The sequence below is a fragment of the Pan paniscus genome, chromosome 18 (assembly GCF_029289425.2).
Source record: "Pan paniscus chromosome 18, NHGRI_mPanPan1-v2.0_pri, whole genome shotgun sequence".
NCBI classification, from domain to species: domain Eukaryota; kingdom Metazoa; phylum Chordata; class Mammalia; order Primates; family Hominidae; genus Pan; species Pan paniscus.
In genome coordinates this window covers 64,831,645-64,902,374 of record NC_073267.2, presented here as the reverse complement: position 1 = coordinate 64,902,374, position 70,730 = coordinate 64,831,645, and the positions used below count along the sequence as shown (strand labels likewise).

General features: G+C 44.7%; 1 long non-coding RNA gene across 1 annotated transcript; it reads left to right on the top strand.

Annotated features, from left to right (window-relative positions):
- Positions 1-11,826: 11,826 nt before the first annotated feature.
- Positions 11,827-47,558, top strand: LOC130540887 (uncharacterized). The gene is made up of 7 exons (XR_008954909.2): positions 11,827-12,260; positions 21,570-21,658; positions 27,449-27,533; positions 30,186-30,294; positions 44,890-45,009; positions 46,772-46,855; positions 47,385-47,558. It is a non-coding gene; the product is annotated as an uncharacterized LOC130540887 (long non-coding RNA).
- The last annotated feature ends 23,172 nt before the right edge of the window (positions 47,559-70,730 follow it).

Sequence of the window (70,730 nt, the reverse complement as noted above, 5' to 3'; positions counted from 1 at the left end):
AAATCACCCTTGTAAATGTGTGTGTTCTGACTGCTTTACCAACTGACTGGCCATTCCTCATTTCTCTCCCTTTCTGTGGGCCTCCCTGGACCCTACAATCAACAATATCAAAATGAGGCCAGTTAATAACTCTACAATGGCCTCTAAGTGTTCAGGTGAAAGGGATGGTTGCACATTTCTCACTTTACGTCAAAAGCTAGAAATGTTTAAGCTTAGTGAGAAAGGCATGTCAAAAGCCCAGAGAGACCAAAAACTAGGCCTCTTGCACCAGGTAGCCAAGTTGTGAATGCAAAGGAAAGCTCTTAAAGAAAATTCAAAGTGCTATCCCAGTAAACACACAAATTATAAGAAGGTGAAACAGCCTTATTGTTGATACTGACAGAGTTTGAGTGGTCTGGAGAGAAGAACAAAACAGCCATAACATTCCCTTAAGATAAAGCTTAGTCCAGAGCAAGGCTCTAACTCTCTTCACTTCTATGAAGGCTGAGAGAGGTGAGGAAGCTGCAGAAGAAAAGTTTAAAGCTAGCAGAGGTTGGTTCATGAGGTTTAAGAAGAGAAGCTGTCTCCGTAAGATAAAAGTGCAAGGTAAGCAGTAAGTGCTGATGGAGAAGCTGCGGCAAGTTATCCAGAAGGTCTAGCTAGGACCATTGATGAAGGTGGCTACACTAAACAACAGATTTTCAATGTAGATGAAACAGCCTTCTACTGAAAGAAGATCCCATCTAGGACTTTTATATCTAGAGATGAGAAGTCAATGCCTGATTCAAAGGACAGGCTGACTCTCTTGTCAGGGGTTAATGCAGCTAGTGGCTTTAAGTTGAAGCCAATGCTTGCCCGCTAATTCAAAAATATTGGGCCCTTACGAAAATTTCTTTCAAACTACTACTGCTTATTGAGAAGGCACCTGGCCACCCAAGAGCTCTGATTGAGATGTATGAGATTCATGTTTTCATGCCTGCTAACACAACATCCATTCTGCAGCCCATGGATCAAGGAGTAATTCTGACTTTCAAGTCTTATTATTTAAGAAATGTATTTCATAAGGCTATAGCTGTCATACATAGTGATTCCTCTGATGGATCTGGGCAAAGTAAATTGAAAATCTTGTGAAAAGGATTCACCGTTTCAGATGCCCTTAAAAACATTCATGATTTCGTGGGAGGAGGTCAAAATATCAACATTAGCAGGAGTTTGGAAGAAGTCATTTGCAACTCTCATGGATGACTTTCAGAGGTTCAAGACTTCAGTGGAGGAAGCAACTGAAGATGTGACAGAAATAACACGAGAATTAGAATTAGAAGTGGAGCCTAAAGATGTGACTGAATTGCTATAATCTCATGATCAAACTTGAATGGATAAGGAGCTGCTTATGGATGAGCAAAGAAAGTGGTTTCTCGAGACAAAAACCTACTCTTGGTGAAGATGCTGTGAACATTGTTGAAATGACAACAAAGGATTTAGAATATTCCATAAACTTAGTTGATAAAGGAGTGGTGGCAGGGTTTGGGAGGATTTACTCGAATTTTAAAGGAAGTTCTAGTGTAGATAAAATGCTATCAAACAGCATTGCATGCTGCAGAGAAATCTTTTGTGAAAAGAACGGTCAATCAATGCAGCAAACTTTATTGTTGTCTTATTTTAGGCAATTGCCACAGCCACCCCAGCCTTCAGCAGCCACCACCCTGATCAGTCAGCAGCCATTAACAATGAGGCTACACTCTTTGCCAGCAAAAAGGCTATGACTCACTGAAAGCTCAGATGATTGTGCTCATTTTTTTTTTTTTTTTTTTTTTTTACCAATCAAGTGTTTTTAAATTAGAGTATGTACTTTTTTTTAAACATAATGCTATTACACACTTAATAGACTATAATGTAATGTAAACATAACTGTTTTTTTTATAATCAGGGTCTTACTGTGTCACCCAGGCTGGAGTGCAGTGATACAATCATGGCTCACTGCAGCTTCTACCTCCTGGGCTCAAGTGATACTCCCACATCCGCCTCCCGAGTAGCTGGGACCACAGGTATGCACTACCATGCCCAGCTAATTTTTTTGATTTTTTTTTGTGGAGACAGGGTCTCACTATGTTGCCCAAGCTGGTCTCAAATTCCTGGGCTTAAGCAATGTTCCCCCGTCAGCTTTCCAAATTGCTGGGATTACAAGTGTGAGCCACTATGCCCTGCCCATAACTTTTATATTTTTTGGGAAACTAAAAACTGTGTGTGACTTGCTTTATTGCAATATTTGCTTCATGGTGGCTGCCTGGAATTGAACTTGCAACCTCTAGGAGTTATGCCTCTATTTGGGATGCACCTACACTTTCACCTGTAAATGAAGTTGGTCTGACCTAAGCGTGGAGCTACCTTTAAGGTTAGATAGAGGCTTCCCAAGGTTGAAGCTTCACCAATGGGAACAGAGCCAAAAAATCAGTGGAAACCCTGGACCCAGCCCTGCCTGTAGCCAGAAGTATCCTTCACTTTTTAGTTTGTGAGCCAATAAATCTCCTCCTCTCAACTTTGAGTTTTGTTTTGTTTTTTGCTTAAAGCTGCCTGGGTTGAGTTTCTGTCACTTGCAACCTGAAAGTCTTGACTGAAACAGTGAAAGACTTTAGCTGAGAAACCTCTTAGCCGAGAAACCTCCCATCTTAAAGATAAGAAACTGCAAAGCTTCTCATCTTTAAGGTCTCAGCTCCAGTGCTGCCTCCTCAGTGAAGCCTTGCTTGACTAGTCATCCCCTAAAATGAGTCACCTCTGTGTTATTTCATTTCTGGAAGCTACTGCTGTCTTGAAACAATCTTGTAACGTTTATTTCTGACTTCTTTATTGATTTCTGAACTAGAATGTCGGTTGTGTTTCCAGTACTTAGAACGGGGTTTTGCACATAGTAGGTACTCAATAAATATCTGTTGAACAAATAAATGGTTGAAGAAATGAATGATTCTTCCATACACATGAGCAGATGGAAGGGCAGGCTCAGTAAACAGACTTAGGGCTGGTGGGGTGGTCCCCAGGGTAGAAGGAAAGGCCAGAAAGAGCATGAAGGCTACAGAGACCCTCTACCCGAGGTCCCTGCCCTCCTTGGTTTTGTCACAGGTCCCAGGTACATCTGAGAAGCATTCAAGGGCCCAAAAGTGGGCTGGAACACACAGCCCTTAAGGAGCAGAGGCAGGGCGTTCCCCAGGGCCAAGACATCCCAGAAGATTTAGGTTCTCTGCTGGGCTCCTCAACCCCAGGCTCATGGATTCCAAGCTCCAGAGGCTCAGAAGTCCTGGTTACTGTTCTTAAAACCCTTTGCCAACTTTGACTTACTCTTAAATAAAACCACAACTCCTTGCCACAGCCTGCAGAACCCTCCACACCCTGCCGTGACCTCTCTGCAGCAATCGGGATCCCAGGAGGGAGCAGATGGCCCTCCCGGATAAGGATAATTCGAGGAGAGCTTACTGATGATGGATTAATTCCAAAGCACAGGGGTAGGGTATAAGGGAAGCCAAGGGGTGGCACGCAGGGACCTGGGCCAGAAGCACCAGGCCCAGAGGGCTGACCAGAGGGAGCAGTTCCTGGAACCCAAAAGGAGGGAAAATTGCACACAGCAGAGGCCATGAATGAAGCAGCCAGCCCCAGGCAACCTCCCAGGAGGAATCCGGAAATAAACACACTGACTTTATTCTCCTCTCTCCTTCTGATCTTTTGCCAGGCTCCCCATTGGCAGAACCCAGTCCAGCCCAGGGAGCACAGGAGCTGAGCAATGCAGTCTGAGGGTGGGAGGTGCAGAGCCACCTGGGGAGGCAAAGAGGAGGGCCCAGCTCTGGCTTCTGTCTTTGCATTCTTTCCCTTGATCTTTCAGCTTGGGCCACACTAGCCTTCTCTCTATTCCTGAAAGATAGCAACCCTGTGGTGAGGGCCATAAAGGTGGCTCCTCGGGTCCTCTTTTAAGAAAGAACTTGCAGGCCGGGCTCAGTGGCTCTCACCTGTAATCCCAACACTTTGGGAGGCCGAGGCATGTGGATCACTTGAGGTGAGGAGTTCGAGACCAGCCTAACCAACATGGTGAAACCCTATCTCCATTAAAAATACAAAAATTAGCCAGGAGTGGTGGTGCATGCCTGTAGTCCCAGCTACCCAGGAGGCTGAGGTGGGAGGATTGCTTGAAGCCTGGAGGTGGAGGTTGCAGTGAGCCAAGATTGCGCCACTGAACTCCAGCCTGGGAGACAGAACAAGATCCTGTCTCAAAAAAAAATAAATAAATAAAATAAAATAAAAAATAAGAAAAGAAAAGAAAAGAAAAAGAAAGAACTTGCCATTCAGCAGCAGAATGCAGTGAAATGACAGCCTCAGCCTTTAAGCCTAAGCCATCTTCCTTTCAGTCAAGCCCCAGCTAATGGTTAAGCACGGCAGGGGGCTAGAGCCTGGTGTATCTGCCTAAATGTGGGACTCCTATCCTTTCTCCAGAGCCCCCCATGGGGTGGGTTGATACTTTTCAGAGCTGTGTGGAGGTCTGAGATTCTCTCTTTTCAAATATGCTTCATTCCCCCTTTTTTTTCTTAGTCCCCCAAACTTATAGCTTCATCTCAGACTCTGATTCCTGGAGGACGCAACTAACACATCTGTCCCCACTGGATTTTGCATTCAATGTTCCCTTGAACTGCAAAGCTTCTCATCTTTAAGGTCTCAGCTCCAGTGCCACCTCCTCAGCAAAGACTTCCTTGACTGACCATCCCCTAAAACCAGTCACTCCTGTGTTATTTCATTTCTGGCAGCTACTGCTGTCTTGAAACAATCTTGTTACTTTAATTTCTGACTTTTAAAAATTGACTCCTGCCCTTGAATGTCAGCTGCATCTCCAGTACTTAGAACAGGGTTTTGCACATAGTGGGTGCTCAATATACATCTGTTGAATAAATACATGGTTGAAGAAATGAATGATACTTCCCTAGATACGGGGAGATGGAAAGGCAGGCCCGGTAACTGGAGTTGGGTATGGTGGGGTGGTCCCCAGGGTAGAAGGAAAGGCTAAACAGAGCATTGGGGGCTCTGCCCTTGGCTGCTCAGGAGTCATTTGGCTGACTCAAAACTCTAGGGATTTTCTTGTCTTATAAAGGCACAGGTTCCATCCTAGAGCTTCCCTTTCTGCCATGTGGAGGTAAGGTAAGGATAGACCACTTTAGACTTGGGAGTCTGAAGGTAGAATTGTTTATTTGTAAACAACAGCAGGAGAAATTTAGGGTAGGCTCTAGGTGGGACTTCCCAACAGCAAATAAAAACAATGAGGATTTAAAGGGTTCATAAGGTAGGCCCACTTCCCTGAGGGTCCTTAGCAAGACAGAGGACTGGTGAGACCCTCTTTGGCCTAGCCTGGACTCATGGGTGAACTCCAGGATCTTAAGACAGCTTGAAGATTCTGGCTGGGCTGGGAAGGATAAGCGGGCAGTTGGCTTCCTTCCTTGCCACCCCCACCTTGCTCATTGCTTCCCCCATCCAATTTTCTCTCCACCACCCCAACTTGGGGTCTCTGAGTCCCTGAGTCACTGTGTCCTCCAAGACTCTGCCCCGGCCCACTTCCCCATCTCTCCCTGCTGTGTTCTTAGCCACAGCCTCTGACTTTGGTTTTGTCCAAATGTGTGGCCTCTGGCTGGGATGGTCAGGACAGGTTAGGATGTGGCCCTGGGGCAGATGTTGCTTGTGCCTGCTCACCCCAACTCTCTGTTCTTCTGCTCACAGCACACTAGGCTGTCCTCAAGAAAGCAGGTGTCCCTACCAGCCATGTGCCCCAGGTCGGTGGGAGACTTGAGCCCTCAGGGACATGATGCTAACTTCAGGAATGGGCATAGAAGACTGTCGAATGTGTCTGTCTGGGGCAAGGGGCTCCTCAGAGAGGAGCAGGGGAACAGAAGACATGGCCTTGTGATGCCGTTTGAGATCCTGGATCCAGCTATACCTGAAACCAATCTAGTCTTGGATTTTTCAGTCTAGTGAGCCCTTTTTATACTTAGTCCAATTTCAGTAACGTTTCTATTATTTGTACCTAAAAGCTCCTGGGCAATAGAAGTGTTACCTTGGAAAGGCCACCACTAAGCTTCTCCCCAGCAGGACTCATCCCCCAGGGAAGGAGTCTTCAGTGGATAAGGCTAGTGAATTGCCATAGGTCCTGGTGTGAGTCTGTCTGTCTGCAGGTCACTAAGCCAGGCAGTGACCTTGCCATTTCCTGTGCTTCTGGGGGTTGGGTTTTCCCTGGGCACCATGGGGTGGAAGAGATCAGAGTAGAGATCTGGCCCCCATGGAGCACCAGGACATCATTGAGGAAGGGGCCACATTCCTGCTGCTGTTTGAGCAACCCTGGGAAGCCCAGGTTATGGGGAGCTAGTTGGAAACCAAGCAGTGAGCTCCCTGTGCTGTACGGGAATGTGCTCAGACCAGCTTGGGCTCCTCTACTGGGGGAGGCTGCAGAGAGGACGCTACCCACCCAGATCTGCCTCTGGTTGGAGGACCTATGTCCAGCTGCTAGTATGATGCTGCCTTGGCAGAAGGGACCAGCTTCCCTGAAGGTCACGTCTTTTCCTGGAGCAAGGCATCCAAGGTTGGTTGGTGCCCAATTAGAAAGGCTCCACTCCCTCCTTTTCCCAATTTGGAACACTTCTTTTTTTTTCTTTTTTCTTTTTCTTTTTTTTTTTTTTTAAGACAGAGTCTCACTCTGTCACCCAGGCTGGAGTGCAGTCGTGATCTCAGCTCACTACAACCTCTGCCTCCCAGGTTTAAGTGATTCTCCTGTCTCAGGCTCCTGAGTAGCTGGGATTACAGGTGTTTGCTACCATGCCTGGCTAATTTTTGTATTTTTAGTAGAGACAGGGTTTCACCATGTTGGCCTGGGGAGTCTCGAACTCCTGACCTCAAGCGATCCACCCGCGTTGGTCTCTCAAAATGCTGGGATTACAGGTGTGAGCCACCATGCCCAGCCCAATTTAGAACACTTCTGAAGTGCCGTTCAGTTCTAGAGCTTCCCTGTGAGGTGGGATGAGGCCTTTGTGGAGACTGCACAGCAGCCCACCTTCTCTACCTGCCCCATTCCACTTCCTTCCTTCCCCTTCTGAGGGTGGTGACCCCAAGAGCACTTCCTGATAAATCTCCTGCTTACTCTTTGTCTCAAAGTCTGGGCCTCCTAGGCAGTCCATCCTGTGAAAATCCCCCATAGCACCATGGGTTCCTCATGGACACTTGTTCCTTTGGGTTAAGGCACTGTCCCTTAGGTGGGGTGGGGTTGGGGACAATACTTTTCCAGAGGAAAGGGAACATGGTAGCCACACATTTGTTACTGGTAGCCTTTCCAGGCCTGCCTTCCTGTAGAATCGAAGACCACAAATGGTCGGAGAAAGGAGAGGCCCAGATCGGGGCATAGCCAGAAGTGGGGTCCTTGGACAGTTAGGGACTGCTAACTGAAGACCAGCATATCAGATCTGCATAATTCCCAGAGATGATCCAATTCAATTTCCCTGTTTAATGACAGCCAATGCTGGGAGAGAGACTGAGTACTGACTGCATGTCAGGCACTGTGGTAGGTCTTTTATGGATGTTAATTTCCAGGGTATTTCTTTGAAACGGGTGGCATGGTTAGCAACCTGTTTAATAGTTGAGGAAGCTGAGGCACAGAGAGGATGACTTACTCGTGGCCACACACTTAATATCAGCATCAGGATATGCCTTGGGGTTCTCTAATGCCATAGCCTTTCCACCTAACCACCACATTACTAGACTTCCCGGAGAGATGGGGAAACTGAGGCACAGGAAAGGATTTGCCTGGGCCACACAACAAAGGGAGGACAAACAGCAATCCCCTGGGCTCACTTTGAGCCAGGAACTGTGCCAGGCATTTTCACACAGGTTGTTGTACTCAGTCCTCCCAGTAAATTCAGGGGTGACTAGGCTATGACTATGATGGGAAAAGTGAGCCCAGAGAAGTTAAGGAATTTGACCAAGGACACACAGCAAGTAAGCACAGTACTGGAACCCGAATCGTTGATTCTGTCCTCTGCAGCTGCTGCTACCTCTTCCGCGGCTGGGTTCTCTCTCTGCCCAGCTCCCCACTCTGCTGTCTCGTGCCCCTTTGTGGCATCCCTGCAGCCAACATCCCTCTGCCCCTCCACTGCCCTCAGCTCACTGGTTCCCCCTAGTTTAGGGATGTTCTCCAAATGCCCTCCCTTTGACCCATCTGCAACTCTACCCTACTTTCAAAGGCAGCTCAAAACTCCTTGCCTCCAGGAAGTCTTCCTTGATTCCGAGCCCTTCATCTGCAGCCATGTTTGGGTACTGAATATGGCTTCCAGATCATGTGACCCCAGGTGACAACCTCATAGAGCCTCACTCCCTTTATTTGTCCAATAATTGTAGCAACTCTCTCTCAGGGCTTTGGCAAGAATTTGTTGGTGTTTACAGTGCCTGGAATGCATGCAGTAGATATCTAGTAATTGATCATTATCTTTATAATAATGTGTTCCCTACAGTGTTCACCAAGCAGGCCTGTGTGTATGTGTATGTGTGTGCGTGTACAGGTGTGTGTGTGTGTATATATGTGTATATGTGTAGATATATGTATGTGTATATATGTGTGTATATGTGTGTGTTGTATATGAGTATGTATGTGTATATATGTGTGCGTGGATGTGTGTGTATGTGTATGTGTACACGTGTGTATATATGTGTGTATGTAGATATGTGTGTATATATGCACGTGTGTGTTTGTGTGTATGTTTATATGTGTGTGTATGTGTGCGTGTGGATATATATGTGTGTATGTGTATACGTGTGTGTGTATGTACGTTTATATATGCGTGTGTGTGTGTGTGTGTATCTGTCCAAATCAAAAGATCAAAAGTCTTTGGTGAGTACTTACTGAGTGCAAGGTTTTTGTGCTGGGAGGAGGCGCCCAGACCATTGGCCAATGAGGCTCTGATGAGGATGGGGTTGGATGCTCATTACCCTAAAATAGAACTGGGCCTCCTTGGCCGCCGAGCTCCTCCTTGGGCTTAGAATTACCTGGGCAGGGAAGGATCTGTGCATCTCTCAGACTACAGGTTCGCTAAGGCGGGGTGACTCCAGCCCCGATCCCACATTTCTAAGGCGCGCTTCCTTCTGCAGATAGGCTGCGCCATCTGGTGGCCACTTTTGGAGAAGCAGCCTCAGGGCTCAGAGCGGCCTAGATCAGCCTATTCTCTGGGCTCATGGCACCATCTAGTGGCTTTAATGCACAATCACGGTCCATTAGCTTCAGTCTCAGCATCGCCTGAGGATGAGGTTTTTAAAAAAATTCTGGGACTCCATCTTAGAGCTACATAATCAGAATTTGGGGGAATGCATCCACAGAATTTATATTTTAAACAAGATTCCCGTGCGATTCTTAACTCTGGAAAATTTTGAGAATCATGACCGTACAAATACTTCTGCTGAATTATTTGCACCTGCTCCTCACCTGTTTGGTAATAAAATCCACTTTACGTCTCAGAAAGCTCATTTACTATTTATTGGCACTACTTATCCTCTTAAGAGGGAGACGGGACAGGCTGAGGTTCTTGTTTGCAATTTAAAGTTGAGGAAATGGGGACCCAGAGAGTAACATGTACTCACCCACGACCACACAGTGAGCCAGCAGATATCTTCCCTCCTCGCTCTTGGCACGTGGGGGGCAGAAAGAAGGAGCATTTGCCATCAGGCGGCCTGGGTTCTCCTAGCTGCACTTTGCGAGCAAGAGCTCTGCAAAAGTGAGATGGTGTCACTGGGGTGGGACTTGTTGGCCCCTGGGTCATACGATGCTCTTGTTTGTCTGTCTGTCGATTACTGTAGCTATCTGGCTTGCCCATTCTTCATCCTGGTTGGGTCGAGGGTGGGGCTGGGCACTGACCTGTCAATCAGAAATAAGGACATGGAAGTCTTCCAATCATAATAGCTTGCACTTGTTGACAGTGTTACAATATTGTTAGGCCCTGTTCTAAGTACTTTACATGTATTAGTTCATGTGATCCTTGCCACAGCCCCTGAGAATGCATTATTATTATGGTCATCTCTTTATGCATGAGGATACCAAGGCACAGAGAAGTTAAGAAACTCACTCAAGGTTACACAGAGAGTGAGTGTTGACCCAGGCAATCTGCTCTGGTGCCCACACTCTTAGGCTGGTGCCATCCAGTGCCCCCGGAGCAAGCAAGATTTGGCTTCTGCACCCTCAATGACATCAGTATTTTCTCTGGGCATCCTTGGCCAAAGCACCGTCCCTCTGGGGCTCTCTGTCTCTATATGTTTATTTGCCTGGTAAATGTTTATTAAGCCCTGTGCTGAGTGCTGGATATATAGCAGCAATTAACCGCAGTCGTTGCTCTTGTGGTGTTTGCATTCCAGTGGGGAGACAGGCAATACAGAGCAAACAGACTCATACACAAGGTAATTTTAGATGGCTAGGAGACCTGGGAGGGATGAGGTCAAGATTATCTGATGAGGGCAACTTGAGAATGGGTGGTCAGGGAGGGCCTCTTGGAGGCCCTTGTTAGGTGTGAGTCCTGAAGGAGGAAAATGAAGCAGTCACATGCAGAACAAGGGGAAGAGTGTTCCAGGTAGAGCAGATGGCAAGTGCAAAGGCCCTGGGGTGGGAACAAGCTTACTGTATTTGAAGAACAGAAGAAGGCCACTGTGGCTGGAGCAGAGCGACAGGCACAATGAGCTTTTGTGGGTTTGGTTGGAGAGCATGTGTCCCCATCTCCTTGGGAGTTGTCCCTCCTCCCCACTGAGGACAGTGTTTCTGGGAAGGTGGATTGGGTTACTGTCCTGCCCTCTTCAGAAGCCAAGACAGTTCTAAGCCTTCCTCCTACTACCCTGCCAGGGTGGGGCTGTGATCTAGGCTGAGCCAATGGGACACTCATATGGTTTTGTCTTTTTTTTTTTTGAGACAGAGTTTCACTCTTGTCACCCAGGCTGGAGTGCAATGGCATGACCTCGACTCACTGCAACCTCTGCCTCCTGGGTTCAAGCAATTCTCTTGCCTCAGCCTCCCGAGTAGCTGGGATTACAGATGCCCACCACCAGGCTTGGCGAATTTTTATATTTTTGGTAGAGACGGGGTTTCACCATGTTGGCCAGGCTGGTCTTGAACTTCTGACCTCAGGTGATCCACCTGAAAGTGCTGGGATGACAGACGTGAGCCACCGTGCCTGGCCCACTCATATGACCTTGCGTGACATAGATACAGATGGAACAATGGCAGCCCAGGCATAGCAACTGCGGGACCCTGAGGCCTGGTGTTCCCACCTTGATGTCTGCTCCAGTTGCCTGGCTCCCTTATCCTATTCTAACAAATCCCCCTTCGCTTATGTTGGCCAGAGTTTACTTCTGTGGCCTACACCCAAATGACCCTACTGATGCAGTGGAGGAATGAAGGCAGATGAAGTTGGGCCCAGATGCGCTAGGCCTGGTTGGCCAAGCCAAGGAATTGGGTTGTGTTCCAAGGAAAATGAGGTCCCTGGGGATTTTTCTGGCACTGCCCTTCTGAGATGCTGTGATTCTGTGTGGGTGGCTTCCCACCTATGGGCATGACCTTAATCCACCAGCCCCTGTCCGGAAGCTCTCCCCTGCCCACCCAGGCCCAGGTCCCCACCACACTCTACCGCTAGTGCACAATTGCCCTCCGCAGGCACCCAGGCAAGGTGAGCTTGGGATTACTTGTCTATTTCCCATGCACCCCCCATAAGGTCTCTCTATGGCTCAGATAAACATCTCTAAGATTTTATCCCTACCACACACTCCACCAAATGAAGAGTAAAACGAGAAGGGAGGAGAATAGACAATCAGAACGTTCGTCTTATATGTTGTGGAGCCCAGGAAGGGGGCTGAGGAGGGGTCAGGGAGCCAAGGTTCAGCCAGTGCCCCAAGTGCCTCCTGCCCTTGAATTCCGAAGCATCAGGAATCAGTCACGGTAACAACAGCCAGCTGGTGACCCCAATCCCTCTGCACAGCAACAAGCCCTGGCTCTTGTTTTTCTAAGAATCTAGTCAATCCTCTTTCCTGTAAGTTGCAACCCAGTCCTCCCCCTAGGCCGGGCTGAGGACACAGCTTGTCTTCCCAATGGTGTCACCTAGAACTCTGGTTCCCCTGCTCCCTTTCTCTTCAAATAGGAAAATTGGCACAGCTTGACTTTCTTCCACTGCCCTCCCAGCCACAGCTCAGACACCTACAAACTCCCACCACAGGCTGGAGTGCCCTGGAGCCCTAACTGTGATACCCAAGTCAGTTTCCAAATCTGTACCTTTCTGCGTCTCCTGTTCCCACTCTCAGTGAACTCAGCTGGTTCCTGCCCTTCCTCCCCAGTGACCAGCCCTGAGGAATTGACAGCTAGGCCACAGCCGCCTCTTCCTCCAGCTTGACCCTAATTGGAATAAGTACCTCCATCATGGAATCCCAGAGGGACTTACGGTGGGGTTGTAGGCAGTGAGCCATGATTGCACTACTGCTCTCCAGCCTGGGCAACAGAGTGAGACCTTCCAAGAGAGAAAGAGAGAAAGAGGGAAAGAGAGAAAGAGAGAAAGAGGGAAAGAGAGAGAGAGAGAGAACAGAAACAGGAAAAAGAAAGAAAGAAAAAAAGAAAGAAAGAAAGAAACCATTTAACATTTAAAGTTTACATTTAACAAGGGCTTACAATGTGCCAGGTGTTTTACAAGTATTCATTAATTGATTCAAAAGACATTTATTGAGGGGTGTAAAATGATTATCTCTATTTTATAGATGAAGAAACTGAGGCATACAGAGGTGAAATAGCTTGCACAAATGTTGCTTAGCTGGTAAGTAGATTAGTCATGGCAAAGCTAAGCTAGGCAGCCTGCCTTCTTTTTTTTTTTTTTTTTTTTTCCGTGATGGAGTCTTGCTTTGTCGTCCAGTCTGGAGTGCAGTGGCGTGATCTCGGCTCACTGCAACCTCCACCTCCCAGGTTCAAGCGATTCTCCTGCCTCAGTCTCCCAAGTAACTGGGATTACAGGCATGCACATTTTTTTTTTTTTTTTTTGTATTTTTAGCAGAGACAGGGTTTTGCCATGTTGGCCAGGCTGGTCTCAAACCCCTGACCTTGTGATCCACCCACCTCAGCCTCCCAAAGTGCTGGGATTACAGGTGTGAGCCACCATGCCCAGCCCTTACAGTCTTAATCACTGAAAGACAACAGCTTCTAGAAGGATTTTGTAGCTCTCAGCATTGCCTGCCATGTCTGTACTGGGCAAGGCCTTCCCCGGGCAATTTCCTTTCCCATGACAGAAAAAGGGTGGTGACCACTCTATCCTGGTGTTGTGTGGTCAGCTATCTGGCTGTGGGTGCAAAAAGGATGCACTGAGACCAGGTTTTGAAGGCATTGACAGACACATGGAGCTCTTGGAAGGCTCCTCAGCTTGTCCTCTGGAGTGGTTCTCAGAGGTGGATGATGCCGCAGAAGCAGAAATGCTGCAGGTTCTCGCTTGGAACCTTCCATCCAGTCCAGGCCTGGAGGAGCAGCCATCCCAGGCAGGAATTGCAGGAAAGGCTGCAATCCGTAGAGAGATCTGAAAATGAGTCTATCTTAGTGAGGCAGCAGTTGGGAGCAAGAAACGGAAGCCCCCTTAGACTAACTAAGGAGAAGGGAGTCGGAGTATGATTACAAGAACCCTAGGAGGCCAGCTGGGGGGCTTGAAAATCACGGGCTCAGGCTGCACTCAGCTCTTTCTCCCTGTGGTCTCTGTTCCCCAAGCTCCCCTCTCTGCAGTCACCCTGGACAGCTCACTCTCCCTATCCCCTGACCCCTCACAGTGGCTCCGCGTGATCTCTCGGTCCACTCAGCTGTCCTTCCAGGTCCCTGTGGAGAATCCCTGAGATAGGAACATAGAAGGTGTGGGGGCCAGAGGGGGTGCAGAAGGTGAGGCACCATTTCATCTGTAACAGCCATGACCAGAAATGCTAGTAAATGCTTTTTGAGGCTTGTTTCATCGTGAGATTTTGCTTCAGAGGCCATTTGGGCGTTTTTCAGCCCTGGCCTCTTTGGCTGCTGGAAATAAGATCCCACTCTAGCAAAGGGAGGTCCTTTTTTCTTCTTTTACAATTCCACATCTTTCCAAGGGTGATATTCAGTAAGCCCACCTCAGATGGCGTCTGAGAGTGTTAGATTTTGCTCATCTGATGCTGAGGATGGTGTCTGAAACACAGTCAGTGCTGAGTAGTGGTTGTGAGCAGGAGCGGTTGGCTTCCTGCATATCCCAATGAAATCAGCCCGGGGGCTGCAGGGTGCTTTTCGGAGGGGCCATTCCCCAGGAGAGTGAGGATTGTGGGGATCCCAGTCAGTCCTGTCTCTCTGAATTCAGCCAGCTGCTTTCCCGAGCTCCCAAACAAGGCCGTTTTTTCAGCATCTATTACATTGGTGAAAAAGTAAATGTGGTTTTACTCAATGGTAAAACCACAATTACCTTTGCACCAACCTAATAGGGTTCCAAGACCTTGGGTGTCACAGGCCCAGGCAAATGAAGCTGAGGGCCAGGGGTGAGAGGAGATGGCTGGATTGGAGACTGGTGCATGAACTGGGCATAAGCACTGCAGGAGGGAACTGGGTGGGGCCTGGGAGAGCTGCTTTTGGGGATTCTGAGGCTGCAAGGGAGTCTGTGGTTGGAAATAACCCCCAAGAAAAGGACAGACTGGTGTCAGGGTGTGAAATGTCCTTAGACCTCTCCTCTGCCCCAACCCAGTGACCTAGAACTCAGCTAGTTTTGATGCTTGTTGAACCAGAAATGCTGTTGACTGAGTCTCTGAACCCTCTATTTTTTTGTAGGGGGAGGGAGGGAGTCACATAGAGCTGCCTTTTTTTTTTTTTTTTTTTTTGAGACAGAGTCTTGCTGTATTGCCAGGCTGGAGTGCGGTGGTGTGATCTCGGCTCACTGCAACCTCTGCTTCCCAGGTTCAAGTGATTCTCCTGCCTCAGCCTCTTGAGTATCTGGGATTGCAGGTGTGTGCCACCACACCCAGCTAATTTTTGATGTTTTAGTAGAGACAGAGGTTCACCATGTTGGCCAGACTGATCTCAAACTCCTGGCCTCAAGTGATCCATCTGCCTTGGCCTCCCAAAGTGCTGGGATTGCAGGTGTGAGCCACGGTGCCTGGCCTGAGCTGCTTTTTAAAACATGAATTAGTTGCTATATCAGTTAGCTGTTGCTGCCTAACAAACCACTCCAAAGCATAATGGTTTCATACAACATTTTTTAAAAATTAGTCTACAGGCTGGCTGGTGGTTCTGCTGATCCAGGCTTAGCTGATCTGGGCTGGGCTCTCTTTCATCTGCAGAGCTGATGGGTCAGCTGAGCTGGGCAGGTCTATGCAGCCCATGGGATGGCGTGGCTCTGCTCTATGTGGGCTCTGGTCCCCAGCAGTGCAGCCTGGGCTTGTCTTCACGGTGGAGGCGGCTTCCAAGGCAGAGGATGGAAATGTGCAAGGCCACTTGAAGCCTAGGCTCAGAACAGACACAACTTTGCTTCTGACACACTCAGTGAGTCACAGCAGATTCAATGGGTGGGGAAATAGACTCTAGCTTGCAATGGGAGGGGGTACAAAGTCACTTATAAAAAGTTTGAAGACGTGGAAGATTGGGGCTATTTTTGCCATCAATCTACCAAGTCACTAATATTTCTAGCCTTTCTTAGCAAATGCCCAGTATCTACAGTAAACTGAAACAAAATAGGAACCACCCTTTCAGGATGGTTACTGTTAGGATGTGCTGTTTCTGTTTTTTTTTTTTTTTTTGAGATGGAGTTTCACTTTTTTTGCCTAGGCTGGAGTATAATGTCGCGATCTTGGCTCACCACAACTTCTGCCTCCCGGGTTCAAGCGATTCTCCTGCCTCAGCCCCCTGAGTAGCTGATATTATAGGCATGTGCCACCACAACTGTCTAATTTTATATTTTTAGTAGAGGTGGGGTTTCTCCATGTTGGTCAGGCTGCTCTTGAACTCCTGACCTCAGGTGATCTACCTGCCTCGGCCTCCCAAAGTACTGGGATTACAGGCCTGAACCCAATCTCACTAGGTCTGTCTTTCATATCTCTTACCTATTTGGCCCTGTAGGCAAGTGAGTTGACCATCTCATCCTCCAATACAACCAACTCATGCTCATGAACTGGCTCCCCATTGTCTACAGGAGAAAACTAAACTCCTTAGCTTGGCAGTAAAGGCTTTTTGCCATGGACTATTCCAGGCTTACCTCCTGCCTTTGCCTTTTGTCCCTCTCCTCAGCTCTCCCTTACACCCTAAGTCCTTGTCACACATTTGCAAACACAAGGCCCTTTTTCTTTATGTTCTTCTGAACCTGTCTACTTTGCAACCTGTTCCTTCTGCCAGGAATACTCTTTCTGTGCCTGGAGAAACTTTCTTCTCCTTCAGGGTGTGGCTCAATGCTGTGCCTACAATGTCTCACTCTATCCTTTTGGGCTTCGCTTGATGCCATCCTTCACATCTTGACCCAGCACAATTGACTCCTCCTTCCCCAGCTCTGTCTTTGAGAGTGTTATAAACACAGCCGTCTCACTCCACTGGATGCGGCTGTAGATGTGCCAGACTGCCCTGAAGTGTGTGTTTTCACCAACACACCTGCATTCACATCTTGCCTCCACCACTCTTGAACTCGGTTACCCTGGGCAGGTTAGTTGATGATTTCTTTGAGCCTCAGTTTCCCCATCTGTGAAATAAGTTTACAATATATCTACCTTCGAGTGTTGTTCTGAGAGGCTCAATTGAGGTAGCAGGTAGAATATACTTAGTATGGTGCCTAGAACATAGCAGACGTTCAATAAATATTCGTTGTATGAACAAATAGCCCAGGCCCAAGTCCTTTGCAGCCTCAGCACCTCCCAGCCTTCATGAGACCCTCTCTGTTTCTTTTTGGGCAATAATATTTCTGTTCTTCAATCCATGTCAACTTCTTAATCGCTTTGTGGGGATGAGAGTAAGGGGCACAAAACATGCCCACAAAGTACTTGAAATTATTGCTATTCAGGAATCAAAAGGCAAAGATTAGTTGCCTGTCTCTGTCTCACAAACAAATTAATGGAGTGGCAGCTTTTGGTGCAAAATACAGTTCTTGTCGAAAGGATTATAAGTATTAAATCCAGCTAGAATATACTGTGATTGTATGTGTGTGTGTGTGTAAAGCAAAGCTGCAATAATCATACATTTACAACTAATAAATTGGGTCCTTTAATTCCTCTGCAATAAGCCTTTGAAATATAATCTGTCATTTCAGACTTACTGAACATGACTTTTCATAATTATAATTCTCCAGCACACATTACTACTTATAATTAAATTCACTTTTAGGAAATATGGAGCTTTTTTTGTGGATTATCTGTTCATACGATGTCATGATGGTAAAATTAATGTATAATCTGTTGAATACATTTGGTTAGTTTTTGGATAAAAAACACATACTCTGCTGTTGATCAAAAGCTGGAAAGACAGATGAGCTGAACAAAATACATACTACTTCTCAGCAACTGGCTCAAACAAAGCCAAAGCAAACCCAGGCATGTCTTTCCCATCCCTGCCTCCTAAATAGGGCATCTAGGACAATGAAAAAAAAGCATTTGAGTTATTTGAAAGGACACAAATGTTAAATTATGGCCAAATTGTCTGCTGGAGATGACACAGTGTCATAAATTTTGAACAGCAGTTGAGTAAAGGTCTCTTGCTGGATGGATGATCAGAAAACAGACCCCAAAAGGCTCCAAACCAGCAACCGTGTGCAGGAGACATATACGGATTCATGAGTTAAGACACAAAGGAAAAGATAACCAGATAAGGAAAAATGAAAACCCTGAGAAATAGGCACAGAGAAAGTGGGCATTCATGGTCTAACAGCACCATCTTCAGTGTTTTTTTTTTTTTTTTGAGGCAGAGTCTAGTACTGTCATCCAGGCTGGAGTGCAGTGGTGCGATCTTGGCTCACTGCAACCTCTGCCTCCCAGGTTCAAGTGATTCTCCTGACTCAGCCTCCCAAGTAGCTGGATTACAGGCGGGCGCCACCATGCCTGGCTAATTTTTGGTAGAGACAGGGTTTCACAATGTTGTCCAGGCTGGTTCGAACCCCTGACCTCAGGTGATCCACCCACCTCGGCCTCCCAAAGTGCTGGGATAACAGGCGTGAGCCACCGTGCCTGGCCCATCTTAAGCTTTTCATCAAAAAAGCTACATTGCATTTTTACAACTCTGGACAAAAATGTTTTATCCAGCTCAAGGTCAAGGCTGGCCAAAGCCATGAATTGGTGTGTTCCCTACTCATGTCTCAAGAGAAGTAAATGCTTCCTGAAGACTGGATTTGAAGAATGATGAGGAAATCTCTCCCCACCAGTGGAAATGTCCTTCCAGGTTGATTCTTTTTCCTAAGGCCCAGGAAGAAGACCTCTGTTTCAAGGATAAGGTTTTCCTGAGAGGGGCAACTTGAATGAGAAGTCAAATATTTAGCATGAACCTGACAACGTGTGTAACTTTGACAGAGGTGTAAGAGAGAGGGCACCTCTGCACTTGGGACAATGAGTTTGAGCAAGAGGACTGGGTGAATTGCTGTTGATACAGGAGTGGCTTCCAGGAGCAAAAGGCAGGGAAAAGATTAGAGAAGGTCTATATGTGTATGTGTGTGTGACAGTGTGTGTCTATATGTGTGTCTTTATGTGCCTGTGTATACACATGTTTGTGTGCATGTGTTTATGTATACATGTATCTATGTGTATGTGGTCTGTACATATGTGTGTCTGAGTGTGTAAGCATGTATCTCTAGGGGTGTGTCTATGTGTCTGTCTGTGTATGTCTGTCTGTGTATGTGTGCCTGTGTCTTAGCCCATTTGGGCTGCCATAACAACATTTCATATACTGGGTTACTTAAAATAACAGAATTTATTGCTCACAGTTCTGGAGGCTGGGAAGTCCAAGATCATGGCACCAGCAGATTCAGTGTCTGGTGGGGGATCCCTTTCTGGTTAACAGACAGTGACTTCCAGCTATGTCCTTATGTAGTTGAAGAGACAAGAGGTCTTTCTCTGGCCTCTTTTATGAGGGCACTGATTCCATTCACAGGAGCTCCTACCTCATGACCCAGTCACTGCCCAAAGGCCTTGCCTCCTAACACCATCACCTTGGGAGTTAAGATTTCAACATGGGAATTTTGGGGAATACTGACATTTAGACCATAGCAGTCCGTGCATGTGTGTATGTTTCCATTCTGAGTGTGTGAGTGTGTGAGTGTCCCTGTGTGAGTGTGTGTGTCTGTCTGGTATCTGAGTGTTTATGTGTGAATGTGAGTGTCTGAGTGTGAGCGTGTGTGTGTCTGTCTGGTATCTGAGTGTTTATGTGTAAGTGTGAGTGTCTGCATGTGACTGTGTCTGGGAACTGAGTATCTCTGTGTGATCGTCTGTGTGACTGTGTGTGCCTGTCTGGTATCTGGATGTGTGTGTGTGTGTGTGTGCGCGCGTGCGTGGTGTGTATGAAGACAGTGAGAGGGCGAAGAGAGGAACAGGCCTTAGGCAAGTTTCTTCTCCTTTCTGGCTCCTGAATTCTCCATCAGTGAAATGATTCTTTCCCCAGTGAGTCAGTTAATCTACCAACGTTGCCCTGCTATGTGCCATCTCTGTGCAAGGTACCAGGGATGCAGAAGTGGGAGTCAAGGGGCACTGCCCTCACAAGCTATCTGTGGCATCAGGTGGTGGATGATTATGGCTGGCATCTTCCCAGGGACCTCACATCAACAGCAAGAAGGGCCACCACCTGTGAGGCAGGGCCTGCCTTCCCCGCGTTACTAAAAGTACGTGCCTCCCCTGTAATCCCAGCACTTTGGGAGGCCAAGGCGGGTGGATCACAAGTTCAGGAGATCAAGACCATCCTGGCTAACACGGTGAAACCTTGTTTCTACTAAAAAATACAAAAAATTAGCCAGGCACGGTGGCGGGCCCCTGTAGTCCCAGCTACTTGGGAGGCTGAGGTAGGAGAATGGCGTGAATCCAGGAGGCAGAGCTTGCTGTGAGCCGAGATCGCACCACTGCACTCCAGCCTGGGCGACAGAGCGAGACTCTGTCTCAAAAAAAAAAAAAAAGAAAGAAAGAAAAGTACGTGCCCCCACCATGCATAAGGACAGGGTTAGGACTGCCAGGGGACAGAGGAGGAAGTCCCTCACTTGGCAATAGCTCTCTGGCTGTAGCCCAGGCAGTCACTACTCTCTGAGGTGGTGATGGATGCCACTTTCCTAGGCTCTCCATTGTTAAAGACTTGAAATGCTGCAATCTCAGCAATTATGGAGGCATTTCTTGTGGCTATGGTCCAGGCAGGGCACAAGGAGGAAGTCATGGGCAGATTCAAGCAGGAGAGCCTATTAAGACAAGCTCTCTAAACAGAAGTGATGTCAGCACAAAGATCAGCATTGGCCTTGGGCCTGAGATGAGATCAAGGACTGAGCAGAAATCACCACTGTGTCAACTTAAAGTCTCATAAATGTTTCTCTGGTTTGTGCTATGGAAAAGGAGAAGCCTAAAGATGGAAAGGTATTCGCTCAAGGTCACACACAACTGAGAGGCCAAGACAGGTCTAAGGACATTGACTTTTAAAATTTTTAGTTTTCTATTATTTTTAGAGACATCTCATCTGTCACCTAGGCTGGAGTGCAGTGGCGCCATCATAGCTCACTGCAGCCTTGACCTCCTGGGTTCAAGCAATCCTCCCTCCTCAGCCTCCCGTGTAGCTGGGGCTACAGACATGCACCACTATACACAACTGACTTTTTTATTTTTATTTTTTTTGTTGAGACAGGGTCTTGCTATGTTGCTCAGGTTGGTCTCAAACTCCTGGCCTCAAGCAATCTTCCCACCTCAGCCTCCCAAAGTGCTGGGATTACAGACATGAGCCTTGGGGCCCAGCCAGCATTAACTTTTAATCTCTGGCCTGTAAAAGTATGCACACAATATTATTTAAAACCTATACCTGACTGTCTCCCTCTCCAAAGTCAAGAATAGGACCAGAATAAGGCTGGAGATGAGATTGGATTTGGGGTTGGACTCATTCCCATTTCTATCTCATTATCTTACACCTGAAGGCACTAATAAATATTCAGTAGATAAATAGATGCAGAGATGGACATATAAATAGATGAATAGGTGAATGAACAAATGCATAGATGGATGGATGAATGCATGGATGGATGAATGAATGGATGGATGGATAGATGAGTGAATGGATGGATGGATAAATGAATGGATGGATGAATAAATAAATGGATGGATGAATGGATGGATATATGAATGGATGGATGGATGGATAAAGGGATGGATGGAGGGATGGATGAATGGATACTAAAATTAAGAAAAGGGACAAAGCTGAGGCCTAACAGCCCCCTCCCAGGATTGAAGGCCGGAGTTTGTCCACATATATTTTGTGTGTGTATAATACAGTTGACCCTCACAAAGGTTTGAAATAATTAGTAGCCAGTACAAAATCAGGAGATTTCACATCTTAAAAGTGCAGATTTATGGCTTTTATTCTTTTTTTTTTTTTTTTTTTTAAGAGACAGGGTTATGCTACGTTGCTTAGACTGACCACAACCTCCTGGGCTCAATCTTCCTGCCTCAACTTCCCAAGTAGCTAGAATTACAGGTAAGTGCTACCACAGCAGGCTCTGGCTTTTCTTGAAAAAAAAAAAAAAAACTCAAAAGACATAGTAACACCAGGTTTGCACTCCACATGAAAACAATCTTGAAGCTGAATAGCAGCTGCTCCTTTTGAAGGGAGAATGATTTCTGGTTCACTACAGTCCCTACCATTCCCTACTGTCCCCACACCTCCCCAATATCCTCAGCTACATCACTTGGTCAGCCCCATAGGTATCTGCATTATCAACTCTTAACTTAAAGAAAATCTTTTGTCACTCTTGTTCCCTTCAGTTTGCTGATGCTGCACCAGCCAGTCTGAGGCTGGTATTTTCTTACTTTGCCCTAATCTTCCCCTTCATCCGGCATTCTGCAGTTCTGGGTTGCGCACCCAGGCGACGTTAACCAATGCCTTAACTTAAGATGCAGAGAAGACTCTGCAGCCCACCTCGCTCCAGTCTCCCATGGGAATGGTAAAAGGTCTAGGCAGCTGGGTGCGGTGGCTCACGCCTATAATCCCAGCACTTTAGGAGGCCAAGGTGGGCGGATCACCTGAGGTCAGGAGTTTGAGACCAGCCTGGCCAACATGGCGAAACCCCATCTCTACTAAATATACAAAATAAATAAATAAATAATAAAAAAATTAGCCGGGCGTGGTGGCAGGCACCTGTAATCCCAGCTTCTAGGAGGCTGAGGCAAGAGAATCGCTTGAACCTGGGAGTCAGAGGTTGCAGTGAGCCAAGACTACACCAGTGCACTCCAGCCTGGGCAATAGAGTGGGACTCCATCTCAACAACAACAACAACAACAACAACAACAAAAAGCCACAAAGTCTAGGTAAGGGCTCCCTCATGGCAGAAAAGAAAGGTAGTTTGGGTGCTTGTGTTGAGTAGGCATGCAGGCAGACTTGAGGAAAGGATGAGCCGGCCATCCAGAAGCTAAAAAGGAATGATTTCGGAAAGTGTCCCTTATGCACTTTTGTATTTCATTGACATTTTAATTAAGACTGGAGCACTCTTTGGGGAGCTCTGCTCTGAAGTTGAAATCACTTTAATATGCTGCCCTAGCATAAAGCTAGAGATGAATGGAAGCCTGGGGTTCTCATATGTTTCATGGTACTTAGCAATTCTTTTTCACAATGCATTATGATATTAAGATGGTTTATGAGTTTCTATTGGTTAAGTGCAGCCATATCAAATTATAATTTTTCTCAGTGGATTTTGCTCTAAGAAGATTAAAAAGCACTCAGGCCTTCCCTGGTGGGAGGCAGGTCCCAGGATCACCTCAAGCTCCAGGCAGGCTCCAGTAGTTAAAACTGTTGCTGTAGAGCAATGAGGTGAGCTCTGGTTGAGGGGCGGTTGAGTGTCATGGCTGCAGGGTCACAATCTCAAGTTTAGCAGCACGTTCTGGAAGCTGTCCTAGCTGGGGATGAGTTGACGTGTACTAGGAATTGCATTTCACATAAGACCCTCCTCAACTTTCGTGTGACAAATTTTTGCTTACAGAGCAATGCACTTTCATATCCCATTTTGGTATTTAAATATTTTTTTCTCTTGGTGGCTGAAACCTAAACACAATCAGAATTGCATAATGTGAAGTATTCCCACCATGTTTTTTATTTATAACATCAACTGGATGTAGCTCTTTGGTTGGTGTGTACTTACTGCCCTTGTTCTTCATCAAAGTAGTTTTATCTATATCATCTAAACTTTGTGCAAAATGGCTCCCACAAGCATTGTGAGTGGTATTATCAGTTTGAAATCATTATATAACCTTCCAGGAATGAAATAAGTGAAGAATACTGAAATAACAACTGCTACTAAAGTTTGGGAACTTCAAAAACTAGGGTAAAGAAGGCTCATTTAATACATCTTTTAATAAATATTTGGAATGAGTGGGTACTCATCTGGAAAAAATATAAAGTTGGATCCCTACCTCACAACTTATACAAAAATAAATTCCAGATGAATCAATGTTTTTATACATACAATAAAACATAAAAGAATTGAAGAAAATATAGAGAAACTTTAAAATAATCTCAGAATTGGTAAGATTTTTCAAAATATGACTGAATCATCAGAAACCATAAAAGAAAACATTGATCAATTTGCCTACAAGAAAATCTTTATAAGGCTGCATAACAAAAAAGCAAACATTAAAGTAAAGCAAAATAAATGTGGAAAAATATTTGCAGCTCCCATCTTGCAATAACAAATTTTCTGAATGCATAAAGAATTTCTATAAATCAATAAGAAAAAGTTAAATGACTGAACAGAAAAATGTGCTGAGAATATGAGCAAGACACTCAAGGAAAATGAAATTCAGTTGATCCTTGAACAACACGGATTTGAACTGCACAGGTCCACTTACACGAAGATTTTTTTTGAAAAATTTACGCAAAGGTCAGGAGCGGGTGGCTCATGCCTGTAATCCCAGCACTTTCAGAGGCCAACGCGGGCAGATCACCTGAGGTTAGGAGTTCGAGACCAGCCTGGCCAACATGATGAAACCCCTTATCTACTAAAAATACAAAAATTAGCCGGGCATGATGGCGGGTGCCTGTAATTCCAGCTACTTGGGAGGCTGAGGTAGGAGAATCGCTTGAACCCTGGAGGCAGAAGTTGCAGTGAACTGAGATCACACCACTGCACTTCAGCCTGGGTGACAGAGCAAGACTCCATCTCAAAATTAAAAAAAAAAAAAAGTTACATGAACTGTGCTTGCCTAAAAGGCAGACACTTCCACTTAATGAATAGTAAATACATTTTCTTTTCTTAATGATTTTCTTTTCTCTAGCTTACATTATAGTAAGATTGTACTATATGATACATATACAAAATATGTGTCAGCTGTTAATGTTATTGGTAAGGTTCACAGTAGGTTATTTGTAGTTAAGTTTTGGGGGAGACCAAAGTTACACATAGATTTTGGACTGTGATGGGAGTTGTCAATCCAACCCCTATGTTGTTCATGGGTCAATTGTGCTATTTTTCATTGGCCAGATTGGCAAATATCACAAAGTTTGACAGTATATTCTTTTGAAAAGGTTCTGGAGAAATAAGCAGACTCAATAGTACATGCTTCACTTTCTCTAGATAGACTCATGAGAAACAAGTCATTGTCCCTAAGGGGTGAAACTGGGTGGCTGGTATGTGAAAGAGACTTTGCAACTTAAAATTTTCCACCACATGTATGTATTACCTACTAAAATAGAATATTATTCATAAATATATATAGATATAGATGTAGATGAGATATGTATACAATACTGCTGGCTTGATTCTTGAACTTATTTTTCCATTGGTGTTTGCCAATATAGGCTTTAGCCCAAGAACAAACATTCATGGAATCAATTATACTTTAATTAAAAAGGACTGTTCTCTCTCCTTTCTCTTCTACCCTGCAAACCCTTCAAAACCTCAAGGCTAAGAGAACGAACACATAGTAGGAACTCAGTAAATGTTGTCAAGTGAATGAATGCACCTGACTTGGCCTGAAGTGGGGGCCAGGAAAAACCACTTTCTTCCCACTTTTTTCATGATTAGGACCTGAACACCCATGCTTCCTGGTTTCAGAAAGAGAGAAATTGGGTAGAATAAAATGACAGGTCACCTGGGCCAGACGACGACAGGAGGAAATGGTTAGGTCTAGCTGTACAACTTTAGACATGTTACTTAAACTCTTTCTGAATCTCTGTTTCCCGGTCAGTAAAATGGAGATACTAATTACCTTCTAGGAGATCAGTAAATGTTCATTGAATTGAATAGAGTTCTTGTTAGCAAAGGGAAAAGAGTCTTCATCATAATTGAGATAAATAAAAGTGGGAGGTAGGAAAAGAGGTCAATGTGGTGGCCTTGCGGAGGGTAATGATTGGGGGTGGTAGGGAATGGAGCTTATTTCGTACTTGACTTAAAGATGTGTGGCCCAAGGAGCTTTTAATACTGTTATGCAAAGTTAAATCAGGGCATGGGTAATGTAAGTAAGGCCCTATGAGTGTTCATGACTTGGTGAGCTTTTAAATACATTGTTTATTTGTATTGCAATATCTCTCCTTCCTTCCTTCCTTCCTTCCTTCCTCCCTCCCTTCCTTCCTTTCTCCCTCCCTCCCTCCCTCCTTCCTTCCTTCCTTCCTTCCTTTTTCTTTCTTTCTTTTCCTTCCTTCCTCCTTTCTTTTTTCTTTCTTTCCTTCCTTCTTTCTTTTCTTTCCTTCTTTCTTTTTTCTTTTTCTTTCTTTCCTTCCTTCTTTCTTTTCTTTCTTTCTTTCTTCTTTCCTTCCTGTCTTTCTTTCTTTCTTTCTTTTCTTTCCTCTTTCTTTCCTTTCTTTCTCTTTCTTTTTCCTTTCTTTCTTTCTTTTCTTTTTTCTTTTCCCTTCTTTTCTTCTTTTTTTTTTCAGACATGGATGCCCTGTTGCCCAGGTTGGAGTGCAATGGTGCAATCACGGCTCATTGCAGCTTCCAGCTCCTGGACTCAAGTGATCCTCCCACCTCAGCCTCCCAAGTAGCTGGAACTCTAGATGTGCGCCACCACGCCCAGCTAATTATTTTTATTTTTAGTAGAGACAAGGTCTTGCTATGCTTCCCAGGCTGGTTTTGAACTCCTAGCCTCAAGTGATCCTCCTACCTTGGCCTCCCAAAGTGCTGGTATTTCTAACAGTATGAGTGTGTGTGGATGCTTATGTGCATGCATTCATACACATGTACATTTAGTAAAATGCTTCTAAACTAGGACTCCAGTTCTATCCCAGATCTCCCAGGAAAACCTGGAAAACCTTAGCTAAATGTTTTTTGGGGAGTGCTTGGCTTTCTTATCTGTGGTTGGAGATGATTCCCTTCTAATCTCACTCACAGGGTTGTTTTCTGGTTTTGTTTTTTGTTTTTTAAAAATCAGATGAGGTGAATGAGAAACCAGTCTGCAAACTGGAAAGAGTTATGCACATTAATAATTATGAGGGTTTTATGCCTTTGCTGAATTCAGGCTCTGACTCTTATTAAAAATGCCAACTCCCTTGGTCCTTCTGCTTGGCCATTCATACTCACTCTGCTTAATCATTTGCACCTCAAGGTAAATTAACAGATTAGGCCAAGGAGAGTGTGGAAGAGAGTAATTCACAGTATGAGAAATAATAATTACAACAATAATAATGGCGACATTTATTGGGTGCTAACTCTGCGCTGGACTCAGTAGAGACCTCTCCAGAGATGAGGGATGTATAAGAGAAGAAAAGATAAATTGTGGTTACTCTGGCACAAGCTTGCTAATAGAGTGTTGTGATCTTTTTGCTCATAAGGCTTATGTGCTTGTGTGTGCGTGTGCGCATGCGCGTGCGTGCACGCTCATGGGGGCGTGTGCTTGTTAGCATATTGGTTTTCCTCATCTCTTCCCCCTCAGGGGGAGAGGAGACATAGGAAATGGGGGAAGGCTTCCGAGCAGGCTCCACTAATCACATGTGGTACAATGCAGGGATTTCCAAACTGTGAGAGGTTGGGGTCACAACCTTGGCTTTGCCAGTGACCCTGCTGTGTGACTTTGGCCAAATCTCACCTCCTCTCTTAGTTTCATTGTCTGCTCTGCTGAAATGAAAGGGTTTCCTGAGTCACCCTGGTAATAGACACCTACGGTTTTGCCCCCACCCAGGCCTCCATTCAGTTTCTCTGGCTCTGAACTCTGGGTAGAACGGGCCAGAAGGAACCTATCCTTAGTTCCAGGCCGGCAGGGAGCCTAGACTGCTGTGATTGGCTCCAGGATGGGCAAAGGACCCCTTCAGAGCCCTAGCGATAACCAATGGCTTTTGTTCTAGGGATAGAACAGATGCTGTTTCCCAGGGGACCAATCCCAGAAATATGTGGAGCTGAAGCTTCTGGCAGCCTTTTTGCTACCATGAGGTAAGTATCTGTGTGAGTAAGGAAGCAACACAGCCAAACGTGGAGCAGAGAGATAAAAACTGACTCCAGGGGCCATTGTTGGAGCACCTGGATCCAGGTGATCCTGAACAGACACCTCTGTACTTTTCTCTCCTATAACCTAATAAACTTGATTGCTATTGCTGTTCTTCATTTAAGCCTATTTGGCTTGGGATTCTGTCACTTGGAGCTGTGTGGTGACCTTATGCAGTGTTTATGGGGTTTACACAGTGGTTGTCATGGCCTTTTCAGTTCAGGAATCCCAAAGCTTTATGGCTTCTATGATTCTCCTGGGAGTGAGTGGGGCTGGCTGCAGGAAACTGGGTCACAAGGCCTCAGCCACAGTCGCCTTGACTCTGCTAGTGTGGTGGGGGCTTGGCCTCGTCCCCACAAGGAGAGAAAGTGTTGAGTCCCATGTCTCACCATTCTTCATGAGTATAATTATTTTGATGCCAAATTATTAATGGGCTTGGCTGTGACATGTTTTCCCAGACCCCCCCTGGAGATGTCAGGTTATAAATGGTGATCTCATTGTATAATATTTTTAAATCTGAAAATTTAAATACTGAAATACCACTGGCCCCAATGGTTTCAAGGAATGGCTTGCAGACTTGTAGTGATCTCTGCTCAAAACTTAGAAGCTTTCACATAAAATTCCACATTCCTGGTTTCCCTGAAGAGGGAGAAGGCCTGGCATTGCTACGTAGCGCCACTGGGATACACACCCAGGGTGATAAGTGCCTGACACTGAGCTGTCCCCACTCCCTTGGATGGGGCCCACCTTCCACATCCTGACCCGGGTCTCCACTGCTGTGCACGCACAGCCCCCATATCAGTCAAGAATAAGGAAGACTTAGACAATCCTCCTTCAACACCAGTGCCCAGGGAGTTTCCAAAAGTGCAGTCACCCCGGGATACCTCTCTCCTGCACATTGCTTGTGATCCCTAGCTGTGAACACTAACAGGAGCTTTTATGCTTCTATGCTCTGTACCAAACGCAGTGTGCACCAGCTCATATCATTCTCATGACAGTCCTGGGTGAGGGTCATTCCACCCCTTTTCACATAAAAAGTCCGAGGGTCAAACACACCGTGTATCTTTTTTTTTTTTCTTTTTTTGAAATAGGCTCTTGCTTTGTCACCTAGACTAGAGTGCAGTGGCACAATCACAGCTCACTGCAACCTCGACCTCTTGGGATCAAACGATTCTCCCAGCTCAGCCTCCCAGGTAGCTGGGACTACAGCTATGTGCCACTATGCCTGCCTTCTTTTTGTTTGTGGAGACAGAGTCTCACTATGTTGCCCAGGCTGGTCTCAAACTCCATGCAATCTTCCCACCTTGGCCTCTCAAAGTGCTGGGATTATAGTCACGAGCCACCACGCCCGGTGCCCACACCATGCATCTTGAGCCACCACGCCTGGCACCCACAGCATGCATCTTACCCCAGGCCATATCCCTAGGGAGAGCTGGGACCAGAGAAGACCTCCTGCCCTGCGAGCTTCTTTTGACCTTTGTATCTGGGGCAATCAGCAGAGGTGACTGTACCATGGCACCCCACACCCAGTCCAGTTGTGAGAGGAAGGAGGTGGAGAGGAGTAGGTAGACATAGTAAAATAAATGTCATGGAAGCCAAATTTAGAGGATATGGAGAATGTCAAAGTGAGAAGCTGGCAGGTCATTTGGTCTAATACTCTTGTTTTCTCCATGGGGGAAAGTGGGGAAGGTGACAGTTTCAAGGACACATAGTGGCCCTGGAAAGAGAGAAGGGTCATTACAGTGGTTGTAGTGGTCATTACAGTAGACCAGATTCTGAGACCTAATGTGAACCCTGGGCTTCCCCATTTAGCACTGCTTTCCCCTGAAAGCTTCATTCACTTGTCTACCCAGGGCAAGGGGAACTCCTGGCCATGTGCCTGGGGGCCTTTGCTCTCTCTTCCTGCTCCTCCAGAATAACTTCCCTTTGGGTAATTTTTCCATTACACTGTTCCTCTTTGGACTTTCAGAAATAAAAACCCAGCCCCCCTGGTGTGCAGTCACACTTGCGCCCTGAGGAGTAGTTAAAATTCAACTTGAGGGGCACTTAGTGTCACAGAAGCCTAGATAAAGAAACAAGATTTCAGGCAGGAAGAAATAATAAAATAAAGAGGCAGGACTTCAAGTGTCCTGTGAAACACAACATTCGGCCTCCGGCACACACATCCGTGGGAGACGGCTCAACTTCTTTATAAAGTGGTGAGTTTTGTGTGAGCACAGATGCATTTTGTTTTCCTATGAGGAATTAATGATTAAATTATCAGAAAGCTAAAAACCAGGCTGCCTGAATATTCCCCGACGTGTCCCCTGTGTCTCCCCAGCACCTCCTGCTCAGGAGGTACAGGCTTTATCTCCAAAGCTTTAGTTTAAATGTCCAACACATCTTATTAATGAAAGTAATAAGCTGTTGTTTATTATATGTCATGATGGGGAATATGACTATTTAATATAAACCTGACATTTAAATTGCACTTAGTTATGAGACGTGGACGATATCAAGGCATAACTCTTTACCCTGGAGTAAAAACTCCCTGGGTCTGCATTTTAAAGCACTGAAGTTTTCAAAGTAATCAGGTTCCTTTTTTTTTTTTTTTTTTCCAGAGGAACCAAATTGTGAAGACATCTGTTCTGTTATTAATTTCACATACATCTTAAGCTCCTCAAGGCCAGAAATGAGGCTTCATTCACGTCGAATTAATGAAACATGATTGTAAGTCCCTTGCTTGGAAATGCTGTCACACAGTTCTGAGCTGCTTATAAGCACTGAGTAATCTCTGAAACTGCCAGGGGACGGCCACTTGAAATCTGCCCTCCCCTCCCCCTGCCACCCGAAAACAATATCTGAATATATCACAACACTAACTATATCCTGAAAGATTAATAGCAGATAAAAATTTCTGGGAAATGAATCAGACTTTCTCAGTAAAGGATACAGAGATCTCAGGCAAAAGCAGATTGCATAGTGGAAGAGCTCTTTGGGATACAGTTTAATAACTGTGCCCCAGGCTGCCCCTGAATACACCCAAAAGGACGATGGTGGGCCAGGAAGGGGGTGGGGAGTCTTGGAATTTCTTGCAGAGATGTCTTTTGAGGGTGTGTACGAAAATGTACTGGAGGTGACACAGATGTGAAACTGGAAACTTGATCTGCGAAAGCATGATGTATGTGTCAGGTGTGTGGGAGAATGTGTGTGCATATGGAAACTGTGTGTGAATGCATGCAGGAATGTGTATGAGTCTACTTACATGTGGGTGAGTATGTGTATATCAGTGTGTGAGTTCACGCACGTATGAGTGTGAAAATGTGTGTGTTGTGAGTTTGTGTTGGTGACTGTGTATGAGGGTATGTGTGTATGAATATGGGTGAGTTTGCATGTGTGAAAATGTGTTGCGGGTTTTTATTGGTGAGTGTGTATGAGGGTATGTGTGTATGAATATGGATGAGTTTGCATGTGTGAAAATGTGTGTTGTGAGTTTGTGTTGGTGAGTGTATATGAAGGTATGTGTGTATGAACATGGATGAGTTTGCATGTGTGGAAATATGTGTGTTTCGAGTTTTCATTGGTGAGTGGGCATGAGGGTATGCGTGTATGAATATGGATGAGTTTGTGTGTGAAAATAATTTTGTGTGTCTGTGGATGCATATGAAGGTGTGTGTGTGTGTGTGTGTGGTGAGTGGATGCATTGACATGCACAGGTCTCTCAGGACAGACAGGAATCAGTCAGTCTGGGCTGGATCTTAAATAGCAGCTCAGCACAATACTGTGCCCATCTGAGCCAGTCTTGAAAGGAGCTTGCTCTTGAGGTTTTGGGTTTGGGGGGCTTGATTTTTTTTTTTTTTTGTCAAATAACTGAAAATGCCAGCAGAAAGATTGTCTGGAGGGAGGCATGAGATGGGGAGCCTGAGATTTCTTAATCAAACTTTCAAGTGTTATTTTTGGTCTTCCGCTGAGCTGGGACCAAAAAAGAATCTGCATATGATATTTACATCTCAAATCTTCAGAGCCTCATTAGCTTTGATAGTTATTTATTTATTTATTTATTTGCAAAAAGGAATTTAAATCAAACAGAGAGGCACAAAAGCAAAACCTTTGAATGTAGTGCAACATTAATTAAAACAGGCAGCCGAAGGGTAGAGTGAAATACAATGGAATCCAGAAAAAAAAAAAGACAATGAAACTAATTAGACTCTGATGGGAAGATCCTTCCTCGTTTGGTGATCATCCATTAGTAATTAATAAGTCACAAATATTGATGTTTGAAGAAAAGTGCCAGAATTTTAACCCCTGTTTTTCCAGAAGTTTAAAAAAAATTTCTTTAGATTCTGATCTTCTAAACTAAATCAGTCAAATGATTGGATGTTGAATTTTACAGTCATGTGTTGGTGACAGATGGGGATGTGTTCTGAGAAATGCATCTTGAGGCTATTTCATCATTGTGCCAACCTCATAGAGTGTACTTACACACACCTAGATGGTATAAGCTATATGGAATAGCCTTTTGCTCCTAGGCTACAAACCGGTATGGCATGTATCACACTGAATACTGTAGGCAATTGTAACACCGTGGTAAGCATTTGCATATGTAAATATAGAAAAGGTCCAGTAAAATTATGGTATAAAAAGTAGAGAATGGTACACCTGTATAGGGCACTTACTGTGAATGGAGCTTGCAGCACTGGAATTTGTTCTGGGTGAGTCAGTGAGTGAGTGGTGAGTGAGGGTGAAGGCCCAGGACATTACTGTATACTACTAGAGACTTTATAAACACTGTAGACTTAGGCCATGCTAAATTTATAAAAAATAAAGTAATTGCACTACAGTGTTACAATGGCTACCGTGTCACTAGGTGATATGAATTTTTCATCTCCATTATAATCTTATGGGACCACTGTCATATATGCAGCCTGTCGTTGACCGAAACATCATTACACAGCACAGGACAATATTGTGTTCTGGGGGAAACAGACTAGCCTATACCAGCAACTGGTTAGCTCTCAACACCTGTCCTCAAAATAATGTGCAGGTGGATCGAATTCAACTGTCAGCGGATGAAGATATATCTAATACAAGAGATGCTGGACTCCAGCAGTTAGCATTAACCCAGTGGTGGAACCAACTTGTATATATGAATAGATACAATCCCAGCTAGATTTTTGCCCCTGTATATTTTGAGGCTTTGTTGTATGATCCATGCTTTGTAGATCTGTGAAAAACATTTCCAGGCATCCAGTTGAAAAACCCTTGACCAACAGTATAAAAACGACTTTTAGCTTTGCCTAAGCATAAGGCAGCATCAAAGGGGTCTGGCTTCCTTTTTGGAAGTTCTTTTGAATGAAGTGATCAGTTAGTATTTATGCTTTTTGTCCTTCTGTATTATGCAACAGCACAAATGCACAACTGCCCCAGTGGGACAACCTAATGCATAGCCAGCCTGTCACACAGTTTTAAAGTTGGACGCATGTGTCTTTGGCACGTCCCAGGTCTCCTTTCAACTTCTTTCAGAATCTCTTTTTTACCACCCTCCAGCCCAGCGCTTGAGGTTCTCGGGATGACCCTGGGTCATTTCTAGCTTAAAGAGAGTGGGCTTTGAGAAATATCTTGATAAGTGTTAGTTCAATTTTTAAAGATGGCTAAAATGCTAATGGTGAAATTTCAGGCTTTGTGGCAGTTGGATGAAAGGAATGTTTTTGAGCAAAAGATCTTTCCAACGATCCCTCAAACCTACAATGCATAAAAGTGGACTTGTTTAGATAAGTCAGTAAATTATGCCTAATCTCAGTTTTCCTCCATGTAAAGAGGAAGAAATTAAACTAGAAGTAGAATGATCTTTAAGGTTTATTAAAGAGAGAGAGAGAGAGAGAGAATGGTTTGCCATGTGCAAAAAAAGGCAAGGCTCTTCCTTATAAGTAGCACAGGGATTCATTCATTCATTCATTCTGTGTGTGTGTGTGTGTGTGAGAGAGAGAGAGAGATCTCTGGGCCAAACCCTTTCTCACAGTTCTTTCACATCATTTCACCTACCCCTTACAACAACCTTTGAGGTGGGTATTCCTAACAGGAGTGGTTGTCAATTTATTTAACTATCAATAAGCCACAGATACTTGCCAATCAGAAAGAACACTGAGTTAAACACTAGAACAGGGTCCTGGAGACCCCTGACTGTGCCAGGTATTTGTTGCTAGATGAGGAAAGAGGTGGGGAGGAGCCAGGGTGCCTGTCACAATGAAGGGGAGATTGGGAAGCTATTTGACAACTGGCCTGGGAAATGCTCTAATTTTTAAACTGCTGGTATGGATTTTGTACTATTGGATATGGCTGAACATCAGCCCTGACTTTCCATCTCCCCATTCTGCAAAGGACAAAGCTGAGGCCCTGGGAGGTCATGAAAACTTCTCAAGATAAACCCATCAAAAAGCGACAGGCTTGAGTTGAAGGCTACTTTAAGTCTTTGAGACTCCAAAGTTGGTGTTCTTAACAATTATGCTGACTGTACACATGTCTCTTAAGTTGACCTCAGTCTGTGCCAGGCTGGCCTGGCATTTCTCTACAAAGAACTGGAGGAAAGTGGATCGGAGGAAAGATCTGGTTTGAGTGGGAGTAGAGTTGGCCAATTTAGTAAGTAAAAATACAGGACACACAGCTAAGTTTGAATTTCAGATAAACAACAAATAATGCTTTTGTATATTTTTAGCTTATTGCACGGGATATATGTACACTGAAAATTATTCATTTTTAATCTGATGTTCAAATTTAACTGGACATCTTGCATTTTATCTGGCAACACTAAGTGTGGAGGGAGGGCCACAGGGATGCTAAGACATTTCAAATATCAAGACACTTCAATCTGAAGAAACATTTTCTTTACTAGGAACTCCCTTTTGCAAAGTCAATGATATCAGCTGTAGTAAGAACACTTCTAACCTTACCCTGAGTACCTCCTTGATTTTAAAGTCATAGAATGTCAAGGCAGAGGTCATTTAAGCCAATACCCTGCCTCACTGTCTTTCTGCCTCTTTCTGTCCTCTCTCTGCCCAAGAAGGCAGAACCCACAGCACCGGCGCTGTGGCTTGGCTTTGAAGCCAAGGAGCATAGCCCACGAGGCATGTCCTCATCTCCAAAGCACATGGAAACTATTCCTTTCCTGAAGGTCTTCATGGTTAGCCTGCTGCAAGTCTCATGGTTTTTCAGCTGCAGTTGTAATTTCTATAGCGCCTCCATCCCAGCTCAGCTGGTATTTATTAGAACACATTCCTTTTGAAAAGAAAACTGCTTCTTAATTAAAGGTTGGCAATCCATAGCCTGTTTGCAGATGAGAAAAATTGAGCAACTACTATGAACAGCGCAGTGTGTCTCCTCTGTTGGTTAGAACATTGCTGTCTAGACACGTGGAGTGTCTCCTGTGTTTTGGGTCGTCCCTGCATCTACATCTGAGTGCATTTTTTTTTTTTTTGGTGTTGCACAACAAACACTAATGAACCATGAGACCAAATGGAAGAGCTTTTGGAATGAAACAAACTTGTCTTCTGTTTTAACCACTCCCTGTCACAGACTGCTTTTCAAACATAATACCTGGGCGGGATGGGTGGGGGTTAACGAAAAATATTTCGTGTCCAAAACCCAGCCTTACTGTCTATGCCAAAGGGTTGGTTTCTGTGGCCAAGTAGAAGCTGAGAGGATCTGATCTTTGCCTCACCTCTGGACCAAGAATGAAATAAACTTATGAAGAATAAAAATATTCCTTTCATGGGGTGAAGATTCTTAACCTGGGTTCCATGAAACAGAAGCCTTCTAAGAATTCCATGGAATTCTTAGCTTGGATGGGAAAAAAAAGTATTTTTTTATTTTTGCTAACTTCTAACTGAAAGTTAGCATTTCCTTCAATTCTGAATGTAGGCAACAACTAAAATTGTATCAGCATTACATGGGACTTCTGTGACTTCGTCATTAACAGATATCACAGATATTTTCATATCACATTATAGTTGCTACAGAGTATCTTGAAACAGACTCACTACTCTCTGGAAATTATAGTGATGAGTAGACTCACCTCTATATCTTATTATATCTTGGTTAATAAAAGCCCACATATTACTATATTAATTTAAATAATTATTTAGATAACTGTTATTTAATATAACTTTTCTTTGTAATGCTGTTTTGTAAATTTTATGCATGCAATGACATTATTCTGGAATGAGCCTTGAAGACTATGCTAAGTGAAGTAAGCCTGACTTGGGATAAATAGGATAATTAAAAAAGGACAAATACTATATGATTCCACTCACATGGGATATGTAGAGCAGTCAAGTTCATTCACAGGAAGTAGAGTGATGATTGCCCCAAGATGGGAAAGGAGGAAATAGTGAGTGGTATTGTTAATGGGTGTAGACTTCCAGGTTGGGAAGATACAGTTCTGTAGATGGATATGGTGGTGGCTATACAATAATGTGAATACTTAATGTCACTGACTTGTACACTTAAAAATAGTTAAAATAATACATTTTATGTCATGTATATTTTATCACTATTTAAAAATCCACAAGAACAATGCCAATATTTTCATCTCACATTTTAAAACCCACATTATTCCATAAGGAGGTCCATAGACCTCCCCTGGAGGGTCTGTAGCACAAACCTGGCTAAGGCCTCCTGATTTTAAGGGATTGCTTTTCCTGATGCCTTGTACATCTTTCCAGTATGTTTTGCCTGGAGGAATCTTTCTGTCTCTTCAGGGGTCAGCTCAAATACCACTGTCCCTTGGCTCCTGTTCTGTTCCCAGGGCTAATGTGGGGATATAGTCTTCATATTCCTCTAAGCCTATCTCTAATATCCCAGTTGGATCTTATTGCCTGCCAAAAGCCTAAGGCCTTGAGGCCTTTCCCTCTACTTAATTAAAGGGTTATTTGGCAGGTGTAAGAAAAGCACTTAGGCAATATTATTACCAGACTGAGACTTTCTCATGGATGCAATAGGGAAACTTGCTGTGTGAGTCAGTATTACTCAATGCCTTGTCTGGGCATTGATACATATCTCGTGGTCACTTTTTCACATTTTGTGCTACATTACATAATCTTATGAAATCTACAGAACCCGGAGGTTAGTGCTATCAGGCACAGCATTTTGCAGATGAAGAACTGAGACTCAGAAAGCATAAGTCGACTTGTCTGACCCCAGAGATATTTTGCATCAAACATCTTCCAGAGTGGCAGGATTCCTTGGGAGTAGCCCAAGCTTCATTTGATGAAGATCACTCATTGGAGAATCTGTCTTTGAACCTGACAGAGGAAAACAAGGTACTAAATAAGTAAGGACTTTGGATCCTCAGAGTTGGAAGGGCCCAAACTACCTAGTTTGTCCCACCTGTTTTAGATGTGGAAACTCTTGAGTAAACACCAGAAGAGTAATAACCACCACTGTGCTCTTGACGTGGATTATCTCAATGATTCTGAAAATTTCATCACTGTGGGCTCCTTTTATAATTTTGGACATATTTGAATGTTATTGATACTATGATCTACTTAATGCTGTTCTCCCCTTTAAATGGATCTGCTTTTAAAACCTAAATCCATTTACTCACACAGAAAATTTTATACTATTTCTGTGAATAGAAAACCACTAACCATAAAAATTATTCCAATAAAAAAGAAAATATGTATTAAGTTCTACCTAGATACTGTTGCCTGCAGTGGGACTCTGAGCCTGAAGTCTTCACTCCCTTTGTTAAAACACAGAGAACAAAACAACAAAAATAATTAGTACTTGTTAGGCGTTAAAGACACAATAGCATCAACTGGAGACTTTCTTGACGTAATTAGAAGAATTCAAAGAGAGCTAAAAAGGACCTAATACACTTACTGTTTGAGTCAGTGCTATTTAATGCCTTGTCTGTGCATTATTTCAAATCATTTTCAATACCACCCGTGGTCTCTGCACCTCTGGAAACACCCCATTATCTTAGCTCATCCTCGCAATAATCCTATGAGGTAAGTACTAGCACTAGGACTAGTTAGTACTGCCCCATTTGTTGGATGCACAGCCAGTCAGGCACCCCTGCTCTCTCTGTCTCCAGGGTGCCTGACCACAGTGATATTCTGTTCCATGTTGCAACTACCCATAAAAAGAGCCTTTGGCAGCATCTTGTGGGTCCCCATAAATCTTGCAGGTCCAGATGTCCATCCAGGAATAAACTCCACTGCATGGAGCCCCATGGTGAGATGGACTGCAGGCTTGCAGCCCCACACCCATGCGCCGACAAAGTGCCCCCAGGAACACAGGACCAACTCCAAATTTGGGAATGAAGATAATGTTCAGGTAGGAAAGGAGGAGTGCACAGGAGAGGAAGGAAGTGAAAGCAAGTGGTGGAAAGGACAAGGGGAGCCTCAGGGTCCTCATTTGGAAAATGGGGCAAGAAGACCTGCTTCACAGGATGGTTGATTGTTGGGAGGATTTGAACACATAGCAGGTGATTCACTCTCCCTCTCCCCTCCCTCCTCTCTCCTCTGGCCCATGTCTGTTCCCCTCCCCTCCTCTCCGCGCCTCTTCTTTCCTCTCCTCACCTCCCCTCTCTTCTCCTCCCCTCCCTTCCCCTTTTGCCTTCTCTCATCCCCTCTTCTCCCCTTCCCTCACCCCCCATCATACAAACTCACAGACACACATATGTATTGACGTAGTTTTAAAAGTGAAAATAGGGAATTTGTAGCCAAGGTCTGCTCTGACATGACAATAAATAGGTTGAGGGAGGCAAGAGAGCCCGGAGAGACAGAGTCCCCTTGAGCTTCAGGGAAAGCTTCCCAGGAGCTGGAGAAAGGGGTCCCTCAAGAGCTATCATCTGACATTGACCGGGAGGTCCCTCACGGCCAAACAGGCTCTAATGGTAATTCCACCATTGGAACCTCACGCCTTTGAGGTAAGCATTGCTCTCTCTTCTGCAGTTTCTGTAAAGAAATGCAAGAGCTGGCACACAAAGCAGAAATGCACATTTCAAGCACTTTCTTTCAACAGAGGCCTTGGGAAAAGAGGGGACCATGAGAAATGGAAGGAAAAGGGAAAAGGACAGGACTCAGCCAAGGTAGATGCTTCTCATTCACACATGGGCTCCAGGGTTCTGAGGCTTCACATAAGCCTAAGACTGGCAGAGGAGGTGGCCCAAGCCTGCAGAAGGACATGATTCCTGTGGCGTGTGGCTGTATATCAGTTTCCTCCACACCAGCCTCTTATCTTCTGTAGGCAGAAAGGTGAGGCTGATGGGAAGGCCAGATTATACCCCCGACTGGGCCTGCTTCTCATCGCTGGCAAAACACTTCCTCGGACTCCTTTGAGCTCGGCACATCTGGCAACCTGGTGGGCTTTTTCTTGAGGACCAGGGAAAACACAAACCCAGACTTGTGTGGGTGTGTATGATCCGTAAATACTCCCAAGGTGCTGATGGAAGTTCCAACTTGTTCTGTGTCCCCAAACAAGCTCGTCCCCTCCCTGGGCCTCGGTTTCCTGAACTGCAAAATTGTGGCAGGGAGACAAGGCTAGCTGATGTCTAAGAACTCTTCTTGTCTTGAAATTAAAACATTAATAATAATAGGGGCACTGCTTTCACCTCCAGGGGTGATAACCAGGGAATGCACAGAGAAATATTTGTGGATATTCTTGCATACTGAAACCCAGTTTCTGCAGAGCCAAATACCTACGTATTCAGAAAAATCCATCTAAATGGCAGATTATCCATTATCAGCCTAAGAGATGGAGTCTTGCAGACTTAAGGGCCATATTTATTTGCTCGGAGTTAATGAGCTTAATCTGAACCTATACATTAGCGTTCAGGCACTGGTGGCCTTGTTTCTTTTGCACTGTACCATGTTTTTAGAAATTAGAAATTGAGCAAACAGGCCAGACACGGTGGCTCATGCCTATAATCTCAGTGCTTTGGGAGGCCAAGGTAGGTAAATCACCTGAGGTTTGGAGTTTGAGACAATCCTGGTCAACATGGTGAAACCCCATCTCTACTAAAAATACAAAAATTAGCCAGACATGGTGGTGGACGCCTGTAATCCCAGCTACTTGGGAGGCTGAGGCAGGAGAATCTCTTGAACCTGGGAGGGAGAGGTTGCAGTGAGCTGAGGTGCAGTGAGTGCAGTGAGCCACTGCACTCCAGCCTGGGCGGCCGGGGTTGGGGGCAGGGGCAGAATGAGCAAGCATTTTAATAACAGAAGACTTCCTGTGAAAGTTTCAATATCCAACATTTCTAGAAAAGCCTGCGGATCTCATGACAGTCAGCTGGAGCCGAGGAGAGGGTGTGCCTGTTTGTCATGGGCACAGTCTTCTCTTCCCAGTCCCACTAGATGACATTATTCTCTCTCGTCACCTGCCTGGCCCAGGTGTTTGAGTTTGAGACTATGCATTAACAGAAAATGGTTGCTGAAGGCAGAAAAGAAGATGCCCCTGTTGGAAATGTTGCCTTTCCAGGTAAATGATGCAGAAATACCCATGTGCCTGCTCTGCCCTAGAGCAGTCAACCTTCCTGCTCTTCTTGGCCGTGAACAAGGCCTGATGCGTGGCTGCCCGAGCTTTTTGGACAACTGGCTGCCCTGCTTCTCAGACAGGAGTGTCAGCCAGCGAGGGCTGGGGCCCATATGCTTCCCAGAAATGTCCCAATCTCCCATTTGATTGGGCTTTCCTGCTGGATCTCTGTACCACCTACTGTCAGCTGGTGGCTTTTCCTTTTCTTCTGCCACAGGCCTTTTACCAATGTGTGAAATTGCTTTCTCTTTCTTTCTGCGGGTGGATCTCCATGTTTGGTGAAACGGTTCTGCTGAGTTGGGGTGGAGGCTTTTGCAAAAGTGATTTTTTCAAAAGGCTTTTCCCTCTCTGACTTTCAAGACCCTACCTACCTGCCTCATTTTCCTTCTCCTCTCCTATCTCTAGCCTGCTGTGTGTCAGCATGGGGGAGGGGGACAGCAGGGGACAACAGAAAGGGAAGGTTTCCAGAGGAGGGAATACTTGGCATGGCTGTGGTTCTATGGCTAAAAATGGCAGGAAAGTCATGCGAAGATGAGAAAAGAGCCTGTAGCAGGCCACAGAGCTAGGAAGGTGCCAGGCATGTGAAGGGAGCATGTGGTGAGTAGAAACATAGTGTGCCCGTGAGTGTAGTTTTCAGGGGAGTGTTGGCAAAAGGATGGTGATGGTGAGGAAGGATAGGCGGGGCCCAGAGTCCGAATGCCATGCTACACTGCTGGCTTTGATCTGAGGTCAGTGGGAGCCATTGTAAATTTAAGCCAGAGAGCAACATAGTCAGATCTGAGTTTTGGAAAGAGCAATGGATTGACTGGAGGAGAGACAAGAGACAGGAGGAGCAGAGAGAAAACAACTGCAAGAGTCCATGCAGGAGACAAAAGTCTGCATTGGCAGAGGCATGGCTCGGGAGGCCAGCAAGTCAGCACCATGAGAGGGACCCTTCCCTGGGTCACATATGCAGGGAGAGGAAAAGGGTAGAGCTAGAGACAGCACCAAAATGTGTAACCTGGGCTCCTGGACGACGGTGACTCCAGTAAGACAGAGGAGGGAAAAACAGCTCTGGGAAAAGTCCAAAGTCCAACGAGTCTGGTTTTACACTTAGGTAAGTACAGGTTGAGTATCCCTTATCTAAAATGCTTGAGACCAGAAGTGCTTTGAATTTCAGTCTTTTTTGGATTTTGGAATATTTGCATTAGGCTTACCAGTTGAGCATCCTCAATCCGAAAATTTGAAATCTGAAACACTCCGATGAGCATTTCCATTGAGCATCAGGTCAGTGCTCAAAAAACTTCTGATTTTGGATGTTTGGATTTGGGATGCTCACCCTGTAATTAATATGTGAGACAAAGATGGTTTGGGGGGTTGTAGGATCAGTTTGCTCACTCTTCAATTTATGGGACTATATGCATGTTTTTCAAACTTATAAAAGATTCATGTTGTATTGGTCTACAGAGCACTTCGGAATCAAGGAAAAGTCATTTTTTTTCTTCCTTTGCTGCCTTGGAGATTCACATTCAGCCTTCAAGCCCTGGTTGAAATGTCATCTCTTCCAGGCAGAACTACCAGCCTTCCCCGTGTGCTCCCTGTTCTTATTTCACAGCTGTTCTTACCCTGTGGACCTAGAGTTCACAGTCCAGCATCTCCCTCACTCAATGATAAGCATATTGATTTAATCTTTAAACCCCCCAACTGGCACAGTGTTTAATATATAGAAGTTGTTGCTAAAAGTTGAAGAATGAATAAATAATATTTTTCATATCCTTTTTACAGCTTTAGATTCATGGCACAGAGAAACCCAAGAGCTTGTCCTAGATCACTCAATGATCTTAGAGTAGATTCCTAAGACTTCTTCTCTAGCTTGGTCATTTCCAGAAGACTTCACACTCAGGTTTTCCAAAGCATGTATTTATCCCATGCAGTTACTTATAAATTAGAGCCCCCTTGGAAATTCAATGATTTCACAACTAAATCTAAATTTCATTTCTTTCTTTTTTTTTTTTTTTTGAGATGGAGTCTTGCTCTGTCGCCCAGGCTGAAGTGCAGTGGTGCAATCTCGGCTCACTGCAAGCTCTGCCTCCCGGGTTCATGCCATTCTCCTACCTCAGCCTCCTGAGTAGCTGGGACTACAGGCACCCGCCACCACACCTGGCTAATTTTTTGTATTTTTGTAGAGACGGGGTTTCACCATGTTAACCAGGATGGTCTTGATCTCCTGACCTCGTGATCTGCCCGCCTTGGCCTCCCAAAGTGCTGGGATTACAGACGTGAGCCACAGCGCCCGGCTCAACTAAATCTAAATTTCTTATTTCTTTTGATAAGTCAGGAAATCTGGAGACATTGGACAGGCTCCTCTTCCCAGTTCGCCACACTCCCCACCATGCCCCAAGACTTCCCCAATACCAGGGGATGTGTTGTTATGTAATACCACGCTTGCACTGTTGCTTTTTTCTTATATAGAGGACCACAGTTGTATGGCTGTGGCTTTAACAGACATGGAAGCAAAATGAACCTAGAATGAGACTCATGTTTGGAGAAGAATGAGAAGGAACACATTTTTTGGTGGAAGTGACAATTATTCCTATGTGCTATCTTTAAGGTACAAAGGACTCCTTACTTCACTCATTTTCACGTGCACTCTCTTTGCTGTGACTCCTGTGACCAAGTCCCCAGGCATTGAGACTCATCCCATAGAGAAGCAGTAGGGCACAGGGGTTAGGAGCATGGCCCTTCTGGGTTTTCTTTGGCTAAGTTAGCTTGGGTAAAGTTAGCAAGTTTTGTTGGGCTGGGGTTAAGCTCCTTAACTTCTCTTTCCTTCAGTGTCCTCATCTTCAAAAGGGGGTGATGATGATAATAATACCTATCTTGTAGGTGATTGTGAAGATGGAATGAAACAAGAAATGTAAGGAGTGAATGAGGCCGGGCACAGTGGCTCATGCCTATAATCCCAGCACTTTGGGAGGCTGAGGCAGGTGGATCACTTGAGGTCAGGAGTTTGAGACCAGCCTGGCCAACATGGTGAAACCCCATCTCTATTAAAAATACAAAAATTAGCCAGGCGTGGTGGTGCGCACCTGTAATCCCAGCTATTGGAAGGCTGACACATGAGAATCACTTGAACCTGGGAGGCGGAGGTTGCATTGAGCCGAGATCGGGCCACTGCTCTCCAGCATGGGAGACAGAACGAGACTTCATTTAAAAAAAAAAAGTGAATGATAGCACCTGACACCTGGTGAGGAGGCAGAGGACAGGAGTATTTTTGTCATTATGGTGAGTGACAACATACCAACTCACTCATTAGTTAATTTATTTGGTAAGTGAAGATCGACTTATTGACTAAGAAGTTTGATGCCTTTGAGAAGTGCCAAATCAAAAAATTTGAAGGTTTCTTGGTCCATGTCAGTGGTTCTCAATCCTGGAAGTGGATGGGAATAATCTGTGTTGCTCTCCCCAGATACTAGTCTGGGGACCCACCAAAGAGCAATTACACCAGACCCTCCAGGGACAGGATTTGTGGCCCCCAGAATGATGACAACTATGCCAGGTTACGGTCAGGATGGGAAATTCTTCTCAAGTCAGGTCAAGGTCATGCGCAGTCCTGAGACCAGGTGCCTCCTTACATTACACACCCTCAGTGCCTCATTTACCTGCCCTGGTCCCTGTCTTGCCTCAAACCACTAAAACAGAAACTCCATGAGGGCAGAGACTTTTTCCCCTATTTTTCTTTCACTACTATCCCAGTGCCTGGAACAGCAGTGCACATATAATATGCTCTTGATAAATACTTATTGAGAGAATGAATAAATGGATTCATGAATAGGCCCATCTTCCAAAGGTTTGGATTGCAGTCACCTCTTTGCTAGAGACTGCTGGATTTGCTCTACATAAACCAGAAGAGTGGAGTCCTAGACTTCCGATGCTCAGTGTTTCCAGAAGAGACCTTCAAGGTCAGCTGGGACAATTTCTTTTTTTTTTTTTTCCAAACTATGTCTCATCATCATGATATTTCCCTTGTCTGCATCCCACTTGAGCTGTTATTTCCTTAATGGTGGCTTTACATCAATTCTTGCTTACTTAGAAACATCTGTCTGACAAAGAAACCCTAAAAAGATCAGTTCTGCCAAGGAAAAACTATCACTTGCCATAAATAGAAAGGCAACTGTGAAATTAAGTACAAAGGAAATAAATCCAGTTATGAAATGGAGTTGGATGCTGATGCCTGCTGAGGATGTGAGCCTGGGCCTTCCCCTCTTATCATTATGAAGAGAGGGTTGAAAACATTGCAGAGGTGTTAAAGAGATGTTAGCATTGGATTGAGACTTTCTCTTAGAGGGAGTCAGAGGCTAGAAAGAGTCCAGAAGTGATACCTTTCTCTCTCTGAGTTAGTACTATTTAATACCATGTCTTTGCATGTCACCCAAACCCATCCATGTGCTGCCCAACCATCAGTGGTATTCATCCCACTGGAGAAATCCACAGTTAGTCCCAGCTCCTTATTTTGTAAGACTTAGGTCCAAAGAGGCCCAAGTTCATATTCATTTATTCATTCATGCATTTGTTTGACATCTATCAAACACCTCCTATATGCCTGGCACTGTGAACTAGACAGGCTAAGTCCCAGCTATTTTGGAGCTACCAACCCAGGGTCAGAGGAGGGGCTATACCTTTGGTCCCAGACCCCTAGTGCAGTGCTCCTTCTCTGCCCCTTCTCAGAAGGTGTTTTTGTAATCCCCATCCACACCCTACCCTCATGGGTGACTTGGGCACTTAGTGTTGCATTAACATCGTTTCCTTTTAATAAAGCAGCTACATTTTCACCCCATCCCGGGCTCCATGTTCCTGCTGCACACACATCAAGAATGCTGCTAATTTCAGCGTCTGGCTTCCAGACCCAGACGTCAAAACAACTACCTTTCATCTCAGGTTTGTAACACAGAAAACCTTCAATATTGGGAACAGATAACCTCGAAGGTGGGTTCATATCTCTCAGCACGATTGCTGTAACTTAACTCTGCTGCACCCGATCAAGGCTTTCTCTCTGCCTCATAGGTATTTTAATACAAATGTTCCTTTCATTTGGCTGATTGAAGGTCTCCAACCTGCAATAAATGAAACATCTGATCCCCTTGAATCCAAATAACTTTTTCTTTGATTTTCTTTTACTTCTATTTCTTCGTCCTTTGTTCTACAGCCTGAGTCAAATTTCCCTTTAGAAATTGAAAGAATGTGTGTGGGTTTTTCCTGCTTTTTTTTTTTTAACCAAGCTCTAGTGCAACCGCTGGTTCATGGACTAGAATATTAAGATCCAATTCAATGGCAGACTGTCTCCAGCAATGTGTTTTGTTTTGTTTTGTTTTTGCCATCATCCCCCCCACCCACTTGTGAGCAATGGTTGTACAAATTAGCCTCTGTGTACTAGTCACCGAAGCTGGCTTCCCAATTAACCCCAGGCTTGAGAGAAAATAAGACTAAAGATTCTTCCCCTCCTGAAAGAACTAAGTTATCCATGCACAAAAGCCTACATGTTGGCACCTGGCTATGGAGTTGGACATTTAATTGCCTTTGTAATGACTCAGTCCATCTGCATGGTATTGGGTCCCCAGTTTCAGGTAATGGGCCAGAGGGGTCTTGTTAGTCTCTGGAATGACCAGGCCATGTGTATTCATCACTTCGAAAGGCAAGCAGGGTCTGTGAGAAGCTGGTGAAGCTCTTTGTGTGTTCACATCTCTGATTGTGCCCTGTGTCCACACTTAGCCAGGACATCTACCCACTTAGTGGTCTTGGCTTTGTGTCTGGGGTGAGGGCTTGAGCTGTGGGTAACAGTGCTGATTATTACATGCTAGTAAGATTGTCTCCCTCTTTGAAGTGGTAGAAAGGTTTGTCCCTTCAGGGTGATTGGGTGAATATCAGAAAGCAACCACAGGAACATTTTGTTGTACTTTGCTAAGGTCTAAATATTTGTCTCCTCCCACCAAAAATTAGTGGTTGAAACCTCATCCCCAGTGTGATGAAATGAGGAGGTGAGGCCTTTGGGAGGTGACGAGGTCTTGAAGGCAGAGCCTTTATGGATGGGATTAGTACCCATATAAAAGAGACCTCAGGGAGCTTGTTCACCCCTTCTGCCATGTTGAGTACTCAGCAAGAAGATGCCATCTATGAGGAATGGACCCTCACTAGACACCCAATCTGCCAGTAACTTGATCTTGGACTTCCCAGCCTCCAAAACTGTGAGGAATCAGTTTCTGCTCTTTATGAGTTACACAGTCTATGGCATTTTGCTATGGCAGCCCAAATAGACTGAGACATACTCCTTAACCTTTGACCCACTTCTGTTTAGGCCCAGCCAGCCTTCCTGAGCCTGTGCATAGTCTTCCTGGCTCAAGGAACTCTCTACCGAGGTGCGATCTCCTAACTCCTGGCACTCATTTACCTACCCATGGTTGGTAGTCAGCCTCCAAGATGCCTGCAATCATCCCTGCCTCCTGGGATTCATATCCTCCTCCACACTGTGCCAGGATTGGGCTCTGTGGCCAAAAAGAAAACAGCAGATGAGAGGATGTGTCTCTTCTCAGAATGGGTTAGAAAAGACTGTGGCTTCCATTTTGGATGACTTTCTCTCTCTCTCTCTCTCTCTCTCTCTCTCCCCTCTTTTCCTTCTTCTCTTCCTTGGATCTCTTGCTCTGAGGAAAGCAAACTAGTATGTTGTGAGCAGCCCAATGGAGAGGCCCACAAGACAACGAACTGAAGCCTCCAGCAACAACCCTGTGAGGTCAGTTTGGAAGTGGATTTTCTAGCCCCATTGAGCTTAAGATGACTTCAGCTTCAGCAGACAGCTTGACTGCAGCCTTTCTAGAGAGCAAGCACCACCCAGCTCTGCTGCTTCTAGACCCCTGACCTCAGAAATTGCACGAGATAACATGTTTGCTGTTTCAGGCTGCCAAATTTAGGGGTAAGCTGTTAGGCAGCAATAAATACCAGCACACCATGTGAGCTCGTCTCTCGAGGGACTCTCTGAGGCTCCTGATGTTCCTGGTTGGCTTCCTCAATCTATGTGCTTGTTGTCCCTTAATATGTATTTTAAGTTCTTCCTTCATAAGAAACACCCTTAGCTTTTAAGTGGATCCTTGGCTGCCTGGAATAAACACTACTTTGCCCCAGGTTTTCTGGCAGTTAAATGGGATCATGTGACTTAACTATATTCTGATCAATGGGCATATGTGAAAGTGGTGTGTGCAACTTCTGGAGAGCACCCTTACTAGGGGGATGCACCTTTCTTTCCACTTTCCTCCTTCCTGCAGGCTGGAACTGCCCATAAAGGCTGGCACCCCAGCAGCCACCTTGAGAAATGCAGTGATGATGCTGAGTGGCAAGACAGAAGGCACAGGGTCCCTGCACCTGAGGATTGCTGCTCCAAACCTGGGCTACCAGCCTGAAGATCCCGCCAGGGAGAAGTAAAGCTCTGTTTTGCTGAAGCCACTGCTATTTTGGGGGTCTCATCTCTTCCAGCTGATTCTAACCTGAAATTGAACCTTAATTCAATCTGGCTGATCCATGAACAACCATCACGCCTTGTGCTCTGTGTCAGATAGGTTTCTTAAGGGAGAATGTCACTTACTGACAGTGATTTGTCAACACCAAAGAGGAAAAAATATCAGAGAAAGGTAAGAGAGAGAACAATAGAGAGACAAAGAGAGACAGAGACAGAGGGAGAGAAAGAGAGAGAGAGAGAGCAGACTTGGTTTAATTTCCTTTTTTCCCTTATTACTTTCTGACATTTTCTGACCTTAATACCTTTGAAACTTAGCACTTCCCTCAGAAGCCTCCACTGTAAACAAAGCCCCAAGATTTCCCTAGAATTTTCCCCTCCCTATTGGCCCATCAGTCCCCATGGGCTTCTGCTTACCAGGATGCCCAACTATTCCCCTGCAAACATCCCCCTGCCCAGTGGGCCCTAACACTCACTAGCAGCATTGCCTTTCCCCCTCTGTTCTGCTCTCCTCCAGAGGCTCCCCATTCTCTGGATCTAATGTTGTCCCAGAAGTTTACCCCTCCCTGTCCCACCCAGGCAACCTCAAATTCTCCTAGTGGCTTCCAATGACCCAGTTGTGCCCAGATGCTTCTCCCTAACAGCTTAGGCTGTCACAGCCTTCCAGAGGCCTCTCCCATCTTAGTAGGGTCTATTGCTCCTGTTCCTTAAGCCCTAGCAGTCCCTCCACCCAGTAGACCCTGAAACTGTAATGCAGTCCTCTCAGGCTGAGGACCTGCTCTGTGCAAAGGCCTGAGAGGGAGGTGGAGAGAAGCCAGGCAGAGGCCAGATATATTAGCAGTTTTCCTAGAACAGTTGCTAAAATAGAGCAGACAGGGGCTATGGGAGTTGATCAATAAATATTAATTGAACATCTACTTTGTGCTGCGAATGATTTCAGTCATGAGGGACATAGCAGACCATAAAACAGAACAGGGGAAGCCTTCTTTAGAAGTGGTCCTGGTATATTTCTGTCAATTGACATATATTCACAAATTCACGCATCCACTTAATACGTATTTATTGAGCTCCTTCTGTATACGAGGCACTGTTTTTGTTGCTGAAAATACAAAACTGAACAAAACAGAAAAGCTCCTGCCCTTGGGAGCTTATGTTCTAGTAAGGAAATGAAATAAACAACAAACAGCGAGTGCCTTCGGTCTTATGTTCCCAGAAGAAGATGCTGAGACAAGGGTTGAAGTGCAGGTAATTTATTAAGAAAGAGCTCCCAGGAGACATCCATAAGGGCATAGGGAAACAGGGCAAGAGAAGGGGAAGAAGCCCAGCAAAGGTGCAGCTTCCCAAAGTCCCAACCTCTGCCTGATCCTGTGGAGAGCTCTGGGGTATAAATTACATCTCAGGGTCTGTCTGTCTTTGAAGCAGGGGTGTCAGGCTTTTATACTCCCACATCCATTGGCTACAGGCTGGAGGGGTGAGGGGGAGTAAATTTTGGGTACTTTTCCTCCTCTCTGCATGCCATGGGGACAAAGCAGCTGCAGAGGTTCATGGGCCAGCACAGGAAGGAAGTTCCAGGTGTGAACCTTTTAGAAGTAAAATGCGTAGGGCCAGGTGTGGTGGCTCACGCCTGTAATCCAGCATTTTGGGAGGCCGAGGGTGGTGGATCACCTGAGGTCAGGAATTCAAGACCAGCCTGGCCAACATAGTGAAACTCCATCTCTACTAAAAATATAAAAATTAGCCAGGTGTTGTGGTGCACGCCTATAATCCCAGCTACTTGGGAGGCTGAGGCAGGAGAATAACTTGAACCCGGAAGGCAGAGGTTGTAGTGAGCTGAGATCATTCCACTGCACTCCAGCCTGGGCAACACGAGAGAAACTCTGTCTCAAAAAAGAAGGAGAAGGAGAAGGAGAAAGAGAAGGAAGAGTAGGGGAAAATGTGCCTAGAGGCTGGGGGTGAGCACACAGAATAAGTAAAAGGGACCTGAGGGATGCATCCATGCAATAGATTATCATAATATGATGACAGGCATGAGAAGCATTGAGGATTTCACCACTCCTGACCCCTCCTCCATGCACAGGGGCATCCCGAGGATCTCCATGTCTCTATTCCCCTTACCTTACTCTGCCCCAAGGGAGGTGACTTGGCTGATTGATAAGGATTCTAGGAGGAATAAACTGAATGTGAGCAGCTCTGTCCTATCCTCATTCCTTGTCTTATTTTGGTCTCCTTAAAGACCTAGGGTACAGAAGGAAGGGCAGTGACTGGGGGATTCCTTAGGAAACCAGCATTCTGAAAAATAATGATATGGGCAAGAGAGTGGGAGTGGCTGGTGGTCTTCCCCTTGGGGGAACTGAGAAAGCTGCAGTGAGAAAGGGGCCATGGGGATGTCGGGGAGGCTCAGGCCAGGTAGGGGAGCAGCTCCTGCACAGGCCTCAGGGTGGGGGTGTGCTTGGCACTTTTGAAGATTAGCCAGTGCAGGTGGAGCAGGGTAAACAAGGAAGAGTGTGATAGGAGATGACATCAGAGAATGAAGCAGGAGCTGAGTTGGCAGGACCTGCAGGCCAAGCCCAGGACCGCGAGTTGGTGCCAACCAAGAGGCGATCAATGGCAGCTTTCAAATAGGCAATAACACAATCATGGATAAAAGGATCCTTTTGACTTCTGAGTACAGAAGGATAATAGGGTTAAACGGAGGAAGGCAGAGAGACCAGTTAGGGTGCTCCAGCAATAGTCCAGGCGAGAACTGATGGGCACTTACACCAGATTCTTCTGCAATTAGTGGTGAAAAGTGGTCAGATATGGAATCTATTTTGCAAGCAGAGCCCACAGGTTTTGCCAATGGAGTGACTGTGTGGTAGGGGAGGGAGTGGTGGCAATCAGGGATTCTACAGCAGCCACTGTTGTGCCACATCCATAGGTCCTCTCTTCACCATGTTAGAGGCCCCGCTTCTAATGGCCAGCCTGAGGGCCATTTTTATTTTATTTTATTTATTAATTTTATTGCCTGAGGGCTTCCTCTGACCACTGGAGCCCACTCTGCCCATGTGTCCAAAGCAGGCCAGAGGATCCCTCAGGGGCAGCCTCAACCGATGACTGATGGGAGATGGTGTATATGCAGCCCAGTTCCGTCACCCCACAGGGGAGGGACGTAACTCTGAGGCTTGTGCTCTGCCCTGGCTCCTAAAGTCCCCAGCAGGATGAAGCTCCAGTAGTTCATATTGATAACTTGCTTGACAACACACCCTTCATGGGGTGCATTTCTTTTCCATCTCGCTTTCCCACTTCCTCTCACTACTTCCTGAGAGCACTTTCCAAACAGACTATTCACACTCAAAGCCTGGCCCAGGGTCTGCTTCTGGAAGAACTCAACCTCAAAGAGCTAGTGCTAGAGCTTTTGGCTGGAGCAGCTAGAAGAGGGGCAGTGCCATTTATTGGAAGAAGGAAGAAGTGTCAAGACTGCAGATTGGCCACGTTGGGTCAGAGATGTCTATTGGCCATTCAAGCCAAGCTGTTGAGTTGGCACATGGAAATACAGGTCTGGAGAGTTGAGAGTAATTGTCAGGCTGGGGGAATAAACCTGAACACAGAGCATGCTCATATTTTTCTGTGTCTACAGTAGAGCCCTGCACCTTCTGACTTTCTGTCACTAATGGCAGAGAAGACAACACCGACAAGTATAAGTCCAGGCAGGCACCAAGTCCAAGTTACGTTGATATTTTCAAAGAACGGCCAGGCTCAACAGGACCCTGCTTACCCAAATGCACAGACTGCTGGTGAGGGGGCCAGGTGGCTGTTTTAAGGTGGACACCAGTGGGTATTATCTGGAAGAGCTCAGACTTTAAAATCAGTCAGCCCTGGGCTGGATGTTTGGTTCTGTCACTTCAAAGCACATCATCCTTGGACAAGTCCACTAACTTCTGAACTAACTTAGTTCCTCCATCTGTAAAATAATGCTGATAGAGTTATTGGGATGGTAAGATTTTTAAAAATCATGTCATACAGGATTCAACAAAAAGAAGGATGTAATGCATCTTACTTAATTCCCCTCTCATGAAGGAAAAAAAGCTATTTTTTTCTATTTCTTGTCTGCGTATATTTCTTTGATGGTTCTTAAATATTTTTTGATGGCTAATATAGTGAGTGAAGACAGAAAGACATTGCGAAGACACCAAAGACACAAGAGCTTTCATCTTAGTTGTTACCTTTGAATGTTCCAGAACTACCGCTACAACAGAATAAGCCCAAGGTGATTTAGACAGAAATCTCAGGATGCTACATATTAGCCCCCTAGTTCACTGCAATAAAAAGTTTAGGTGGAGGCCAGACGTGGTGGCCCACACCTGTAATCCCAACATTTTGGGAGACTGAGGCAGGTGGATCACTTGAGTTCAGGAGTTTGAGGCCAGCCTGAGCAACATGGTGAAACCCCATCTCTAAACAAAAACAAAAACAAAAACAAAATTTAACCGGATCTGGTGGTGAGCACCTGTAGTCCCAGCTATTCGGGAGGCTGAAGTGAGCAGACAGCTTGAGCCCAGGAGGTCAAGGCTGCAGTGAGTCATGAGTTGTGATCACGCCACTGCACTCCAGCCTGGGCAACGGAGTGAGACCCTATTACAAAAAAAAAAAAAAAATGTGGGCGAATTGAGGGAGAGATATATAGAGAGAGACTGATCAACTAGTTCTTCCCTTAGGGCCTAAATGCCACCATAACTTCTTGCATGCCCATTACTGGGCTGTTGACACAGCATTGGCACGTGCCACACATTGAACCACAAATACCTGAGTTGGGCAGGGGATATTTCCAGACCTCTTGCTCCTGCTGGTGAAAAAGACTTTTGAGCTGGAATCTCCACCCCACAGTGGCAGTATCCTGGCTCTGGCTTTCAGAAATGCCAGCTCAGATGAGGAAAGGAGGACTTTGCATCTGTGAAAACCCTTGATGTCCCCTTCCTGAATAGGTCTAGCTTTAGCCACGGGGGTGTCCTGACTCAAGCTCAGAGTCTCCCTTTGCTATACCCTTTAGAAGCTCAGCCCAGGGCTGCGTTGGGGGTGTTTGTAAGCTCTTTAACATGTCCTGTAGTTAGTTTTAAAGGGTCTCCTTGTCCTGAAAGCTCTCTAAACAACAATCATCTCTTTCTCTTCCTTCTTCGTTTCTTTTCTTTGTTTTTCATCTCTGGATTTGTTTCAACCGTGATTGGAAACCTGCTGTTGTGAGTTTGCATGGAGGAGGTGAAGCCTTCTCATGTCCTCCTGCTTGTTACTTGCAGGAAGGCAAACATCAAAAGGCACTGCACCGGCTCCCCACGTGGCCCAGATCTTCCTGTATAATGTGGAGAGGAAATTGGTGCCTTTGTGCTTCTCTTGCTCAGATCATATCAATTCAGTTTTCCCCTTCACTTAATTTGTAGTTCGAGTCATCCTCGCAGGCACAGCAGTGGTGGGTGCGGAGGAAGGTCAGGAGGGGGAGAGGAAGCAGGCTGGATGCTGGGGCTCATAGAGACGCTGAAGGATTTTGGAAATGATGGGAGGAAAGGGCCAACCTAGTGGAGGGTAAACCCCAGGTCAAGGGATTGGAGAGGTGCTGTGGCATTAACCCCAGATGCCCCTGACTCAGATACTTTCCTTTTCGAATCCATAAAATAGGGAGCTTGGGATAAATAAGCATTAGAAGCCTTTCCAACCCTGTAAGTCTGTGATTGTACTCCCAGTTCTGTCTCCTAAAATATAGCCTTGGCCACATCACTTAATCTCTGGGCCTCTATGGTGGAGGTTGTAAGGTGACTTAATGAGTAACATCCATGAAGGTGCTTAGCTGCTCCTGAGAGTATAAGAGAAGCCCCCAAAATGGCATTTAAATATACATCTCTTTTTCTGTACCTCTTGTGTACACACAGGGGGTGCCCAGGAATTTCTTCATTTGATATATTTATTATAGTAAGCATTTTAGGCTTTGTGGGCCATATATAGTCCATGTTGCATATTGTTTTCCAACCATTTAAAAACGTAAAAACCATTCATAGTTTGCAGGCTATACAAAAACATGTAGTGAGCTGGAGCTGGTCTGCAAGCCGGTTTGCCTGTTCCTGCTCTAGAGACAAAGTGGTTGTGTTCAAAGGCTAGCTTAGCCACTTACTAGCTGTGTGACATCGGACAAGTCACTTAACCTCCCTGATGATAATTTTCTTTATCTGTTAAATGGAGATTGTAACTTCCTTTCTCATAGTGATACTATAAGGATTATACATGTATATGACACTTAGCAGAATATTTGGCATATAGTTAACATTTAATAGTGGTTATTGTTGTTGTCATTAATTTGTAGCTGGGAATTTGGGGGCTGCATAAATGAGGACTTGGTTGGAATAGAAGGTTTTTTTTTGTTTTGTTTTGTTTTGTGCCACAAGGTCAAGAGGGAAGGGATCTCCGAGAACAAGGCCCAGGTCATTTCTAGGCTCAAGATTCATTTATTAATTCACCTGTCCACTGACATATATTAAGGGTTTACTATGCCATGAACTGTAATGAGGATTGAGGATGCAGCAGAGTATAAAACAGGCAAAATTCTTGCATTTAAGGAGCTCATATTCTCATGGTGGTGGAGGGAGATAGATGATACACATATAAATAAGGTAATATGCCCAAGGTGATAAGGACTATCAGGAAAAATAAATCGGGTAGGGGTTTTGAAAATGATGGATTTATGTAGGGAGATCCGAGAAGACCTCACTGGGAAGAATGATATGAACAGAGTCCTGAAGGAGGGGAGAGAGTCAGTCATGTGGATGGATATTTGGAAGAAGAGAATTCCTGGCACCAGAAGCAGCAAGTGCAAGGGCCCTGAGGCTGGAACATATTTGGCCTGCTGCAGAACAGTGAGAACACCAGTGAAGCCAGAGTCAAGTGTGCTAGAGAGAGAAGTCGATCAGACGCCAGAGAAAGGGGGACTTGGGGAAGGGGTGTATACCATGTCGGGCCTTTCAGGTCATTGTAAAGTCTTCCTGTACAAGAAAGCTGGGAAGGTGGACAGATTCTTCACTCATTTCCATTGCAGTCATTTGTTCTTTTATTCAACTTATATTCATTGCAGCAGCCACTCTGTGCCAGACAGCGTTCTCATCCCTGTGCCATAGACATGCACAGAGATGAGAATCACCTCTGCTCTCAAGAGCTCTAAATCAAGTAGGATTAGTTAGCCGTTAATCAAATAAACACATAAAAATAAGACCACTCCTTGGAAGGATGATGGGGGGATGATAGGGAGAACTGATGTGGTCTGGCATTCTGGGACTTTGCCCTGAGGAAGGGACGGTGGAGTGCAGGTCTGGGTGTTAGGCAGGTGGGAACTCAGCCCCTTCAAGGAGCTCTGCAAAGGCCAGTGTGGTGAGAAGGTGGAGAGCAAGGCCAAGCCTGGTGGGAGCATGAGGGCTGGAGTGGTGGGCAATGAATGGCTGGATCTCACAATGAATGGCTGGATCTTACAATGAATGCCTTGTGGGCTGGGGCCAAGACCATCTTTTCCTTCTCCTAAGAGCAAGGAAATCTCAAAAGTGAGTAGAGAATGGCATAATCACATTTGCCATTGGAAGAAATCACTCTGGCTGCCCTCATGAAGGGGGAATCGGAGTGAATTTGAGGTCACCAGTGAAGAAGTGATTACAGTTACCAAATTGAAGAATTACTTTGAATTACAAGTTGAAGAGTTACTTTGATAAGAGTTGAAACAAGGAGGCTGAAGAGAAGTAGATAAACCCTAGAAATATTTTGCCAGTAGGCTTGGAGAACTTGGTAGCAGATTAGCCATGGGGATTAAGGAAGAAGGAGTACAAAAAACCTCTGAGGTTTGGGATTTGTGTCCCCAGAAGAAGGGTGACCAGGATGTTGGCAGGAGGGTTGAAGCCTTGACAGTTCCCATTGCTGTGATCTGCCAGAACAGGGCTCCTGGAAGGTAAGGACCATGGCTAGTTCCCTGTCCTGCATCTCACCCTGCAACTGGTTCACACAGCAGGCGCTAGATCCCTGCAGAGGTGAGGGTTCCTTCAAGCCAGTCCTCCTCCAGAAAGTCAGGAGAGAACCTGGAAAACAAGTGGAATTGGTCGAAGCAGCATGAGATAAAACTTCTATTTGGAAATGGTGAGCATGAGGCTTAAACATCTGTGGGGTTTCTACAATGAGCTTTGCAAAAGTGGCTCATGATTTTACTCATCAATTTCTCGAGGTGACTTTTGATTGCCATCGCCCTGGCCTGGTTCAACTCCTCCTTTCCCTGTGCCCTTCCCTTCCTCTCTCCTCCAGGATCCTCCCTCCATTCCCTTTTAGAGGTCACCTTGAAAAGGACCCTCGGAGCTCCTTTCTACTTCAAGGCCAGTGCACATGCTGCCCTGTTGGCTGTGAAACCTCTCCTCTCCAGCACACTGCACCTCCATAGCTCTTCTCTCAGTTAACTCCTTTTTGTCTTTGCCTGCCACTTGTCACCTGATCAGGTAGCTTCCCTGATCCCTTTATTTGTGTCATTCATTCTCAGAGCATCCCGGCTTTTCCAGTGCGGCACTTTTCACAGCAGTCATTAATTACTTATTCTTATCATTTTCTCTCCCTCTCAGTAGTTTATGATCTCTGGTGCCTAGGACCATGCTGGCATATAGGTGAATGCAATGAATGGTTGTTTATGAATGGTTAGGGAATGAATGAATGGGCCTGGGTTGTGCAGTATTAGGGTTGATGCAGCCACTAACCAACTTAAATCATCCAATGGTGTTTTAGAAAGAACAGCTTTTGCTTTACATCTCCTAAGCATATCTGCATTTTATGAGACAAAATAAACCTTAGGCTAAAGGAATGCACCGCTTGTAATGGAGAAAATATTTTAAAGATATTAAATACTTGTGGTTTTCATTCTATAAATCATGTTCCCTACAGTCATTCCACCATTATTGCTCCAATGAAGGGTGAATGAAGGGTGAATGCCACCTTGAGAAGGAATATGATATGGGGTAGGAGAAGCCCAAGCCAGATGAGAAGAGGAGGTGGGAAGACACTTCCTGGCCTGGCAGCAGGGGAGAAGAAAATGAAAGACACAAATTTGTAGGGGAAGCAGGCAACGTGCCACAAGTGTTCTGACTGCCCACCTAGGGAACACATGCCAAGGCCACAGTCTCCATGTGAGCAAGAGCATCACCTGGAATATCCAGGTGGGTAAACCTTGGGAGCAAAGTGGAGCAACCACTCTCCAGCAGGCTCCAGGGAGCACTTAGAGGGCACAGTGTGGATGAGAGGTCTCCTCTCTCACTGTCATAAACACAGGGACTGCAAAGGACAATTTTAACTAGGAGGAGATGGTTCCAACTGAAGAAACGGAGTCATCTTTAATGAACAAGCTTAAAATATCCACTTCTGAACCCATCACCCAACACACATTGCCACTGGCAAGAGGCATGTGTAGATGGTAAGATCACTTACAGAAAATACAAGAGCTACGTTTCCTTTGTGTATCTAAATAGTAGCATGACTGAAATTGCAAGTTTTCCCCTGACACCCTCTAATGGTGAAAGCCTAGGGCTGGATTACTTACATGACACCTCAGGACATTTGCCTGTTGTCCCTATCCCAGCCACCAGATAGTACCCAGCATGCCTTCTCTCCCTTCTCCGTATTGTCCTTTTCCTCCTCATCTTCTTCCTCTTTTGTAGTAAACATGTCCAGCACCGAATGACTACAAAAGTTCAATAACAAACATAAAATGAGGGTGATGGGGCTGACTTGGATAGCTTGCTATCTTCCAGCCCAGCTTCCCAGCTCTAGACTCTTTTATCTGAGATACTGGTGCACATGAAACATCAGCAACAAAGGCTTTGTGTGTGTGTGTGTGTGTGTGTGCATGTGCATATGTGTGTGTGTTGGAGTGGGAGGCTGTCTGCCTTCATCCATGCTTCTTTGTTTCCACAGTGGGTTGTCTCAGTCTCACCTGTTCATACACAGACACGGGGGCCTCTGCACCTTTCAACCAGTCCCCCACAAAGGGTCTGTACTCCTGGGTTCTTTAAATAAGCATGCTAACTCCATTGTTCTCTTGTGGCCACCCTTGCCCACAAATCCTACTGCTAAGTGAACACCCTATCCTTCCGTCCTGGATCATCCTGCAGCTCACTCCAATTACTTTCTACTCCTTCTAGGAGTTAAATATTCCTGTCATGACTTGACCTTTTTGGAAATGTCTGATGCTTGTATCATAAAACAATGGCAAGGCACTTTAATTGAATCTTTTTTTAAGTGCATACTGACATCTGATACAGAATAATAATGCTTAGCACTTGCAGAGAACTTTTCATCTTCAAAGCACTTTGCTACCATTAAAGGCCACATTTGCTGAAGATAGATTCACTTTCCTTTGTGTCACACTGAATCACATCAGACTGAATTTGGAGGGGACAAGGAGCAAGGGGCTTGCTTGGAGTGCTGAGTTGTGCTTGAAAACAATCTAAAAATAAGCACTGGAGAGCTCTCAGAATAACTGTCATTTCCATTCTAACTGCCCCCAATTACGTTCATTTTATTTCTTGTTTGGGCAGGATCGGCTAGCTTACACTGCAGAAACAAACACTCACACAATCTCAGGAACTAACGATGTGAGAAGTTTATTTCTGACTCATGCTACATGTCCAGTGGGCCAGCTGGGACTCTGTTCCAGGTCTCCCCTGCACAGGGTACCCAGGCTGAAAAAGTAGCCACCATTGGGAACAATGACAAATGGCGTAAGAGAGCGATGTGAATCATTCACTCACTGACTCTTAAAGCTTCCGCCTGGAATTCTCACGTCACTTCTGCTCACACTTCATTGGCTGAAACAAGTCACATGGCCACACCTACCAGCAGCCTGGGACCCATCGCAGCCTTCCTAAATATCTCTAGACCACCACTACTTTTCTCTCCCTCCGTTTTCACCCCCACCACCAGCAGCTTCTCTCGTTGGCTAGACTTCTGCAGTAGCTCTCGTCTGATTTCCCTAAACTCACTCTTGTTTCTTTCTCCCATCTGCCCTCCATCCTCCAAGAAGAGTGAATTTTTCAGTTTGCAAATCTTATTTCATTGCAAAATGAAACCTACGTTCACCTCAAGTCAACCCCTTTCATTGACTTTCTGTTACTCGTAAAACTCAGACCCGGCCAGGCGCGGTGGTTCATGCCTGTAATCCCAGCACTTTGGGAGGCTGAGGAGGGTGGATCACCTGAGGCCAGGAGTTTGAGACCAGCCTGGCCAACATGGTGAAACCCTGTCTCTAGTAAACATACAAAAAATTAGCTGGACATGGTGGCAGGCACCTGTAATCCCAGCTACTTGGGAGGCTGAGGCAGGAGAATTGCTTGAGCCAGGGAAGGAGGAGGCTGCAGTGAGCCGAGATTGTGCCACTGTATTCCAGCCTAGGCAGCAAGAGCAAAACTCCATCTCAAGAAACAAAAAAACAAACTCAGACCCAAGTCTTTCCTGCAGTCTACAGTATTCACCGTGGCTGGACCCTGGTACCCATCTGCCAGCCACATCTCAGGCCATGATTCCCATCAGTCTCCTCTAAGTCTTGAATCCCACAGTCTTTGTACTTGCCATCCTCTCTACCTGGAAAGCTTCCCACTCCCAACACCCTTCCTCCAGGTAAAATCTGATCATCCTTCAGCTCCTAGTCAGTCACACCTTCTTCAAGAAGTCTCTCTGATAGCCCTTGGCAAGCCCAACTTGAGTCTCTCTTGCATAATTCTCACTGCAATGAAAACTGTATAGCATTTGTTTATATTATTAATGGACGGTGGAGACCTTGTTTTGTTTTTGTTCAGCAGTGTACTCCCACAGCCTCATCTCATAATGCTGGCACTCAGTAAATATTGATTGATCAAATGAATGAATGAATGAATGAACAAATGAATGAATTTCAAGTCCTTCCTCCAGTTCTGTCTACCCAAATATTCAGCTAAACTTAGGCTAATTCAGGTCAAAGTCAAAGTCCTCTGTGTGTAACTTTCTTGTGATGTTTTTCACATGCTTCCTTATTCCACAAGCATTGCAAGTCTGTCTTTCCTTCTCCTGCAGTGCCTAATACCTGCTGAGCCTTGGTTGTCGTACAACTTAAAACATGTTTGCCAAATTGGCCTGCAGTGGCTGGACTTAATGCAGAATGACACTTGTAAGGCATCCCTGTTGTACCCTGCAGGATCTGGCTCTGCCCATCTCCCTGTCTACATCTTCATCTCCACCTTATTTGTCCCTCTCCACTCATGACAGCAGTCTTGCTCTTCCAACACAAGCTTATTCCAACCTCAGGCCATCTGCACTGGCTGTTTCCTCTGCCTGGAATGCTCTTCCTCCAGGTCTTGGCATGATTTTCTCCCCCTCCTAATTCAGGTAACTGCTCAAATGTTACCTCTTCAGACAGGTCTTCTTTATTGAAGTAATACCCCTAGCTTTTCTCTCTATTTCCTCACCCTGCTTTAAAAGATTGTTTATTATGATTTTTATAAAGGCATTCTATGTATTTATTTGTTTATTTTCTAACCCTTCACTGGGAAGCATATTCCATAAGAGTAAGAGCTGTTTCTCTTGCTTATCACAATCTCCACAGCCTCTAGTTGGGTGCCTACCACAGAGAGGTTCAATGAACACCAGTTATTGTTTATGGTTTCAATGAATTGGCTAGTTTTGTCACTGAAGGAAATAATCAAGAGATTTAACTTGACTGGTGTTTTGGTCATATTGTAATAGATATTTTGTCATTCCCATAAAAATGGGAGGAACTGTCTTCCAAAACCCAATTTATTTGCTCTCTATATCTCTCTCCATCTCTTTCTTTCTCAACCAATCAAAGGCATATGCATACATACACACACAGCACATACTCACAACAACTTTATTAGATCATTAGTTGAAGGGATGAAAAGTTGGTAATCTTTGATTTTGTTCTTCATATGTTGTAGATTTCAAATAAATTAAGTTAGTTCCAAGAAAACAAAGTCCGAATTTTGCAATTTTCTGAGAATTATTGGAACCATGTCTTCAACACGAGATATGAGTCTATAAATATTTTCAGTGCTTAGTGTACTAATTACATTTTGGTGCTGATTCACACTTAAATGCTTTCATATTTTCACCACATGCCTGTTGAAGTGTACATATTTTTTTTCCCAGAAAAGCACATAAAATACAAATCTTTCTACTTCAAAGCAGCAGCAGAGGAGTTAGAGTTCTAAATATTCTCTGATTTGGAATGGTGTTCCACTAGCATGAAACCAACATTTCATCAAAGCGGTTTGCTTCAATCAGGATTGTACCTGTGAGATATAAATTATAAATCATATCTTCTGTTTTACATGGGAAATGGGAGCTCTGAGGTGGATCGTGCTTGAACAGATGGGCTTGAGGTAGTTTCATGTCTTCTGCTGCTTATGTTTTGCTTCTAATGTCATTTTCAAAGATTCCATCGTTAACTTCAGAGACACTAGGCAAGGAGACTGCAGCAACTAAATATGGGTTTTGACAAAGGTTCTAGCAGCCAGACAAGGCAGGGTGGCCTAAGGTGACTGGAGAAGCACAAACTAGCAGCCTAGAGGGGTAGGCAGGAGAGAAGGGAGCTGGGAGAAGAGCTGGGACAGAGCAGGAACATATGCCCCCTCCCTCCTTCTCAGTTCCTTTCCCTCAGGCAGGGAATAAAGGGAAAAGAATGTGGAACGGAGTAGCAGAAGTCCTGGCTTTTAGATCTAACTCCATCTGCAACCCATGGTTAATTCTGAGGTTCTGTTTCTCACCTGGAATACAAAGAGATTGGACCAGGTCTGCACTGATATGCTGCAATGCTGCTGTGTGAGTTGTTAAATATGGAAATCCTGGTTGGTAAAAAGCCCTCCTATATCATTTGCCAGAGCTCCTATAACAACCACAGTTTAGGGGATTTAAAACAATAGAAATGTATTTGTATTTGTCGGTTCTCATGCTGCTATAAAAAATACCCAAGACTGGGTAATTTATAAAGGAAAGAGGTTTAATGGATTCACAGTTTCACATGGCTGGGGAGGCCTCACAATTATGGAGGAAGATGAAGGAAGAGCAAAGGGATGTCTCACATGGTGGCAGACAAGAGCAAATGAGATCGAAGTGAAAGGGGAAACCCTTTATAAAATCATCAGATCTCATGAGACTTATTTACTACCATGAGAACAGTAGGGGGAAACCAGCCCCATGATTCAATTATCTCCCACCAGTTCCCTCCCACAACATGTGGGGATTATGGGAGCTACAATTCAAGATGAGATTTGGGTGGGGACACAGCCAAATCATATCAGTATTCTCTCGCTGCTCTGGAGGCTAGAAGTCCAAAATCAAGGTATCAGCAGTTGACACCTTGCTCCCTCTGCAGGCTTTGGGAGGAGAATCCTTCCTCATCTATTCCGGCTTCTGGTGGCCCTGGTGTTCCTCGGCTTGCAACAGCATCACTCCAACCTCTGCCTCTGTCTTTCCATGGCCTTCTTGTCTGTGGTTCTCGCTATACCTTCTCTTTAGGCCCACCTGAAATCCAGGATGACTGCATCTTGAAGTCCTTAACTGCTTACATCTGCAAAGACTCTTTGTCTAAATATGGGCACCTTTCTGAGGTTGTAGATAGATATGAACGCTGTTGTGGGGTGGAGGGGACACACTATTGCACCCACCATATCCCCTGAGTGCCTCTGCTGCCCTAGCTTTCTTATCACCTCCCCTGGGACTCCTTGAAACTCCTCTAGATCCAGCAACTAAAGTGTTAATGCTTGGCACTGCAGGGTGCCCTGGGATGAAGCCCCAGGCCTCTATGCAGGACTAGAAGATCCAAGGGCCTTGTCTACTTGGGCATTCTGACCTATACAAGGAGTGAGCATGGGTGAGCTCAGTGAGGACTACAGAGACTTCAGAGTTACATAGAGGGAAGACAGTGACTGGGGAGCACATTCTAGAGAGACTGGGGCCCTGTGTGATAGTGGTGGTGGTGATGGTAGTGGTGTGTGTGTGTGTTATGTGTGTGCATGCATGAGTGCACATAGCTGTGATGGGGACGTGTGCCAAGAATAACCTCTGCTTGGCAAAACTAGATGTCCTGGTGATGTGGCTGGGAGAAATGTGTTTCCTACACCTCAACCATTCCTCATGTTGTTCCTTTGTCTGCAGTGCTCTTCTTCCTCCTCTTCTTGGGCTACGCTCCCATGCTTCAAGGTTTTCCGGAATTTTGTTCAGACCTGTTGTGCTGAGGATCCACTTCCCGTCCTTCCCCTGCAGGAGAGGGAGGAGGCTGCAACCTACACACTACATTTCCCAGAGCTGCGTCAGCTGGCCTCCAGCTGCATTCAACCAAGGGGAAGCACTGCTGGGACCTAGAGGAAGAGAGAAGCCAGGGTGTTTCCCACTTTCTCTCTGCCTCTGATGGAATTCGCAGCAGCAGCTGTTTTCTCTGTGGCTCCAGTTCCCACCAGATAGACCTGCCATTAGTCCTTTATTTTCTGCTGTCCCCTGGTCCTCAGCTCCCATGTCTACCCCTCCTTTATTTCTGCAGCTCAGGAGTGCAGCTTATCTTGCTATTGTTAACCATCTTGGCTGCCTCACAACCCCATGTTTGGCTTATGTCCTCTATCGTTGGTAGCCAATTCCCCGTATTCAATTCTTTCTGTTTTAAATACTCAGATTATTTGACTGATGCACTTTTGCTGTATCACCAGTCACTGTATTGGCATTCACCCATTTACTTCTCTGCTTCCCTAATGAGACTATGAACTTGTAGAGGGCAGGACCTCTGTCTTACCAATTTTTGATACCTCTCCCCCTGCCAGAGGCTTCCTCTCGCATCTATTCTGTCCAGGGCCTTGTACATAGGAGACTTACATCAAATGTCTGTTGGTTGAATGAATAAATGATAGACAAAATTGGCTTTTCAGGAGCTTGTAAATTGACAGGTAGAGATTTTCTTCTATTTCCTTGACATAACTTACAGGAATCTGTTCTTTTCTTACATAGCACTTATCACAATGTGTAATTGTATAGCTATCTGCATGCTTATTTGATTAATGCATGTCTTTTCTCCCCAACTACAAGGAGCAAAGTGTGGAGCAGTTTGCTTAGGTCTGCATTATCCCAGCACGGTGCTTAGCACATAGAAAGTGCTTATGATATCCATGTTAAATGGAGAACCCACGTAGGCCTTTAGGAGCCAACAGGTGGAAGCAACCCAAGAGTTCATCAACAGATGAACAGATAAACAACATGAGGTATAGACATACAATGGGATGCTTTTAGGCCTTAAAAGGAAGGAAATTCTAATACATGCTGCAACATGAATGAATTTTGAGGACGTTAGGAAAGCATAAATCAAAATCCCAGTATCACCTCACACATATTAGGATGACTATTATTAAAAAAAGATAGTGTTGGGACGGGTGTGGAGAAGTTAGAACCCTTGTGCACTGCAGGTGGGAATGTGAAATCATGCAGCTGCTGTGGAAAACACTATGGCATTTCCTCAAAAATTTAAACATAGAATTACCATATGATCCAGCAATTCCACTTCTGGGCATATACCTCAAAGAACTGAAAGCAGAAACCCAAGCAGATATTTGTACAACAGTGTTCATAGCAGCATTATTCACAATAACCAAAAGGTGGAAACAACCCAAATATCTGTTGATGAATGAATGGATAAACAAAGTGTGATATCTACATAGAAGGAAACATTATTCAGCCTTAAAAAAGAATGAAGTTCTGTTACGTGCTGCGACACAACTGAACCTTGAGGACATTACACTAAGTGAAATAAACCAGATGCGAAAGAAGAAACAATGCACGATTCCACTTATACGAGCTTCGCAGAGTAGTCAAATTCATGGAGACAAGAAGTTGCTGGGTGCGGTGACTCACGCCTGTAATTCCAGCACTTTGGGAGGCTGAGGCAGGCAGATCACTTGAGGTCAGGAGTTTGAAACCAGCCTGGTCAACATGGTGAAACCCTGTCTCTGTTAAAAACACAAAAATTAGCCGGGAATGGTGGCGGGTGACTGTAGTTCTAGCTACTCGGGAAGCTGAAGCAGGAGAATTGCTTGAACCCAGGAGGTGGAAACTGCAGTGAGCTGAGATTGAGCCACTGCACTCCAGCCTGGGCGGCAGAGTGAAACTTCGTCTTGAAGAAAAAAAAAAAAAGAAGAAGTAGAATAGTGATTGCCAGGGAATGTGGGGAGGGGAAAATAGTGAATTATTATTTAGTAGGTACAGTTTCAATTTGAGAAGATTTTAAAAGTTCTGGAGATATATGGTGGTGAGGGTTGTATAGCATTATGTATGTACTTAATGCCACTAGCTTTCTGCTTAAAAATGGTTAAAATGATAATATTTATGTTATATATAATTTATTACAAAGGAAAAAAATAAAGACTAGAATATAATTCTCTAGATTTGCAAACTTCCAAAATGTATTTTTGAAGGCACATGGGCTTTTTAAAAAACCAGATTCTGATTGACTAGCTAAAAATCATCATGTTAATTGGTTTTGCTTCAAATCAAAACCAATTAAATTCGAGAGTCAGAAACACCAGGCAGACACTACTACTTCCTCAAGACCCCTCAAGACCCTCCTTATTCTGACGTGGGTGGATGAAACAGCCCTGAGTTCTGGCCCGCATGCCGAGTCGACATCTTACAGCCCCGCATGCCACTTGGACACAATCAATATTGTCAGTGCTTGTGTGAGCAGCTCTTAATACCAGAAGCCGAGGAGGCAGGTGGATAATTTTGCAGTGAGAGAGGAGGAAAGCAAGCCGGCCAGGTATCTGTTACTCAGAGAGAGATGAAAGAGGAATCAGCAGGCCTTTTTTTAAGCTGAAAACAGCCTGCATAAGCTGATCATGGGACGGCCAGCTGGGCAGCAGGAATTTCTTCCATTATGGTTGACCAGACAGGGAAATCTTCTCTGGGCTGCTTGTGTTAATAGATTGTTAATGACTGATGCAGGGGGTGCCTTTTATGCCACCAAAGGAAAGGCAGAAACAGGGCCCTGACTTTGGCGTAGATTACTACACCAGCACTTGTTCCCTTGCAAAGACAGAATTTTAAAACATTTATGGTAGCTGAGCTTGAGCCAGGCTCCAAACAGCTCATGGAGGAATGAAACGATCTTGTCTGGTGTTCATCTTCCTTTGTTCTTTCACTCAGACATTAAAAATACAGCAGCCTAAAAGGAGAAAATAAATTTCAAAGATCCTCCTAGATGTCAGGCGCAAAGAGGAGGTAAGATGTAGGGTGAGTTTGCTAAACAGATAAAGCAAGTGGATAGGAGACGCGCGGTAGATTCTTTGGAGACAAGGACTTAACTCTGTCTTGGCTCCTCAAAGTCTCCTTGGAAAATTTCTCACACATGGGCCTGGTGCACCTGCTGCCCTGTTCCCTGGGTTAGGGGCTTTTGCAGAACATTTCAGAGAGACGCTGAGTTTTTCTTAAAAAACAGCTTTTCTCTGTGTTCTTGACCCAGCTAAGCTGATTATTTTAGAAAGTGACATGGCTTGAATACTTAAAAACAATAAACATATTTATTAACACATCCTATAAATACAGAAAAGCACATAAAGCATAAATGTGCACTTTTCTACATTATGTTCTTATATGTATATGTTCGCCAATTGAGTGCTCCACCTGCATCAGTAAACCTAACACTGGGTTGAGCGTGTTGTGTTCAAAGGACCAAAATTATTTCTTTGGAACTCTCTTTCCATTGCAGATCAGATTCTCACATACTTTGATAATGGCTAATAACTACAATGACTGTAGACTTTATCTTTTAAATGATGGGATTTTAGAATATCTATATAAACCCCTTTGAGATGTGAACTACCTTTGAGAGTGAAAATGTACAACAGCCATAAATTGGAATTGTCCCAGAAAGCTGGGATGTATGTTCACCCTACCAATAACAAATAACAGTAGACATTGATCAAGCATCGAATGTTCTTGATTCTCCGTTTGCCACTGTCCCAACCCATCCACTCTGTGCCCCGCTCTTCCTGCTCTGTGCTCTAGGAGGTGAACTCCTGTGGACTGCACCTCTGGCTCCCTTGCCCTTGGATTCAGCCAATGGGAGGCCTAGCACCTCTTTATCCACATCATCTCATGGAGTTCTTACAACAGTTCATGAAACAGTTACTATTGTTATCCCCATTTTGTAGATAAGGAAACTGAGGGACAGGGAGATTTAGTCATTCATTCTCTAAGACGCACAGCTAGACAGCAGTGGAATAAGATCTTATAGGAGTGATTGGAATCTGGGGACATTGAGGTGAGTCTTGCTCAAAACCATTCTCAACCTAATGACTTGGGAACCTCTGACCACATCTCAGGGTAACCAGGTATCTCCAGCAGTTCTGTGCAAACCCTGAGGCTCAGAGAAGAAACTCATAAGCACAAGACTCAAGTGGGCTTTCTTCAGGCAAATAAGGCACAGACTGTCTATATGTTTCTCTTTTTTGTGAGTTGTTGCCTTAATATTGTAGACCAATATGGTTCCCAGACCTGATGCATCAGCATTGCCTGGGAACTTATTAAAAATGCAAAATCCTGGGCCCTACCCCAGACCTACTAAATCATATTCTCTGTGATGGGGCCCAGCAATCTGTGTTTTAACAGAGATTAACCAAGCCCTCTAGGGGAAGCTGATGCTCTGGCTCTTGGGCTCTTGTGGCTTCTGTGCTGAAGCCTGGCACTATCTGGCTGGAGTTCTTTGGGTTTCCCAAAGTCTTCCTTTGTCTGATGGGATTGAGAACAGAAGAGAAGATGACATGAAAACCCCAGCTCTCCTTCCTCCCTGACTCCCCTGTGGGCCTCCTCTCTATTTGTGCAGCTGTTATAATCATTGAAACAGTTGTTCATGAATATTTCAGGACTGCTGACAAATCCTGAGCCTGATTAGCAGGGCACAGAGGCAGGAACCCCAGAACCGGCTGACGATACAGCCTCTTGCTAATCCTAATGGGGCCTCCAGATCAGGAAGAAGGAGGCCTTGGTAAACATGGAGCCCATATCTGATGGAGGGAAGAGTCTATGCCTGACTTTCTCCATGCTGAGAAGCTTCTACAGGAGGAGTTATGGAAACATTATTAACATTGTACTATATGTGAGGTTCTGTTACTTCGTAATAAGCAGCAGAAACTACATTAAGAGATAAACAAAAGAAGTTTATTAGAGGGTATATTAATTTGAGTTCAATCAGATAAATAGAACCAGCAGAAGATATATGTTAACAGGTGTATGGCAAGGAATTGGCTTATGTAATGTGGAGCTAGCTGGGCAAGTCCTAAATCTGTAGGACAGGCTTTCTGGAAGGGCAGGTTGGAAGTCTTGGGCATGGGCTGAACTGCTGTCCACAGGTAGAATTTCTTCTTCTGGCCTTTCACCTGATTAAATCAGGCCCAGTCAGATTATTCAGGATCATCACCCTTACTTAAAGTCAACTGATTAGGAGCTTTAATCACATCTACGAAATACCTTCACAGTAACAACTAGATTAGTGCTTAATTAAATAACTACGGACTACAGCCAAGCCAAGTTGACACATAAAATTGACCATCACAGAGGGGCATGGAGTGGTTCCAAAAATATAGAAAAAGCCACACTGGGAGAATCAAGGACTATTCTGGAAGGCCAATTAACAAAAGCACTTGGAATGCTCCTTCTGGGAGCCATATTTAGGGAGAATTATTGCAACCAGTTTTGACCTCATGTCACTTCTGCTCAAAGTTACAGTTCCTGAGTTTATATGATACCTACAATTCAATCACCAAAACTACAGTATCCTTCACTCTTCCGCATTTCATATATGTATTTCCCCCCCCACAGTGAGAACACTGTGTCCCATCACAATTGATATATTTACTCATTTGCCCTATCCTACAATATATGCAAAATAGTTTCAGAGTTACTACATCAATACTCTTATTAACAAAAAATATCCTCAGTAAAGTTCAGGATTTCTTTATATGCTTTTTGTTCTTAGACTATATCCCACTATAAGTGGATAGTCAGAATACTGTGTTCAAAAGTTGCTAGAATTACTTGTTGTGTGGGTGTATGGTTATATTATAATTGTGGTATACACTTCAATTCATTCTTTTCTGTTTGTGTTTGGTGTTAGGGTTTACTTTCTGTATTCTTTTAAATTTACTATTATTCTTTTAAAATATTTACAAAATTCAAATATCTGAACCCTATTTAAGAGGAAACAAGCAGTGAAGTCTCCTTCCAATCCCTTTCCACTTTTCCTTTTTCCTATCTACCCCTTACAGGAAACTATTTTCATTCATTTTTGTTTGATCTTTCCTGGGTTTCTTTTTATAAAAATAAGTAAATACTATATATACTCTTACTTGCCCTTCTTTCTTACACAAATGGTAGCATATTATATACATGTTTAATATTTTTTTGGTAGAGACAGGGTCTCATTATGTGGACCAGGCTGGTCTCCAACTCCTAGCCTCAAGCGATTCTCCCACCTCAACCTCCCAAAGTGCTGGGATTACAGGCATGAGCCACCACACCCAGCCTTAAAACTATTAATTGTGGTTAAAAAAAAAGAATACATATTATAAAACTTAGCATCATAACCAGTTTTAAGTATTTAATTTAGTAGTGTTAAGTATACTCACATTGTTGTGCAACAGATCTTTAGAACTTTTTCATCTTGCAAAACAAAAACTCTATACCCATTTAAAACACAACTTTACATTTCCCCTCTTCTTCCAGCCCATGGAAACCAGCACACTACTTATTGTTTCTCTGACTTTGATCACTTTAGATAATGCCTCACGTAAGTGGAATCATACAGTATTTCTCTTTTTATGACCAGCTTATTTCGCTTCGCATCATGTCCTCAAGGTCACATATACATTTGTTTGTACTTTACTTTGTTACTTAAAAACAGTTTCTGGAAGTCACTCCATATTGGTTAAGCAAGATCTCTCTCATTCTCTGATGTGGTTGTATAGTACTCTGCTGTATGGTTATATAATGATTTATTCAACCAGTCCTCTGTGGATAGGCATTTAGGTTGTTTTCAATATTTTACTATAAAAAAAAGTCATAGTGAAGAACCTCATTCATGTGTTATTTATATTTGTAAAGATGTATTTCCTGGGTAGATTTCTAGAAATGGGATGGCTGTGTCCAAGGGTAGAGGTATAAGCAGTCTTGTTAAATGTTGCCAAATCCCCTCCCTGGGAGGCATGCTGTCTTCCATTCCCTCCAGCAATCTAGGAGAGCCCCTGTAGCATCTCCAACAAAGTATGTCCATAAGCTTTTGAATTTTTGCTTAAGTGATAGGTGAGCTATGCTGCTGTCTAGGTCTAATTTGTGTGTATGTTACTATGAGTTCAACTGAACATCTTTTTATGTGTTTAAGGGCTATTTGCATATCTTTTTGTTGTGAAGGATGAAATGGATTTCCCCATTTTGATATTTTTGTCTTTGTCTCTTTCAGAGACCACACTCTTGACAACTATACTTGTTATAAATAGAAAATAACATAAAGAAGTTCGATGTTTAAAGTCATTGTTTATTTTTTTATGTACAGTATCCAACAGTTTCCTTCCTAAAAGCATCAGAATCTTTCTTTTGGGGAATGTCCCATTTTGTGGACAGTCCAAATCCACCTTTTCTCTCCCTACCTGGGCCATGATAGTGCTGAATACAATTAGACCTAGGCAGTCAGGCACATCTCCCAGACTCTGAGTCTTGAGCATGAGGCTCTAGGACACAAGGAGATCAGTTGACACCATCACTACAGGTACTGATGGTGTCAAGTTCTTCCATCAGCTGTGCCAGGAAGCTCTGGGAGGGTTTTGCAGTGCAGCTCTCCTGGAACTGCTGGGTACCTGCTGGTTCCCAGTCTGCTCTTTCTGGCTCTGGTTGAGGCTCTAAACCCCAGCAACTTTCCAGGTAACTAATAGATTCTGTTTACTCTCTGCAGAGTCAGTTTCTGTTGCTTACTCTTTGTGATGATTAATTTCATGTGTCAACTTGACTGGGCTAAGGAATGACCAGATAGCTGGTAAAATATTATTCCTGGGAGTGCCTGTGAGGGTGTTTCCAGAAGGGATTAGCATTTGAATTATAGACTGTGTAAGGT